This window comes from Protomyctophum parallelum (genome assembly GCF_964188405.1).
Source record: "Protomyctophum parallelum genome assembly, chromosome: 15".
In the NCBI taxonomy this organism is placed as follows: Eukaryota; Metazoa; Chordata; class Actinopteri; order Myctophiformes; family Myctophidae; genus Protomyctophum; species Protomyctophum parallelum.
In genome coordinates this window covers 46334600-46406326 of record NC_139710.1, presented here as the reverse complement: position 1 = coordinate 46406326, position 71727 = coordinate 46334600, and the positions used below count along the sequence as shown (strand labels likewise).

The 71727-nt window shown below is 41.6% G+C and overlaps 5 protein-coding genes across 8 annotated transcripts; 4 read left to right on the top strand and 1 right to left on the bottom strand.

Annotated features, from left to right (window-relative positions):
- The first annotated feature begins 1477 nt into the window (after positions 1 to 1477).
- On the top strand, positions 1478 to 18365 carry dbnlb (drebrin-like b). Of its 3 annotated transcripts, XM_083784531.1 has the most exons (15): positions 1478 to 1634; positions 4399 to 4454; positions 4653 to 4765; positions 4875 to 4949; positions 5337 to 5483; positions 6305 to 6382; positions 9353 to 9504; positions 9609 to 9663; positions 10835 to 10909; positions 12020 to 12152; positions 12617 to 12736; positions 13810 to 13959; positions 14551 to 14636; positions 14893 to 14968; positions 16531 to 18365. In XM_083784531.1, the coding sequence occupies exons 1-15, from the start codon at positions 1552 to 1554 to the stop codon at positions 16665 to 16667; spliced, it is 1536 nt and encodes a 511-aa protein (XP_083640657.1). In that variant the 5' UTR covers positions 1478 to 1551; the 3' UTR covers positions 16668 to 18365. The 3 variants fall into 3 exon arrangements, with proteins under 3 accessions (XP_083640657.1, XP_083640658.1, XP_083640659.1); XM_083784532.1 differs by lacking the exon at positions 12617 to 12736; XM_083784533.1 differs by lacking the exons at positions 12617 to 12736; positions 13810 to 13959.
- Positions 18366 to 23082: 4717 nt separating this feature from the next.
- Positions 23083 to 31739, top strand: arid5a (AT-rich interactive domain 5A). Of its 2 annotated transcripts, none has more exons than XM_083784099.1 (7): positions 23083 to 23125; positions 24164 to 24237; positions 28303 to 28468; positions 28962 to 29014; positions 29694 to 29791; positions 29890 to 30049; positions 30177 to 31739. In XM_083784099.1, the coding sequence occupies exons 1-7, from the start codon at positions 23122 to 23124 to the stop codon at positions 31422 to 31424; spliced, it is 1803 nt and encodes a 600-aa protein (XP_083640225.1). In that variant the 5' UTR covers positions 23083 to 23121; the 3' UTR covers positions 31425 to 31739. The 2 variants fall into 2 exon arrangements, with proteins under 2 accessions (XP_083640225.1, XP_083640226.1); XM_083784100.1 differs by having other exon boundaries at positions 23108 to 23125; positions 24164 to 24247.
- A 2364-nt stretch (positions 31740 to 34103) lies between these two features.
- gins4 (GINS complex subunit 4 (Sld5 homolog)) lies at positions 34104 to 44079 on the top strand. Its single transcript, XM_083783577.1, has 8 exons — positions 34104 to 34319; positions 38686 to 38772; positions 40519 to 40632; positions 40995 to 41092; positions 41246 to 41334; positions 41488 to 41578; positions 41988 to 42092; positions 43595 to 44079. Exons 1-7 carry the CDS (start codon positions 34215 to 34217, stop codon positions 42082 to 42084), a joined length of 681 nt encoding a protein of 226 aa, XP_083639703.1. The 5' UTR covers positions 34104 to 34214; the 3' UTR covers positions 42085 to 42092; positions 43595 to 44079.
- Positions 44080 to 51168: 7089 nt separating this feature from the next.
- ppp1r3c2b (protein phosphatase 1 regulatory subunit 3C2, duplicate b) lies at positions 51169 to 53361 on the top strand. The gene is made up of 3 exons (XM_083784033.1): positions 51169 to 51243; positions 51784 to 51864; positions 52171 to 53361. The coding sequence occupies exons 2-3, from the start codon at positions 51845 to 51847 to the stop codon at positions 53039 to 53041; spliced, it is 891 nt and encodes a 296-aa protein (XP_083640159.1). The 5' UTR covers positions 51169 to 51243; positions 51784 to 51844; the 3' UTR covers positions 53042 to 53361.
- A 1144-nt stretch (positions 53362 to 54505) lies between these two features.
- Positions 54506 to 68791, bottom strand: phyhip (phytanoyl-CoA 2-hydroxylase interacting protein; the record flags this gene model as incomplete). Its single annotated transcript, XM_083785054.1, has 4 exons — positions 54506 to 55222; positions 55429 to 55546; positions 65343 to 65517; positions 68615 to 68791. The coding sequence occupies 4 exons, from the start codon at positions 68789 to 68791 to the stop codon at positions 54676 to 54678; spliced, it is 1017 nt and encodes a 338-aa protein (XP_083641180.1). The 3' UTR covers positions 54506 to 54675.
- Positions 68792 to 71727: the final 2936 nt, after the last annotated feature.

Genomic DNA, 71727 nt, shown 5'->3' with positions numbered 1-71727 from the left:
CACTCTGGAGAATATTCTCCCAGCCATTTGCCAGATATCAGGGATTTCATTACAATTCATCTGCCTGACACCTCTGAGTAAATCTTAGCCTTAACCCTCATCTTGTATATAAGTACAGAGAACATGAACTGTAAATTTGCTATCAGGGCTGCTGCCTCATCCCCCACCCTACAAAGGGTGTTTCATTTCATAAGTAGACTTGCAAGTTGCTAAAAGACTATAAATAGTACTATTAATTTTTGAAATGTTCAGCCTAGCTTTCTCTGAAATACAGGACCAGCCTTCTAACATGAATATAAATGCATACATTTTTGAATATTATGTGCTTCTCCATTAAAGAAAGAAGAAAGTAAAAAATAAATAAAATAAAATACTCCTTGCATACACAAATTATGGGGAAATATCCATTGACTGTAAAAACAAACAAATAAAGCTCATTTTGTTTTACTGGTCTGTAATTATTTTTTACTTCAGTTGAGGGAATATATTATCAACTGTCATCCCAATACCATCCTGAATTGAAGACTGTACTGCAGTGGATCGATGTCGATGTTATTCTCTGTCCTACAAATACCTATACAGGCTAACATGACTACTGGCAGTTATAACACATAGAAACAGATGTAACCTTTACCTTATGCACACACGAACCACACCACCTGAAAGAGACGTGATTAAAGCATCTTGAGCGTGATGTGTAGAGCACTGGTTCTCGACATTTTCAGGCCATGATGACCCCCAAAATAATCATATTTGAACTGCATGGGAACCCCATTCTGATATTAAGCATTTGGAATTGTCGGAATTGAGGCAGTACATTTAGTTTGACTTGGTTCCACTGATAAATATTGTGAAAATAGCCAATATGAGTTTGTAGATAAGTTATTTTCACAATTTCTTTAATATATAATTTCACAATTTGACCAAGTTTCTATAAAACCACACTGTCATTTGAATAGAGGGTATGCGCGTGACATCAAGTTATGCAGGAAGTTAACGCCTACTGAGTGGCAAAAAAAACCCTACTTTCTGGCCTTGACAGCCTGTCATCCAAACAGAAAAGTATTATCTGATTGTATTAAACAATGTTAACAATTCCACTCTATTTGCCATTGACTTTATGCATGCGCAAACCCTCTATAGTCCTAAAAACCTCTAGACCTAACAAATCTGTCACTTGAAAAGATCTTTCAAGTGACAGCAATTCATGTCTGTCACTTGAAAGATCTCACTGAGTAAAGGGTCTATATTATGTTATGTAAACACTAGTAAATACACACAGTGACATCATCACACAGACTATGACGTTGGCTTCTGTCACCAGAGGGGAAGGGAGGAGACCTATCTAAGGACTAGAGGAGACACATGGCGGTCGCCTGACAACCAACTAGCCAATCACAGTGTGAGCGTCCCTCCGGGCTGTGGGATGTCACTTTTGAAGTCAGCAGAGCGAGAGGAGGAGAGAGCAGCCCGTCGCCACACCTCCACTAGAGGAAGGGCGCATCCCCGGATAGCTAGCTGGCTAGCTATTATTTCTAGTGTACAGTAACAATGGCAGTTAACCTCAGCAAAAATGGCCCTGCTTTGACAGCTGCATACAAAGAGGTCGTGGACGAAAAATCCGACACCAACTGGTAAGATGCCAGAAACATGCGAATTAAATGGTTCCTCCTATGCCTTATCTGGGCAGCTAGATCTGCTAGCTACATCGTTGGCTGCTAGCAGAAGAATCAGCAGTGGTTTATCTGTGTGAAGTGATCTATCTACCCTGCAGCTTAATTTGGATTCTGTTATATATCAGACAGCATATAGGTTGGGCTAAACTTCGGAGGAAGTATGTGGAATTGTGTCTAACTAACATTAACCTCCTTTCAGACATGGATGGACTGACTAGATTAGATTAGATGTTTTACACTAGGACAGATAGCCTGAAGTTAACTTATTCATCAATACAAGTTGTGTACTGTAATGTGATCCAACAAGTCAACAGCAGCAGGGGGTTTAGAAATTAGCCTTTGTCTCTTCATCTGCTTCTGTTCAAGCATGTCTGTCATTATTGCAGATATAGACATTGGCATTTAGACAGACATCTCATTGTTATGTGAGCCCACTTCCTGGTAAGTGCACATTAAGTATCATGATTCAGAGGTCATGCCATGCTGGCTTGTGGACATTTTAAAGTTTTTGCCAAAGATATACAAAATTAGTGGACACAGTAATAATATTATAATATTCAGAGAAACTCATAAAGAGCTAGCTAGCTAGCACTCCATGACCATAACATGTCTGTAGGGTCCATACTCCATTTGGTTCCATTTGTACACTCAGAGTTAAGGGGTGTCCTTACAAATAAAACATTTGAGAACCACTAGTACTAGTTGGACTCCTAATTATGCCATAGTGTCATAGTACGGTAAATAAGTCTCATACATATTCTGAAGAAAATCTGGAGACTTGCCATTTAATTATAGACTTATGGTCAAAATAAGATCATTATTTATAGTGGTCTCTGTGTAAAAAAGAAAATCAAACTATTGCCAAGGACAAGAAGACCAAGTCTTTGCCACAGAGTCACAGACACATTTGTCCGTATACAGAGTTACGGACATGTTGACCCCTGTCATGAATTGCAATTGGGAAAGCAATGAGAACCATTCCCTATCTATCTGACGTGAAACCACGCTGGTGTTTAAAGATGACCTGAATTAATTAATTAATCTCATGGAGCAGCTGTGTGTCTCCTGTCTAGGGATTTGTATTGTATCACCCTGGCTCCAGATGCACTCATAAAAGTACTGTTGTAATTGTTCCTCAATCTCAATCTTCTTCTCGTGGCCCAAAATCACCAGCCAGCCTCTATTATCATTTTGCCGTAAAACATATTTTAGAACTGAACAGATTAGATCCTATGTTGGCTGGTTGAACACCAGCCAACCCCCTGTCAAAGTGTAGCAGCACTGTCTTAGCTACTTGGCTGGCGGCTACTATTTATTCCCCACCCTGTTGACAGGCTTCACATAGCAACGTGATGCTGCACTGATTGGGGTTCAGTGTCAGCAAGTACCAGTCATGTCTTCTTCATTCGTTCTATTGTACTACTACTACTGCCACTCATGTCCAAAATAATGAAAATCCAAAGACTATTTGAAATATATATATTTTTTGGTCACTGGTGATTGTAAATCAGCACCTTAAATAATTGAAACGTCTGTCAGAGGAGTTGCATAATGAATGACAGTTGGTATGGTGGTGTCCGATGTCCAAAATAAATAAATAAGAATGTTCTGCCGCAAAACATAGTCTGATATTTGCAGTAGAGTCACAGCATATTGTACCTGTCAGCAATCTCCTATTTAGGGGAATATCCACTGCTAGTGGAATATAATGGAGTCGAGGCATTCATGGGAAATGGAATATGATGGTCTTTTGCATGGTAGCAATTTAAGCTATAATTTATAACATTGTAATTATACAATGTAATACAATCTGTATCGATTTTGTTAATGTATATAATAAAACCGTACATCTGCAGTGGTTGTCAGATACCTGTCGGGCACCTACTGTTTGACACTGTCAAGAAAGCTATTTGAAGTGGCTGGATTGGACACTATGCAACAGCATCTTTTTCTTCTTTTGTTTTTTACTAATTAGGACATCGTTGCATTTATGTCCCTCAGGAGAGACAAAACATATGGATTGTAGCTATCAAGACTACAATTTTCTTTGTCCCACAATTGTAACCAAAGGAAAATGGCTTCAGTCCAGTGCTTTATTGCAAAGTATTTATACTAACATTCAAGTTAAATATAGTATCGTTCTTATTTTCTACACGATTTGATGACAAAACTGTTAAATAATTTTCTCCAACCACACTTCCTGTTTCTAGCCTACTTGCACTTCTCGTCAGCCCTGGGACCGCAGACTTTGTGGACAGGACGTAGTTTAAATAGTTTTTCCACTGAATAATTTGCTGCTTTGAGTTATCTAGTTCTCTGCTGTAGCACATATCTTTCCACGGTACCACCCCCAGCTAGCCAATGTGGTGACATGATTGTCTGCACAGGGATACTGTTGTAGCTATTCAAACACGTATTGGCTTACAATATGGAATTGAAGTTGAAGACTTTAGTCAATTCTTTAAGTATTGATTTGATTTAAGCTACTACTAATATATAATGGACTTGATTTGGGTAAATCTCAAAGTGCTATATAAAACAATAAAATAACAGCTGTTTTAAACATGCACATTTTAAAAACATGGATCATTTCAGTTTAAAAAGCTTCCTCACACGGCATGTTACCAACTTGGAATTTATGTCATCATCTTCACCGTCTTGTCTCAATGTGTGTTCTGTGGGCTTATTTTGGATTCTGACTTTCTGCCATTCTCCTCAACAGGGCCTTGTTCACGTATGAGGGAAACAGTAATGACATCCGCTTGGTAGAGAAGGGGGGTGAGTAACTATTGTTCATCGTTACCAAGCAGTTTGCCTAAACTCGTTCGGTCATGACTTTTTTTTCTGAACTGTGCAACAATGTTAGTTTTGTTGACCTAGGTTTCCCCACCCATTATTTTGGTAGGAGATTAAAAAAAAGGTTCTTCAGTTATACGTCAAACCACTCTTGACTTTGCCACAATGTTTGTGTTTCAGATGGAGGACTGGAGGAGTTGGTGGAGGAGCTCAACAGTGGGAAGATTATGTATGCTTTCTGCCGGGTCCAGGATCCAAACTCTGGCCTGTTCAAATACGTCCTCATCAACTGGGTCAGTTTTTCATTGTCAGCTCCACGCCTACACTCCCCTCTGGTGGAGCCGTCTTTGTAGACCATTAACTGTTGAAGAATTATTTATTTCCCCCCTTTTTCCCCCCCAGACTGGAGAGGGAGTGAAAGATGCCAGGAAAGGGCTGTGTGCCAACCATGTCAGCTCCATGGCAAATTTTCTCAAGGTGATTGTACTGTATGTTCATGTTGCAGAGTGTTGTTTGAATATTGGAGTAAATCTGCCTTTTTGGCCACACAATCTCCTCATGTTATGTCAGGACAGAAAGCTGCTGCACTTGGAAGTCTATTTTTGTAATGGTTTTCAACAGGATATTATATTAAGTGAATCATGGATAAAAAATACCATGCATCATAAACCTTGTTGGATTAACACAGCTGCGTTGGATTGTAATTTATATCATGCCAGCAATCTCTGCATGTGACCAGGCAATTGGGCGGTGCCTGCCAAAACCAAGATAATAGCGATAAATTGGCCCCATTTCTTTGTTTGCTTGTTTGAGCATTAGAGGAACAGTGACTTGACAGCTAAAATGCCTGCTTTGTATTTACAGGGGGCCCATGTCACAATAAACGCCAGGGCAGAGGAGGATGTGGAGCCCGAGGTCATTATTGAAAAGGTGGCCAAGGCATCAGGAGCAAACTATAACTTCCACAAAGAATCTGACCGCTTCCGAGACACTGGTCCTCAGGGCCCTGTGGTATGCATCCACACACAGCACACTCACACTCCTCCTTTACCCTCCACCCGTCTAATCTTTCATCGGATATCCTATTGAGGGTCGAGGGCTCGAGGCCAGATCAGCAAAGGGGTGGATGGGATGAAGTGCATGTTAAGAGTTGAAGTCCCAAGTCTTGAGACCCTGATTTCAAAATCATAATATATATATATATATATATATATATATATATATATTATGTGCAAGCTGTATTGATTTGAACTTTCATCTCATTAAAGCCTATTGTCATAGATGTAGTATTCACTGCACTAGCAGCCAAGATGACTGGCATGATCCTATGGCAGGAATGTGATTTGTTGAGAATTAGTCAGTAGGATTTGAGTACGATTTGATTTTAATTAGCCTAGCTCGGTATGTATGAAGTTCTGTCACCAAACGGGGTGTGGTGTTTACAATGATCTCACTCAGCTAGAATTCAGTGGCTTAGTGGGAGTCATGAGGATTGTGCTGGTCTGGGGCAAGAGACACAAAATCAGACTGTTATCTCAGCACATTGAGCCATCTGGCTCTATCAGTTCTAGAACACATTCTTGTCATATTCTCTGACGTCACAAACATGTTTGTTTCCTCACCCTGTCATTTGAAAAAGTTCACCTATATTTTTAGTATAGCCTTATGCCTAATTGCTTTTTGACGAAGTTTGAACAGCTTCCTGGCAAAGTCCCTCGACTTTGCCACAGTTGAGTGCGCCTCTCTGCTAGGCTGCACAATGTGAGGGTGCAGATAGTCTGGCTGTTGTAAGACTAGCCAGTTGTATGACATCAGCTTTCTTTTCTTTACAGGGGTCAGTGTACCAGAAGACCAATGCTATGTCAGAAATCAAAAGGACCAACAAAGACAACTTCTGGGCACAGACAGAGGTACGTCAATGTATTTGACATTTTCAACTAATGAATACTTCAGTTTCAGATTAACCGCGGCGAGGATGAATATCACAAACCTCTTCGTTTGTAAAACTATAACGGTGCCCGTGGGGCCTCTACAGCGGTGTCTGTTGGGCACTGGTCTACTTGGAACGATTCAAGTTGGAAATGCATGCCCCACCCAAAAAATATGCCTGTCTCCCTATTTATGCCCATATATGGAGTTCTTTGTAAGGCATGCCCAAATATGGAGTATATGCAGCCAGCTTGTGGAGTTCTGTGTCAGGCATGCCCAAATATGGAGGGTTGTGAGGTCAGAACAGGCCAGCTCCATATATGGATGCTGGGCGGGGGCCGTGTTGAGCCGGGCAGGGGCCTTTTTGGGGCGGTTCTGGACAACCGTGGGTCTGACCGACTCGACACCGGGCACTGCACCCCCTGCTGTGGTGTGGAACGCGTGTGTCGAATTTGAAGTCGGAGGGGCTGACGGTTCTCCAGTTACGTGGATTACACACACATACAGACAGACAGAGACTTGGTGCATTTATAGATAGATAACGAGTTCCCGGCAAATGTTGCACAAGAGCTTGCAGTTTTTTTTTTTATTGATTTTTTAAGGGACAGACAGTAGGCTGACAGGAAACGGGAGAGAGATGGGGGATGACATGCAGTAAAGGCCGTGTCGGGTCCGGGAGTCGAACCCGCGGCACACTGCGACTGGATTACCAGTCCGGTGCCCAGACCGTTATGCTACGGCCTGGGCCAAGAGCTTGCAGTTTTGAACCATTTATTACGTATAGTATTATAGAACCCCCAGCCACACACCTTCTCAAAAAAAGAAATCACAGACACTTTAACATTCTTATGCTAACAACCCTTACCACAATAGTAAAGAAGCCAATCATAATGTAAAAGAAAGCACAAAATAAACAAATTATTGTGACATATGTCCTGTGACTTGTAGGTTTTGCCGAGTGCAACCATTTTGCTTTAAATAAACAGAAAATGTCAAACTTGCCATGGATGTTTTGTTTGTTTTTGGGGGGTTTCCCTTCAAAATCTTGCCTTGTAATATAATCTAAATGAGTGTTTTCCAAAATAAAAGTCTAGTAGTCAAGCCATACACATCGAAAATGGTGCTGGACTGAAACAACTTCAAGGGTTAAAACTCAGTACATAATTGGCACCTTTCATTCAATTCTTTTTAGCCTAAAGTGCTTCACATTAACATAATAAAGTATACAGACAAGTGGTTCTCAACCTCCTAACATCATGTGGGGACCCCACATGATGTTAGGGGGGCTGTGGTACGGCGTATATCTATTTTGCGTCCGAGCATAGACATGGACAATGCCCCGCCTGCCTCTGATTGGCCTACCGACACTGCCCATCTTGACTGTTCTCCGATGCGAGGTTTAGTTACTCCGTGGTGGGAAATAATACAAGACAATGACAGATTGGCACGCGTGACAGAATGCACCCTTGTAACCAACTTGTACGTTTTATTTTTGTAGAAGAGGCAAAGTAATATCGTTTATGCCGTTTGCTTTGATTGAATAATTGAACACACGTGTACGTTGTTCTAAATAAAGTGTTATGTGTTGATTATCGTGTATTAATCTAATTATAGTAAACTAATACTATTATACTAAAAAGGATAAAGAAAATAGACCTTTTTACAGTACAAGTTCAAGTTTACACATACAAATAAGTTACACAATAATCAACACAAAGACTTTATTTAGAACACACCCAAATCAAATCATATTACGGTGAACATGTTCAATCAATTATTCCATCAAAGCAAACGGCATAAACAATATTAGTTTGCCTCTTCTACAAAAATAAAACCTACAGTTCTCTTGTATCATACCGTACTTGTATTACTTCTCACCATGGCGTAACCTCGCATCAGACTATCCAGCATAGCTATATCCACCTCAGTGGACAGTCAAGACTGGCAGCCAATCAGAGGCAGGCGGGGCGTTGCCATGTCTATGCTCGGACGCAAAATAGTGAAATATTTACCACAGGTAGTTCTTCTGACAAGAAATTGGTTGAAATAGCCTGTCCAGCCGTGCTGAAATAAGCATGACGGCACACCTAGCCGTTGATGGAAGATTTGAGAACGGATTAATCACATTAGAAATATCATCAGTTGTGCTGATTAGACAGTTTCGTCAGAGCAGCAGCATCATTGGCTTAGGAATGGAACAAAAACAATTCATGGAATACATTTAATTTCTCTTGTGTGTTAATATGCATAGCTGAATACGATGGGGCAGGTCTAGGTCTAACTGTATTTGAACAGCCGTTATGGTGGTACATGGAGAGCCAGATATCTTCTGAGGTGGTACAAAAGTGGCATAAAAAGGTTGAGAACCACTGGTATAGGACTAGAAAAGTGTAGTTAAACTAAGGAGCAAGTCAATGTAGGGCAAAATTAGGGTCAGACCTGATGAAGACCGCTTCATTACATTTCGCTCCTAATAAAATACGGTACCATGTGTGAGAATGTGGTTTCTTTACTTTTCAACCCATTTTGACCTGGGAGCGATTCTACAAAACTGTCTAAATCCTGACAGTTTTCTCGAAAAACCTATGTTTCTATGTCGGTGGTTCTCAGACATTTTCATGTTTAGAATTATATCTAATGGGCTGCCGCCCCCCATCTGAAAATATGTTGTTCCAGGGAGGGACATCCCCAGAAGCAAAGATTTTAGTTAAAAACGTTCCCTCTGAAAGAATATATATTCAAAGGTTAGCGCCACATTTTCACAATTTTTCAAAAATAGCAGACCTACAAGTGCCGCGCTATGAGCTACTATACTTTTTCAATAGCTAAAGCATAACATAATGTTTAAAACACCAAATGGGGTTCCCGCCCAAAATGGATTAACGGTACAAGTTACAGCCAACCAAAGAACCTAATCGACCAGTTGCACTCTTCTTGCCTTTCTTTTTTAGAAAGACGAGGAGAAGAGACGCAAGGAGGAGCAGAGTAAGGCAACGGAGGACCGCCAACTTCTCGATAGAGAGCGGAAGGATCAAGACGCCAAGGAGTCTGTGCAGAGAGACAAAAGAGAAAAGGATATAGCCTCTCAAATTGATCAACAGAAGTAGGTGTCCCAATGACTGCTGACCTGTGAGTGCAGTATCACTTTGCATAGCAGCTCCCATTCAGCAAACCGTTCAGCCTCCTAAATGGCCATTTGTTTGACAGGAAGTACCAGCAGAAGCAGGAAGCTGAAAACAGAGACCAGGAGAAGAAACAATGGGTGAGTTGTCTCGTCCACTGTTGCCATGTCCGCTTATTATAAGTGACTTTGGGCTTCTTTTTCTGTAAAGTTGCTTGTAAATATTGGTAGTTTTTTGGGCTTGTTTCTAGAGTGTTGTTGTGTTTTTTTTCCTAATGTTGTTTAAAGGACCCTACATCTAAAATATTTTGTGCCAGGGTCCAGGGACCTCCATACCAGATTTGTGTTGTTAAAAATATTCCACATTTGCCCGGACGGTTACCTCAACCGTTTGGGCAACCAGCCGGATGGCGTGCCACGGGATCGACTTCCGAGCTCGACGGCCTTTGCAGTGTGTAACTCCCCATCTCTCCCCCTTTCCTGTCAATAGCCTCGTTGTGACTTGCATATTGCCCCGCTATGAGTGTGGGCACATACGCGTGAAGAAGCGGCAAGAAAGCGCCTAGTCCAGGCGTCTCTTCCGGATTTTTAAACAGCTGGTGGATGACGCTTGCGTGTGGCTTCAACTTGTATTGTCGGCAAAGTGTTTCCGTTTTTTTTTGCCGACACGTCAAGTTGCAGCCGCACGCGAGTGTCATTTCCATGCACCAGGTGTTTAAAATCCCGGAAGAGACACGTGGACTAGGCGTTTCTTGATATGACAGTGTTGTTGGACACTGTCGTGTGTGTGTGTGTGTGTGTGTGTGTGTGGACTTTTTGTTCAGAGTTCAGACTAGCTTCACCTCTACGCAGCTAGAAGCAACTAACTGCACACTGCTGATGCCCAAATGACAAAAAATCTGGGGTGCATTCCTAAATCCATTCTGACTACTGTGGAATCAGAGTGTAGAGTGTAGACTATTGTTTAACCAGAGTCAGAGTGTCAAGATGCCACATTAACATAATAAAGTATGTACAAAAAATATCATTTCTGTCATTTTAGAGTTTTTTCGAGGCGGCGACGAGGAATATATAAATAACACTGTTACTTTGTAATAACATTAATATATCTATATATATATAAAAATAAATTGTGTAATGCGCCAAAAGGCGATCGGGGGTTGTGATTTACTTCAAGAGGTTAATGTTCCTGTTCTGGCTTTACTTTTCAGACAGTGATGCTGATTCATAGATATTTCACTAGCATGCCAAAGTGCCACAACTTTATTATAAGAGTACAGAAAGCATGAACTACTCCTTTTAACATCACCAGGAGGTGCAGGAGAAGGAGTTCCAGGCAACCCAGAAGAGAGGAGTGAAGCGAGGTGAATCTGTGGAGAAGGCCAACGTGAGTCCCCTTACCCACTGCACCTGGAAACCAACGGCTCTCCTCTGGACTCCATCTGCTTTATGTTAATGGCACAATATAGGATGCAAATACAATCTGCGTTTATGTCTGTCTCACTGATTGATTGGGCCATTAATTTTGACAGTCAAAAGAACTGTACCTACCTAATTTAAACTCACCCTCACAACTGTACTTAACAGTTTGACTGTTTTTTACGATTAACCCGCATTTTAATCAACCCCCCTTCACTGCCGAGATTGTTGTATTACCTTTAGAGCATACGCTGAATTATTTGGGCTTTTAATCCGCGAAAATCCATCAAAAAAAGCTCCCGTGGTTTGTTATGATCTGTGTGTAGCATCCACCATCTTGGTGCACCCGGAAGACGCACACAAGATTGGTTTCAATGAGGCGTTGCAACCAATGCATTTCCATTGGCCTCAATTTCCCAGAAGCCCTAGCAGCCCACAGCATGTGACGATTTCCGGTTTCGTCATCACAGCGAAGCCATCCAGTCTCATACTCCGCGACGAAGACGGATTTTCTTTTGATTCATTACATTACGGCGGATTAAACACATAAAACAAAAGGCGGGTATGTCCGATACGGCAGCGACATTAACCTGGAGTAATCCATTCGCGGCACGGAAACTGTTAATTTAAACTCACCCTCACAACTGTACCTAATTTAAACTCATCCTCACAACTGTACCTAATTTAAAGTCACACTCACAGAAGTTTCACTTGCTTATTTAAACTCAGGAACAATGTCACTCACCATACCTAGTGTTTCAACACACACACTCTTTCTGATTAATTGAAAATTAAGGACGCTGATTTTTCTGGTTTCATCTTCGTAGCAGTTTTTGTACCTTTTGTAGCAGTTTTTGTATTGACTTGTGCTTTCGTTCTACATACTTTGAATCAAATGCACACACAGTCACACACACACCTGTCCAGTTACTCCTTGCTATTTTCCTCTGTCTACAGCCATTATACAGAGAATGCATGTTTATGTGCTTGTGACTCCAGTAAAAGAGCATCACACACACACCACTCGTACACTGCTTCCGAGCGCTTATTATTTCCTCTCACTCCCGTTTGGTTTCAGGAGGCAGCCTCTCTCATCTCTCAGCGTTCCATGAACCCCAGAGAGATGTTCAAACAGAGGGAGAGGGGCATGACTCCCAGTGACTCTGAGGCCCCTGCTGCTGCTGCCCCTGCCCCCGCCAGCCCCCAGCCAGGTAGGGCCCCAGCCCAGTGCACCCACACTGCCCCCGCCAGGCCCCAGGCAGGAAGGGCCATATTATTATTATATTATATTATTAATGAAATTATCTTAGAAAATGTTTTATGTCTGAAAAAAAAATTCTTTACTTTTTGAAAATATTTTGAAATAACTTTGGTCTAATTTTGGCTGGCCCTGGCGGCCAGCGCTCAGGTATGGGGATGAGGGTGTGGCCTGTCAAAGCGCTCATCCCTGCCATGTCGGAACACGCTGGAGCAGATTGTTGTCTCTTCTAGCTGCCCTCTTGCCGAGCTTCAGCTTTTCCATCAGACCGTCTCATAGTCATCATAGTTGACTCTTAACTCATCCAAACCTCAAGCCATTGTACGTTTCTGCTTCTCTGGACAACCTGTCTGTTCTGTTTGTTGTTCTTTTTCTTACCCCTCCTGTCCTGTTCATGTGTTTGGGGGCGGACCTCAGGGCGCCTGCAAAGCCCTTTTCTCTCTTCTAAGCAATCATGTGAGTCTGAGCGAGCCGAGTCACCCCTGCGCCAAGCCTCCCCTTTGCCTGCAAGCTCCGTCTCTCCTGTTCCTGCCACAGGTGTGAGCTCTCACGCACGCACGCACACACACACACACACACACACACACGTACGCCAAGAATGCAGTGTTAATTTTGATGGCAAATTCTGATTTAGTCTAACACACCATTTCGTTTCTAGTCCTATTTAGTCATCTGAAGTTGTTTATTCATAGTCTAGACTTGGTCGACTAAATAAAAACCTTAGTGTTCATTTTGACAGCGAATTCTGATTTAGTCTTAGTCTTTTGAACACACCATTTAGTTTTAATCCTATTTTAGTCATCTGAAATTGTTTAGTCTTAGTCAACAAAATGACATTGCACACATGCATATTTATGCATGTACACATGCATAAATAAATACATAAAGAATAAACACACACGGTCGGATAATCTTTGGAGGCTGATTCATGCAAAACTAAAGTCTGTCGCCCACATTTATTTTAAATATCATCAAAAGCTGTGCTTAATTTCTCTGTAGTTTCTGTGTAACGTCATCCTCATGATCATTTTTAAGCATCGTGCATCAGCTGTCCTGTCTGCATTCTTGTCCATTCTGCAAAATACATTTCTGCCCGGCTTCCAGAAAAGTGTCCGGGTAGCTCAGTCGGTAGAGCTCTTGCCTTTGGACCACAAGTTCATGGGTTCGATCATCGCCAACTCAGCGTATGAGTAGCACGGCTTGGGTGCGGCAAGTCGTGCGGGAAGTACTGGGAGCTGATGGTAGGTGTGGCGCTCCACTTCAACAATCCAGGGGTCTAGCGCATTGTAACGGGTACAGACTACAGCGTGTTATCGGCTGATACCCGACAATAAGCCACTCCCGACCTACAAGAAAAAAAGAATCCCAGTCATGCCCCTCCCTATGTTTGTGTATTTGGTGAACTTCATGCATCATGTGTTGGTTGTGTGTACGTTGTGTATGTGGTGAACTTCATGCATCATGTGTTGGTTGTGTGTACGTTGTGTATGTGGTGAACTTCATGCATCATGTGTTGGTTGTGTGTACGTTGTGTATGTGGTGAACTTCATGCATCATGTGTTGGTTGTGTGTACGTTGTGTGTCTGTGTTTGTTTTGTTGCGGTGATAAGAGCCTGATGTGGATGATGATGAGCTGACCGGGTGTGAGTATGATGAACAGGAAGTTCAGGAACCCATTCCCCATGTTCAGGAACCCATTCCTCAAGTTCAGGAACCCATTCCCCAAATTCAGGAACCCATTCCCCAAGAGCCGCCACAAGGTGGGACCCATTTCACTCAAACAAGCACACACACACACACACAGAATCCGTTTTTTTCATGCTTTATTTTTCATATATCCAATAGGTTTTTTTGTCACTAAGTAATCATACAACAATTTCGCACAAGATGGTGAAAATAGACAATGAACAAGCTCACGGCAGGTCACGTTCTAAGCTTTTAGATCAGCTCAACCATTTGTAAAGAAAAAAAGGGAAAGAAGTAATTTCCTATACTATTTAAATCAAAATTAATTTTTTTAATGAATTATATCAATTTAACTGTTGCATGCCTCAACACACACACACACACACACACACACACACACACTCCTGTCTCTGTCTGTACACAGTAACACTACACTATACTATACTGTACTGTACATACACATCACATGGATCCATCTGCTTCTTATAATAACAATCAGTATTTTCACCATGACCATACCATCCATACCTCTCCATCCCTCCCTCATATTAACCGAGAAGGTCTTCTGCTTTCAGGATCAGCTGCTGCCACCTGCTGGTAGAATAAGACCAATGCTTTTAGTTTGAATCCCGGTAATTGACTGACAGTGTCTTGTTATGTGTCAGTTGTTTCAGAGGAGCCGCCGCCGGCTACCCGTTCTCCGGTCCCGGAAGCGCCCGTCGTCAACGAACATTACGAAGAGCCACCTCAGGTGATTACTGCAGTATAGCAACAGTTTGACGTCATTTAACCCATTTTGACCTGACCTTTTGACATCTACAAATGTCTTCTAAATCCTACACAGTTTTCTGAAAAACATATGTTTCTATGTCAGTGGTGCTCAACCTTTTTCATGTCAAGGACCCCCAAAAATATCTGGATGGCAGGCCAACAAAAGTGAAGTATGCAAGTACTTTTTCCACCACTGGTTATTTATGAGTGCTATCCCTTCCTCGCCCCTCTGCCAGGTGGAGGAGAACAACACAGACGACATGCCTGCTGATAGAGGCATCTGTGCCAGAGCCCTGTATGACTACCAGGCTGGTATGTCTGTCTTCTGTTCACTCTACTGCTGTGCTGAAAACCAATGTTTTACACTCTGCAAAGGGACAGATGATAGCTCTGTGATTGTGGAATCCCATTTGGGTTGGTACACCTGGCAGTATGGATAGCTTTGATGCTGTAAACGTATGAAGTTGATCAGTGATCTAGATCAGTGGCAAACTAGTGAATATATCAGTTCAACAAGCTCACAATGCAGCGTGAAGTAACTATTGTCACTACTTTTGCTTTTGTGTCCCCCATAGAGTTATACTGTGTCTCTAAGTCGGGCTAAATCTGAGACTAAAATAACCACGAGAGTCTCATTTTACCACTTTCCTTGCAACAAAGCAGCTACTGGTCTCCCAAATCTGGCTGTGACAGGCCGTCTGCCACACTGAATACTATCGCCAATTTATTTCATTGTGTCAACTAAATCCTACTCAACCCTCCATGCACACATTCTAAATATGCCCCCGAAATATTGTACTGAGCAAATGGACTGTTACCACCTTCAATATAAATGATAATAATAGACTTTGTTGTCTCCACATCATATATTTTCTTTGTCATGGACACAAAACATTAATAATTCTACTTGAGTTGGAAGCATTAAGACCCATTTAACCCTTGATGGCTTCCTTTCTGAAGAATAACGTTATTGTAAAAAGATTCACGCGTTTCGATATTGCTATTTACAATGAGAAGCAGACGGGAGCTGGTGCCACTTGGACCCGGACAATTTACAATTTAGGCATTTAGCAGATGCTCTTGATCCAGAGCGACTTACATTTAAGCAAAAACAAAAGCATGGCATACATTTAAGCAAAAACAAAAAGCATGGCATACATCACATATATCAAAAGTAGTTGATGAATCATGTATAAACTAAGAACGTAACAGTGGAGTATCTATGTCGACTATACATACTATACTATATTATATATTATACAATATACATGTGTACTATAAAGTGCTATGACTACATAAAATGCAATTCTAGTGCTGTCTACGTAACGAGCTATAAGTCTGTCTAAAATAACAATGCTAATCTACTATCTGAGTCTACATAAAGTGCTATCTAAAGGGCTAGGCTAGGGCAAGTGCTGCGGGCCATGGTGGAGTCTGAAGAGGTGGGTTTTCAGACTACGGCGGAAGATTGGGAGTGAGGCTGCAGTTCTAGTTCTGACTGACGTAGGACTACAAAATGACGTCGGACTTAAATACCGAATTGGTTTTCAACCTTTTCTGGATCAGGGCCCACTCGAGTGTTTGCAGCCCACACATCTGAACACTTAACACGGCAGCCTATCAGTGGCCGTGGGCTGCATACAGTCTCATGTACATGTTAATCCAGTGTTACGGTATGGATGAGTGAAACTAACATTGTATACTTCAAGTTTCTATTTAGCTGTATCACAATGAAAACTCACTTTCATGGTTTAAACAAAAATACAGTGACTTTTTATTTATTTATTTATTTATTCATTTTATACATAATGCAATAAACTTGTTGGGTGTTATTGCAGAGAAATCCATCCCTTTTTCCTGTTGTGTCTTTTCAGCCGATGACACCGAGATCTCATTCGATCCTGACGAGATCATAACTGGCATCGAGATGATCGACGAGGGATGGTGGCGAGGCTACGGCCCAGGTGGCCATTTTGGAATGTTTCCAGCCAATTATGTAGAGCTGGTCTAAAGCTTGGGTTCAGTCAGGCCCCTTTTCCACCGGTTGGTTCCCAATGAGAACCGTTTCAGTTCTTTTTGGTTCTTAGTCCATGAGCCAGAGCTCCAAAATTGGAACGTTAATTATGAATTGAGTGGGCAAAACCATACCTATATTAGATTGTTATCACCATGAAACTTCCCCAATTGAGTACTTACACGAAGACAATGATTTATTGTATTAATTCTTTTACATTTTTAAATATGCAAATGAGGCATTATGTAGAAAATATGCAAAATAATCGAAAATATGAAAAAGCTACTACTGTGGAAGGGTTATCATGTATTAATTTACTTGTATTGATCCTAAATTTGATCCTAAACAATTTAATATAGGTCTAGTTTTTCCCACCAATTTTGGAACTCTGGCTCATGGACTAAGAACCAAAAATAACTGAACCGGTTCTCATTGGGAACCAACCGGTGGAAAGGGGGTCTCAGTGCACGTCCTAGACCAGCGCACTGGCAGCCCCTAGAGGACCTCATAGCAGCAGGACAGCACACAGCCAAACCAGACCGTCTCTCACCCCAGTGAGCCGGTCGAAGCCTCTCTCCATATCATGGACCAATGAGTGAATGATTGGTAATCGTGGGGCCACATAGATTATTAAAAGAAAACCCAAACCCCTATGTTGAAGAAACCAATTAGCATTGTTGTTGATGTTGTAAAGCTTTCTGATTGGCTAGTTTAGGGATTTGTGAAAGACCAATAATAGGCTGGCCTCCCAACCCCTCTCACACACACCTATCCCTAAAAACTACCTTTATCTATAAATGTGATGCAGTAATATGTCAGCCTTTTGTTATTAATGGTATAATCATAAATTCCATTGTGAGCATTGATGGCACTTCACATTCCTTAAATGAGTGAATTCCGTTTGATTTCAGGTATATATCTTTTATTCTTATTTGTAGTTGTTGCTCCTTTACATTTCAGGAAAAGAGAAATCATACACAATGGTACCGGCTACTGTTTAATCTTTGCCTTGTTTTGCCTTTATTTCCAAGGAGACTGATTTTTTTTCCTCTTTTTCTTTTTTGTACTATTTTTGTGAAAATGTTGTGATTACTTTTTTTTATTATTATTATTATTTTTGGTTGAACTAAAATCCTGTGTGAATTTCAAACGGCAGTTTAGTATTGGAATCAAATATTTAAAAGCAGTTGCATTTGCTGTGCTGTGGGTGGCAGACTTCAGTGCTTCATGGTGAAATGAGATTTATTGTACAACGGTTCTTTCCATACACCCATATCACCCAAGAGTAATTCTTTCAGCATAATTCTGCTCATATTATGTCCTCGTTTTTGATGAGCCATGTTTGTCATTGGCCAAAATTAAGAGGATGCAAAGAGCACTAATCGAATATGAGAAAGTTGTGGAAAAGGGTTAGATCTAATTGAATGGGGCAATATCCTCTGAAAGACATTTTCTCGCCATTAATCAGTCTATAATGTTTGATGAATAATTAAGAAACAATTATGCAAGTTCAGTGTTTTATTCATTCCAAACATGATATTCAAATCATTGTCATCTGAAGCATTGTGCTCTGTTGATGAAAGGAAAATTAATTGTGAATTAAAAAAGGGCATGTTCTTATATTTTTCTGTTTTTGTTTTTCCAGAGTATATTGTAATGCAGAGACATTATTCATAATAAATAATAATAAAAGTTGTTTTGTGACATCTTTCTCAAGGCCTTATGCATAACACTTGTATTACGATGTATGTGAGCTAGCAAGAGCTTGTACGAAACCAGGCGATTTTAGGGACTTTCAAGGAAATTACTAACTTGTACATAACTAATATTTGCTCTAAGATTCGTTTACTGGAATTAGACCATAACGACTGGGGATTTCGCAGGTTTCACTTTCAATATTTGATTAAGGTAGAGTATAAGCCAACATTTGGCAACAAGGTAAAAGCCAGCTGAATCTGGGCTCTGAAAACTTTAAATGTAAGATTTATTTATTTTCACCATTATAGAGCCCATGTTAGTTAGGATGTCCCTAACTTGCGTTGTGCTGTCCAATGTCCTCATCACATAGCCTAACCTCCATGTCTGTTTCAGTGAAAGGCTCAAATGAATAGCAGGGGATTTTCTCAGACATTTTGTTTTTTCCTCAGCCACTCGATCAGGACGTTCTGACCTCATGCAGTTACAGTATGTGAGAGAGACGGCTCATGAGCTCTAACGCACACTTAGAGTGATCGTATAGTGAAGTGAAAGTAGTGCAAGTGAAATTTCCAATAGCTTGTAATTTGACATAAAAAAATCTTTAAAGGTATGCATTGTGGGGGGGGGGGGGGGGGGGGGGGGAGAGTACTCGCATGTTTAAGTAAAATGATCAATACTGCAATGTAGAAATACTCTTATTTCAAGTAAAATGACATTTCGGAATTATAACATTTACATAAGTAAAATACAAACGTATTATCAAAATGTACTTAAAGTAATGCTTCAAGTACTAATTATGCAGAATGTATTAATGTATATGTAGGCCTATAAATGTATGCCTTTTGAAAATAGCAAACAAACAACAACAAACAAGCTTACAATGTGTCACATCTCGACAAAGTAGACCTAACTGGCTTGATTGATTGATTGAAGAATTTAGTTTTGTACATTTCAAGCACAACTCAATAGAAAACTGTTAACTGTGGACGACACCATAAAGCATTACGCTTGTTTACAATAGGGTCCACCATGTTCAATTCATCATAACATTTAGAGACATACAAATATACATTATATAGCCAAAAAATAGGAAATCATCATAGAGGAGGTAAAAGATGGGAAAAAAACATATGCAGTGAGGGGAAAATTGGAAAAAGGGGTGGGTGGGGGATTCAGATGTTACGGGGACCAGTTTAGAATTGCAGCCATCCTTTGGCTTTGAGAGTGGTTTTGAAGGAGTCAAGGGATTTGCATGTCTTAATGACTGTTGGTAGGGCGTTCCACATTTTGGTGGCATAGGAAATTAATTAATTTGAAATGAATTTAGTTCCTTGTTTGTGCCGAATCTGGGTTGCACATGGTTTGTTGAACTTGGACTTCGTTGACATTAAGGAAGTATTTCAGGTACATAGGTATCGTGGTCGTGTATCGAATCTTGTGGACCAGATCCATATTGCAAGATGCTGTACTCTGTCGTCAACCCTAAGCCATTCCAGCTTGTCAAAGTGGGCAGGGGTGAGGTGGGTTCAGGGGGTGAGGCCAAGTAGTAGCCTGAACAGTTTGTTTTGGGAAGTCTGGAGCCTTGTTTTAAGGGCCTTTGAGGTGCTGTGGTACTATAGGTGCATGCATATAGTCAAATAAACCTTGTATGAGGGCTCCTGTTAGGGTCTTCATGGTTGGACTTTATTAATTACGTTGGTGGCCATTTTATCACCGGAAAGATTTGCCTCCAGGATGGAACCTAACTTCATCTTTTTGTGCGATAATATTGTCACCCACTCTAATCAAGAAGCCATCTGCCTTGCTGAGATCATTGTTTGATCCAAATAGAATGGATTCAGTTTTTCCCAGGTGTAAAGATAGTTTGTTAACAGCGAGCCAGGTGCAGATTCTACCGAGTTCAGAGCTGAGGGCATATATTTTCAATCTGCAGTTTGTTCCTGTCCGAGACCAGCAGTGCTGCAGTCATCTGCGAACAGGAACAAGTTGCAGTCACAAGCTGATGTCATCGTTTACATATATTAGGAACAGTAAAGCCCCTAGTATGCTTCCTTGTGGAACGCTACAGCTCACTGGGAGGGGGTGGGGGGGGGGGGGGGGGGGGACATAGGCCATAAGCCATATTAGATATTGCCATATTGGAAATAAATACTCAAGTAAAACACAAATACCTCAGCTCTCTTTTATTTTACTTTTTGTATTGTTTGTATGCTTCATTGAATACTTGCAGTAGATGCAGCCTATCAGGATGTCAAGCAATTGTCAAAATGTGTCAATTCAATAATATAGGATATATGGTAGTAAATATAAACAAAGTATGGCCTGGTTGATTGTGTAATAATAATAATAATAATAATAATAATAATCTGACATCAAGACAGTTAATGAACATGAATAATATTTAGACACTTAAAAATGTTTATGTTTTTTATCCCACGATTTTGCAACCCATTTTTTCACCCAGTGTCAATTATCTAATGTAATCCTGGGTGCTGCACTTCCTCTGCCAACCTAGGGGGGCAGCAGACTGACCTCATGCTTCTTTCTATGCATGAGGAGTCCAAGCGGCTTCTTTTCACCTAACAGGGGGGAGTTTCCCCGGCTGGACGTAGCTTTTGGAAGGAACACGTTATTCTGACCAGTTCCTTTCCCCTCCATCAGGCACCCCAGCTGGCCAGGGGGAGGTAGTTTGGAGACCAGGATTACTGCATGTTTTTTGTGAGGGTACCTACCCTAGGGGACACGGGGAGAACATGCAAACTCCACACAGAAGGGCCCTTTCGCCAACCCCGCCTCGGGTATGCGCACTGATGAGGCGGTGGGGAGAACACGCCCCCCAGCACCCACAGCGTCCCCAGCGGGAATCGAACCCAGGACCTTCTAGCTGTGAGGCGACAGCACTGCCGACTGTGCCACCGTGCCCCCCAAATGTTGATCAAATTGAAATGTCACTCTAGCCGCCACAGGTGGAAGATTAGGGCATCCTCGGTCATTTCAGTGAGATAAAAAACAAGCCAAGCAAACTTGGATCAAGTGTTGAACGCTGCGCAAATTAGACTTAACATTGTAAACAACAAAGTTCAACAGTGTTAGTTAATAGTGTTACAAGTGTTGTAATTTTAATGCTTGATCATGTTAAAGCAGGCCTGTAGGTGAAATGTTTTTTTTTGTTTTTTTAGATATCCAGTAAAGAGAGATGTGAAAGTGAGAATAGAGAAGAGGGATGACACAATACTGATACAGAGGCAAATTCTAACCCACAATACTAAGATTGAAAGATTGAAATACTTTATTTGTCACACACTCATATTTGCATGAGCAGTGATTATTTTTCCTGCCAGCTAGTGCAGAATCGTTCGTACAGAAGAAGTTCCAGGATGCGTTGTATTACTCAGCAAGAATCTTTATTAGTTGCTAAGGGGTGGCGGCGGTGGCTCAGGGGTAGAGTGCCTGGATGGTAACCGTAACGTTGCTAGTTCGAACCCGGGCTCCCCCAGAGTTACTGTCGAAGTGTCCTTGAGCAAGACACTGAACCCCTAATTGCTCCTGATGTGCTAGTTGGTGCCTTGCATGGTTTCCGCTGCCATCGGTGTATGAATGGGTGAATGTAATGCACAATCTCTGTAAAGCGCCTTGGATAAAGGCGCTATATAAATGCACCATTTACCATTTACTAAGGAGTCGCATTTAGAGTTCAATAAAAGTAACAGGGTTGGACAGCTTTACTTCCATGAGATGACAAGTACTCCAGACATGACACTCCAGATATGACCCCAGATACGACTGCAGATCGTTGCAAGCATTGTCATTATATAGTTGTGTGCATGTGTGTGTGCGTGCATGTGTGTGCATGTGTATGCGTGTGTGTGCGTGCATGTGTGTGTGTGTGTGTGTGTGGGGGTGTGTGTGTGTGGGTGTGTGTGTGCAATTAGTCCGACATACTGGCATCACTATGGTTAGTTGAGTTTATAACAATGTGCATCCTATGCAATGTACATAGAATGACACAGACATGTGTCCCATGGCGCGTGGTTTATCACCAGACACACGTCTCAAATACCACAGAGTTGCACACAATATACTGAAAATATCCTATACTAGTTTTCCTTTATGTTTTTGAGACCACCACAGTCAACCCCAAACAAAGGACAGCACTGTTGTCCATCATTGGCACTGTCATCTATTGGTATTTTCTAAGTAATTGCATAAGAGACTGACATTTTTATTTTCTCTTGATTATTATATTATGTGGGAGCTTATACAGAAGGAAAACTAATCTCTTTTAGATCTGTAAACTTGTGATGTGACAATGAACTTGATATTTTATTGCATTGTTGAGATTGACGAAGCAAGTGAAAACATTACTTGGGGAAAAAAACATGTATTCTGACTCTGCTTCTGGTATAACGGAAAATGTAGCAACTGAATTCTTTAAATAATAATCAGACCACAATAGTCTTATAATGCTTGTTTGACTATACAGGCTTATAGAAAACAAACTAAAAATAACTACCTTCTGTGTAAGAGACATAGCCACAAGACATGGGACCAAATAAGAAATGTGAGACTTCAGTGGGGACAAAAAACTCAATCTCCCAGACCCACTCTCTGCCATTTGTCAACCAATGAAACTGTCCTGTGGAGACACCTTCCTATTTTGCGGTTAAAAGTTGAAAAGGGTGGCGCATGAGCTACTGTACTCGAAAAACGCACTGACGACTCAACACTAGTGTAAGCAACGCATCCTCTTGAAATGGGTGAGAATTGTCTTCATTTGTTATATTTTATTATTGTTATATTTTATTATGATTGTCATAGCCACCATAATTGCCATTAATATATAATCATCATCGTCATCATCATCATCATCATCATCATCATCATCATCATCATCATAAACATTTAACCATGAAGTGCAAATATTACAATTTTTGCAATCAATTTTGAACCACTTCAAGGTATATTCAGAAATGCTGTCACAAACACTAACATAATCGATTAGGAGAGTAATTTGGGTATCATAACAGTAACATCACTGTTGATACACAGGAGGTGGGAGTAATTGTGATATGAGAGCCTAACCAGTGTAAATAAGAATACATTAAAATAATATGTTAGATAAAATACTACTACAAATGCTATTCATATTAATTTAAATCTGACATTAGTGTAAGAGAAGCTTTTCTAACCTGTCAAATGGAGACGTTAACAGGTATTGAGAGTAGAACTGAAGCTTCGAGCCACAGCACAGGAAAGTGATATCAAAAGAGAAGCATGTTTGTTTAGCAGACAGATTATATTTTACACAAAGTGTAGCAGGTTACTACTATTTTGTTTAATTTTACAGTTAAATGGTGTATTGCTGCTACTGGTTGGTTGTAGAACAAAATACTATATAGTACATTACATTTCTTATTATACAATTTATCATATTGATATTATACAGGATACCACACAAGGGTGGTTGGCTCAGAAGCAGGAAGTGGTTTTGTAAACTGTGGTTTTCTGTCAAATTTCACTGGGTGTGTAGAGGTTATTGGAATGTTAGGCCAAATGTATTCATTATCAGAAAAATGTATTTGATACTCACTTCTGTTCATTAACGTTTGACTTTTACAAAGCAGTGAAGTCAACATAGAGGTTCTTCAGAACAGAAATGACTCAATAAAATTAAAATAAAACTTTGTTTCAAACTTTCAACCCATAATGAACCTCCCTATTTTTGAGACTCATGGTAAATGTGTCATATATTCCTGACTTGTCTTGTGTTTTGGGTCACATGTTTGAACAAGAAGAGGACCAGAGTGAAGTCAGTGAACTGTCACAGCGAGGACCTGCCAGTGACGATGACAGAATGAATATAAGCCAGGTAGCCTATAGTAAGACCTTTACTTACTTTACTTACATACAATGTTATTCAGTCTCCTGATGGGAATTAGGCCGATATATAGCCATAATAACAGCAAATAAGTTATACTACCAACTTGTTGATGTTGAACTTGAATTGCACATGCATTTCCTCTTTTCACTGAATGTCAGATTGTGGTGAATTCTAAGAGCTGGCACAATGGTACCTAATTTTAAAATGAGGAATAGGGAATAAGTGAGCTCTGTGAACTGCAAAAGACATGAATCACACACACACACACACACACACACACACACACACACACACACACACACACACACACACACACACACACACACACACACACACACACACACACACACACACACACACACACACACACACACACACACACACACACACACACACACACAGACAGACACACTCTAGTAGGCTATACATACTGGACCACACATATAGAAAGTGCAGGATTCTTTTCATATCAGGCACAGTTCTGGTAATCACAATATGAGTAATTACAAAGTATACTAAGCTCATCAAATTCCCAGAGCAGTGAGATGGTAATCAAAAGCACACTTTCTGTGGTGACCTCCAATGTCCTGCTGATTGCATCGACCCAGCATGCCACCAACAGTCATTGTCAATTTGTGTCACCAACACAAGTCACAACCCATGCGGGGGAAAAAAGTACATTTGTGGTGGAAATTAACTGAATTTCTCACAGCGATACTTACCATCTAGAGTGAGATACAATGTGCAGATACTTCCTGTGGGAAACCGCTGTCACACCAAGCTGTTGTGTTGTGTTCGTCAGATATTGAACAAACTTAAATTAAACTAAACTGGTGCTAATTTGTAGCACAATGGTTGTTCTTTATGGCTCATAGGGGACCTTCTTTTGGTGTTATAACACCTATGCTATATTATATAGCAGGGGTTTTCAACTGATTGTGAACTATATGCAGGGACCACCCTGACTAAGAATCAACCTGGGGACCACTGTTGTGTTGGGATCGGATATGGGCTAAGATTAGTGCTTTGGTAGCACTATGTAATGCATCCCATTTCTAAATTACCACTGTTTCTCAACCGATGGTCCATGCATGGACTACTAGTGGTCCATATGGCATAATAGGTCTGCAGGTTGTCCATGGGAAAATGTTTTAAAATATAAATAAAATTGTTAAATGTATTAAAATATGTTTGAATAATACAGTATATCAAAAGTCCATCAAATCTAAGAAAATGTTTGAATTAATAGATAATAAATAGATACGAATTAAATCATGACTGTTAAGGGCTTGGTTTCATTCATTGCACGATACAACGTGCAACAAATGAAGCCCAGGCATTATTTAACTGAAATATACAAGCAAAAAGATTTAAGTTTTTGTAATTCTTTTGAGAACCACTGATCTATTCCGATCCCACAGTTACCCTTATTCCATCTTACTTTATCCAACCTTCCAAACTCAGGTTAACTGATATACAGTACTGATAGAGCAGACACATGATGACATGATTATATGGGCATGACATTTCCTAATAATGAATGATGACAAGCTGGTACACTTACCCTTCTTGAGATTCTAACTCCCTTTTCCGTGGAATTTCTTAACCTCAGACTTCTCAGTAACTAACAACATTGATGCACTTTCACGGAACAGCGCACAACATTTTGTGCACTAGTTCTGTGGAAGAAAATCTTCACTTTGCTACATTACTAAATGCATGGCACGGGACCACATGCAATACCTTCACACACCACCAGTGGCCCACGGACCACCTGTTGTAAACCCCCTGCTATATAGCAGGGGGTCATCATGATGCACAGGTACACAGGTGTTATTGTACAACAGCAGAGCTATAGCACCTCAACCAACCCTATAGAACCATCCATATGTTGATCTGACCTCATCGAAACCTGTATACTCAAGACACGCTCCATATATGGCCAGTACAGAATTCATTCCATATGTTGATCTGACCCCCCCCATGCCAAAGTGCCAGCACTCGCCCAGCAGTCTGTTGTCACGCAGGTGGATGCGTGCACGCGACCTCGAGGTCGCTTCTCTTGGACGTCTTGCTGGTTTTATAATGATGTCAAGAACAAAATCTGGAATATGACAAACGTGAATGATGTGTAGCCTTTTAGTGTCATCAATGTATGTACAAGCTACAGGCTTTAGTTCCGACACTATTATTGGTCCGACAGTCATTAGACCGACAACCTACCTCAAACCCTAACCTAACCATGACCGACTTACTACTTTTTCCAAAAATCCCACAAAGTCCCCGCATATTCCATCCTAATTGGCAAACATTGGCTTTCAAAGTTTGCAGGATTGGCCCGTTTTGAACAAAAGACTCAATTCATGAACGTAGCGTGCAGTTTACCTGAAATCTTTCACACATTTTCCTACTAAGCTGCTGAATATATTCCACCCTTTTCACATTGGCCTGTTATAGCGCCACCAACAGATGGATTTTTGCAAAACACACTTTTGGAACAAAATGCCTCAAATCATCCAATTGCCATCAAAGGCGTAAAAAGAAATGGCACCCTTTTCACATTGGCCTATTATAGCATCACCAGGAGGCCACAATAACCTGACCTGGCCTGGAGGAGACCTGTGCCCCGAGGGGCACCGTAGTTATCTCTGTGCTAAAATAGTATTTTTGATCATATATGAGCACACACACTCCAGGTCAGAGCTCACCTGGCTTTATCACATTTACACTGTATAATAAAATAATGAGAAAGAGATAGAGTACACATACAGTACATTTGTAACTCTGAGAGTGTACATAATATGTATAACCAAATGGATTTTAAGAAGGTGAGTGAATCTATGGGCATCATGACAATTAACAGCAGCATTATAAGGTAACAGTGGAGAGAAGGGGATGGTGTTTGATGTCTGGGAACATGGAGCAGCTGTATAGCTCTGTGAGTCAGTCGGGACCAGCTCAGTTAGAAGCCAACACCTTCACTATTACTCACTGTAGACTCTAGAGAGTCCCACTTCTTGGAACCAAACAGCCAAAGAGAGGAACTTGATTCAATATGAAACTATGTTTAGGAGACATGTCATACAAATTTGCTGTGACAGAAACATACAGTGCTCTAAATGTGTCAGTTCAAACAGAAATATTGACATTTGTCCACTGTGGTGTTGTTTGATATCCTGCTTCTTTCAAAAGGAATTTTCCCCGCCATCAATAATGTATATACAATAAACAACAGAGTTGTCATACATGGGGAATGTCTGTCATAAAGAAGTCTACTATTCTGGATGTCCAGATTCCGAATATGTCCATATTAATACTGAACATACTATACCAACTTACCTCTTTAATTTCCCTGATATTTCTATGTATAGAATACATTTAGCAATAATTATGTAATTTACAATGGAGGAGTGAGTGATATTTTCCATTGACTTACTGTATACAGTAGTAGTTGGAAATGCAACAGGAAATGTGTGATATTATATAATTGCATCAGTAGGTTCATGCAGGGCACTTCTCTTCTTAATCACTTTGAAACTGATTTCTGCCTACCTACACTGTTTCATTTCTCATTTCTTGCAAACCACAAAGGGTGTCTTCTGTTCTGCTTTACTTGAAATTCCAAATAGGATGTCTACAGTACACTATAAGACACTTTCCCTCCCCTTTTTGAGTGGTGCAGCCACTCCATTCCCCAGCAGACTGACAAACCTCCTGTGCTCTATAGCTCCAGACAGGATGCATAGTGGTTATCTATTGAAAGTAGCGATAAAAGCCCCACTTCTGTACCTGTGAAGTTTTTATTTCAATCTGTTTCCGCTGGAGAAGACGTACAATGTCACATTGTCTCAGACTCTGACAATATACCTTCCCATGATTAGCTGAATATGGTCCTGCCTTATAAATATGTTCTGGTGCTGTTGCAACTGAAGTGTAGTTATAGACACGGTTATTGATTTAACATTGTGCTGACAGTATCTTCAGTCTCTTTCTTGCATCTTTCTCCCTTAGCAGTCTTTATGAACATATATACATATTGTCTCTGACCCATAGGCTTCTGCCACGATTGAATGTCATGACATAAGTGGTAAATGTGAGGCAGAAGCGAGGCCCAGCCCAATGGATATGGAGGAGAAGGCCTTTGTGCCAAGCCTGTACAGTTTCATGAAGGACAGAAGTACACCCATAGAAAGGATTCCACACCTGGGCTTCAAGCAGAGTGAGTCCGCATTCATAAGCTGTTGCATCAATTCATCACCCAAACCTTAACCACTTTAACTCTGGTGTCTCTATTTTGGGCATGACACATTCTTTGGGTAAGATTTTTCAAAAGGAAATATTTGATTAGGAAATAACAGATCTACAAGCTCACAACGCATCGCATCATCGGGGGGCGGCGGTGGCGGTGGCAGTGGCTCAGGGGTAGAGTGGCCGGATGGTAACCGCAAGGTTCCCAGCTCAAACCCGGGCTCCCCCAGAGTTAGTGTCGAAGTGTCCTTGAGCAAGACACTGAACCCTAAATTGCTCCTGATGTGCTGGTTGGTGCCTTGCATGCCATCGGTGTATGAATGGGTGAATGTAATTTGTAGATCGGCTATTTCCGAATAACCGAAGCCGGCTATATAGACTAATAAATAGAACAATGCATTTCATTTTTAATGATTCAAGCTATTCGTTTCTGATGCATTTGTTTGTTTTTGTTCTTCTTGTAGTTAATCTGTGGAGACTATACAAAGCAGTGGAGAAGCTGGGAGGTTACGAATCAGTGAGTATTATATTTGGCTTGTTTGTAGTAAATAAAGCAATTCATAATACAAGTATGAATATAAAAATAAATAAATCATGCATCAAGTTAATTAGTGTAGTATTTATTTGGTGAAATACTACAGTTATCAACTTTATGCATGACAGTACAAGATACAGATTTTATCAATCAAATATTAATATTCACAATAGTTTTATACATTGATCATTGCTTGTGGTTTTTATTTTATCGTTTTATATTATAGGTACCACTGGGGGGTCCCACTAAATTTCATTTTACATTGTGCAATGTCAATAAATGCATTCTATTCTAACTGTATGTACTGTATGCTGCAATAGGTCATTTTGGTGTCAAGCGGGTTGTCAGTGGAAATAAGCTATATGGGCCAGAAGCACCAGTTTCCACTAGGCTACATTAGAAAAGCTATTGCCATTTGATCTTTGATGACTGGATGATGTTTCCACTCTGCATACACGCACAAGATGAGAGAATCAAGGCTTTTTTAAATTGAAATGCCATGAGTAAAAGGCCAGAAGCGTTTTCGTGTTATGCAAGAACACCATGTCTCGTGTGATGAGCTATTTATTGAACAACTGTCAGCTTTCTTTGAATGGAAATTAGTTAGGTTTGTAGTAGTGTCGTGTGAATGCACTTGCTAACCATGATGTTCCCTTTACAGGTAACGTCTCGTCGTCTTTGGAAAAACGTGTATGACGAGCTAGGAGGATGCCCCGGGAGCACCAGCGCTGCTACGTGCACGCGTAGACACTATGAGAGGTGAACATATTGGCTCTGCACTGAATCATTTCCACATCCTCAGGCTGTTATTGCTGATCATAAAAGATAATGGGTTTTATTGTATTTGCTGCACATAGGCTGGTGCTGCCGTTTGAGAGAAACCTGAGGGGAGAAGAGGACAGGCCCTTGCCTGCGAGCAAACCACAAAAACAGTATAAGAGGAACTTGGACGGCAAGATCAGCAAGGCTGAGGGGAAGAGAAAGGGGACTCAGTCAGATAGGGACACGGATTCTGAGGTAGCGTACCGCTCTCATGAAGCCATAAGTGCCAATTTGCATATCACTTCTCAGGTTATTGCTCATATAATACAATTCATTCATATTCTGAAAGTGACCCCAGTGTTATTGTGTATATTGGTTACAGGCCATGGAGCAAACTGAGTGTGAGGCCGGAACACATGCTCTTCCCTCTGCATGGACGATTGCCTCTGATGGACCCCATCCAGACATCTCTCAGCCAAATAGAAGTGCTGACAACGTCTCTGCTCCGGTCCATGCATATCCCCGCCTGGTCCAGGTCTCTACCCAATGCCCCTGGAGTGGTTATAGCTCGTCTCCTGTCGCCGGGGAGGTCATCTCTCCTCTTGAGAAGAAGAAGCGTGTAGCCCAAGCCAGCCTCGGCCTGCCACCGAGCCTGCATTGTGATGAGAAAGATAGGCCCTCTGTCATTCACTCTTCCCAGCCTCCGGGCCATACTTATTCCAGTCGTAACTGTAACTCCTCTGAAGGTTCACCGCTGCCTCTTTCCTCCTCATCCTCTTCCCGCAGTCCGTCCCCCTATTCAGTTTCATCAGAGGAATCACTGGTACTTACTGAAGATAAGCCCGGATCAAACTTGGTATTACCTACAAACGGTTCCAGAATCATCAATGCTGTCTCTGGCTGCAGTGAAGAGAACAAGCATTTGAGCTGCAGTCCAAAGTCCAAAGATCTTACGGGAGACCCTAAGGATGTTCCCTATGTCTGCTCTGGATCACAAAACAAAGGCTCCTTCAAAGGCCAGAGCAAAGACCCAGGATGGAAGCCTTCCTCCAAAGGGAGTAGCAAAATCCCCACTCATCTGTGGCCATCGTCAACGCCCACCTCTTTCCCCTTTAAGTCTGACTGGATTCCGGCATCCACCTCCAGTTTCACCAAAGTCGTGCCTAAAGCCGTACAACCTCTACGACCCATTCCCTTCGCACCGAGTTACAAGCTCCACCAGAGCAGGTCGGCGCAGCATGATGACCCACTGGCCTGTGCAAAGAAACTGCATCATAATATGCTTTGGTTTCATCACACAGAGAAAAGGGAGAAGGTGAGGACAACACTTGCAAAACCACTAACAGGTGCCCAGCAGCAGCACCCTCTGTCCCATTCCCACACTGGCCAGCCAATGTCGTACTACCTGGCGGGTTATGACAGGTCAGGAAGAGACTCTCGGAACCAAAGCCACGTACCACCAGCGTTTATACACAGCAGAATGAGACTGCCACTCTCTCATCCGGTATACAGACACATGCCAGTGGGTCCAGCCCACTCAGCAGCCCTCATTGGCTATTCATATCCTTACCACATTCCAGTGTGGAGTCCCTACAGTCTACCTGCCTCCATGTATCCTCACAAGCTCTGACATTTTGGTAAAGTAACCAAGCAATGAATCAATGAAGATTCAGTTTTTAGACTAATGTCTGTGTTGAAAAAGTGTAATGCTGTGATTGTCCTGTGTGAGAAGCTCCACCCTGTGGTCTGGTACTGAACTGCCAATATTGGGTGACCTAATTAAACATCCACTTTTGTGACATTTCACACATGACTATGGTGTCAGTCATTTTGTTTAATAATGCTGGTCTAATGGAATAGAAAACACATAAAGTGAACTTTGGGAAGACTGGACCAAAACAGTCATTGCATAATTTCTGTACAGCCATTTGTGTTATCTTTACTGTAATACCTTTCTGGTGTTATGTCTTGCAATGTATGTATTCAAAGTGTGTCAAATGAAACTCTAGAAAAAAATTTCATACATTATTTTTTTTGCAAATAAATGTTATCACAATTCAAATGTATGGGCCCTTCCAGCCACTGTTGTCATTGTTTAGCCCTGACTGTGTATGGACCCAGCAGGTTCTGTTGTCAGTCAATACTTTGATTCTATTTCGGGGTAAAACTTTCATTGCTATATTTTACTACGGCAATAAAACAGAAACATTTGTGCTCTTTTGGTAAATTATGGTATGATATTTTGCTTACAGAGACTACTATTTTATGCAGACACAGGAAAAATACAGATATCATGTTTATGAATGTTGTAGAACAGGGGTCTTCAACAGGGTCCGAACCCCCTTAGGGGGTCCTCAGAGTTACCACAGGGAGGCCGCTAAATCTGTGTGATAGGATACATTCTTAACTACTTGAACCCTATTTTATAGCAAAAGGCCGATGCACACCTCAAAAGGCTAGTGATAGGTGCGTAGGGCAATAGAGCTTATATTAAAAAGAGTATCTTTGAAAAACAAAGAAGAGGTCCCGCACACTGTCAGACACTTGCCAAACAAATGTGTAAAGAGCAACATTATTGTGTCTGACACTTTCAAAGATACCCTTTTTAACTACTTGAACCCTCACATCCATATTCTGAGGAGAACTTTAGCAAAAGATTGCAGCTTGCAACGGCAGTGCCAGAGCAGGCCTGGCAGCCTCAGTTGCAAATTCTGCCCCTCTCAGTTTAAGTTTTATGTACATATTGTTTTATAAAAATGATGTGCCCCCTTGCCATTTCCAACTCCCCCCTCAGTCATTTCATCCAGTCAAGTCTGCTACAAGCTCGCAAGGTCTCGCAGTGCTAGGCGTTGTGTGCTTATAGATCAGATATTTTAGGTAAAGACTACAAAGAGTATTGATGGTTTAAATGGTTAAATGTCAGAAAATACACATAACATGAATCCAACAAATATGAAATCTATGAAAAGGTTAGATTTTATACAATATGTGAGGGTCCCTGCTTCATCTCACGCTCCGCTGGGTCCTTTGGCTGAAAAACATTGAAGACACCTGATGTAGAAGAATGGCTATGTCAGATTCATACCAGCCGAAACACCAGCATCCCATTCTATCAGCTTTTCAGGGTAGCATAGAGTACGTATAGAGTAGATGCATGGGATTAGGGACTTTCGAGTTATGACATGACATGATAAGCGAACAGAAAGCATCATTAGGCAAGCTATAACTAAAAACATGACATACAGTATGCATCATTAGCTGCATCATGCATGCATCCATCTATTTGTGTAAGCTGTCCATTAAGTGCATATGGGACACTTATGTAACACAAATGTACAGTGTCAAATATAGTCCAGACTTGCATGCTATATGCTCTCATTGCTCTGCTATCTTCAAGTATTACTAGGGGGTTCATTCCTAACTAAGAATAGGTTTTTGGTTCTGGTCAATTACATAATTCAGTTGCTCATTTGAAAAATCTTTGCAATTAATTGTTTGCTGAATTGAAGTGTGAGACTGAATTGTCTCACACTGCAAATTCATTTTTTTGCTGGATGTGTGTGTGTGTGTGTGTGTGTGTGTGTGTGTGTGTGTGTGTGTGTGTGTGTGTGTGTGTGTGTGTGTGTGTGTGTGTGTGTGCAGGCTTAATTGGCAGTAACATGAATAATATAATAGTATTCAATCAATCAATCAATCAATCAATCAATCAATCAATCAATCAATCAATCAATCAATCAATCAAACTCTCTTTAACAAAAGGTTGTGCTATAACATATAGGTCTATTATGAGTATGACTATGGTTTCTTCAAAGTAAATGGAATGGAACATAGGACCCTCTCATTTATTTGAAATTATGAAACATAAAAAACCCACTAATCATAAACCTATTGTGTTAAAAATGTTTAGTGCACTTTTTCAGGATTTATCTTTTTAATTAAGTGTTTTTACTGTGTCAAAGAAAGAATATTATGTGGAACGATTACAGTACTTATAAAGTAGTATCATAAAAAATAGCGGATTAATTATTGGTAAATTGAATCTTTACGAAAGTTTTTATTATTATTGTTTTTTTCTTTTCTTTTTTTCTTTTACTTTTTTACTACACTACAGTTGTTTATGGTTCGATCAATGCAACATGCGCACTTATGCGCATTTTGATTCTCACGCAGCTACTGTTTTTGTGGCGCGAGTATCAACCGGAACCAGGAAGCCGGCCCGTGCTTCTGCAAGACTGCAATGCATGTTTACATGTTAGAGCTATAGTACTCACCGTAGCCTTGGATTTCGATACTATTCTATTTATATAGCGCGTTGTAAGGTTATATATAAACTAAAGTAAATCCACCAGCTGTCTTATCTCTGTCACCTGTTTATTTAGTATATATAGCCTATGTTCTTTTGTCTGCACACAGTCTAAATATGTCGGACGTTTTGTCTGACGCTGGCAGCGACTCCAGCGGCCGTCAGGATGACAGCCAGGAGGACGTGATGACCCCCGCAGAGCTGATCGCTAAACTAGAAGAGGTATTACATTTATTTTTGATTGATTGATTGAAATATTTATTAACAGTTTGCAGAATTACAGTACATTTCAAGCACAAACTCAATACAAAGACTGTTAACTGTGAGTGGACGACCCAATTAAGCATTACACTTGTTTACAACAGGGTCCACATTGTTCAATTCATCAAAACATTTATACGTACAAATAGACACTAATATATAGTTAAAGAACAGAACAGGAATTCATCATAAAGGAAGCAAAAAAGGAAAAGAAACATATACAGTGAGGGGAAAAAGCCTGTCAAAATGGGCAGGGGTGAGGTGGGTTTGGGGGGGTTGAGGCCAAGTAGGAGCCTGACCAGTTTGTTTTGGGAGGTCTGGAGCCTTGTTTTAAGGGCCTTTGAGGGGCTGTGGTACCAAGAGGTGCATGCATAGTCAAAGAAACCTTGTACGAGGGATCCTGTTAAGGTCTTCAATGTGTTTTTGTTGACCAGTGAGGAGATCCTGTAAAGGAATCTTGTTCTTTGATTGACTTTTTTGATTACGTTGGTGGCCATTTTATCACCGGAAAGATTGGCCTCCAGGATGGAACCTAGGTGTAGGTAATTTCATCTTTTCGTGTGATAATATTGTCACCCACTCTAACCAAGAAGCCTTGCTGAGATTACTATTTGATTTGAAGGGAATGGATTCAGTTTTTCCCAGGTGTAAGGATAGTTTGTTATCAGCGAGCTAGGTGCAGATTCTACCGAGTTCAGAGCTGAGGGTCTTTTCAACCTGCAGTTTGTTCCTGTCCGAGACCAGCAGTGCTAAGTCATCTGCGAACAGGAACAAGTTGCTTTACTTTAACCCACCTGTCATAGAAACTATCCTTTATCTTTCATAAATGATCCTTGTTTACTTACCCCGCCACCACCTCGCCTGGTAGGTAAGAAAGCTGCAAGCTGAGTCGTGACTGTGTTTGAAGTTGTTTAGAGCAGTGGTTCTCAACCTGTGAGTTGGCTACATGATTTTGGGAGGTCCCCAGTTTTGCCCTCGGGTCCCAAATACATGATAAAACTACTAGGGTCGACTGGTTGAGGGTCCCGAAAGTGGCTGGGGGGGGTGGCAATCTAAACTTAAAAAAGAAGAATAAGACAAGATCCTTTTAATAAATACACAATACATATACATGGCTACATGCCTGAAATGCACACATTTGCAGTTGCACCTTCCACTGTTCGGGGACCCTAGTTTCCAGACAGACTCCCAATACAGAAAAGGTAAACTAAATGTTTAGTTTTTAGTTTTTACACAGCAACTACTGGAATATCTCTATCTGTCTATATCAAACTACACGCAGCATAATTCTGAACCACTTTACTGAACATCAAACTGTCACTCACACCCACACACTGAATCAGTGACAAAGATCATTATCGCCAGTGCAGTGACTGCACGGCACACATGTCACAATTTCCCAAGGATGTTTTTTTTGGCTTTTCACACTGACATTGTAATACAGATCCTTTGCAACTTGTCAGGTATGCATGGCATCTTTGGAGCAATGTCAAGCTCAACAGTTGAGATGTCTGTCAGGGACGGTCCGACCTGGGTGCCAGTCTGACCTGGCTGCCAGATCTTGGATTATGTTACTGCACTGATTTCGCAAGATGGCCATGCGGTCACCTACTTTTGCTGCAGGGAAGGCTGCGTCAAGGTGGTCGTCTAGACTGAAGTTAAAAGGCACAAACTCGGTACATGACAGGGTAAATGCTAAATGGACATGTAAAATGAATGCAAAGAAAATGTAGCGCTACAAAGTAACTAGGATACCAGGTAAGCGGGGCGCAGTGGCCACAGTTGATAGTGCTGTCGCCTCGAGTCACAGCTAGAAGGTCCTGGGTTCGATTCCGTTTCCCGCTGTGGGCGCTGGGGGCATGTTTTCTCCTCCATACCTGAGGTGGGGTTGGCGAAAGGGCCTTTCTGTGTGTAGTTTGCATGTTCTCCTCGTGTCCCCTAGGGTAGGTACCCTCACAAAAAATATGCAGTAATCTTGTACTCTAAAGCTGCCTCCCCCTGTCCAGCCGGAGCGTCTGATGGAGCGGAAAGGAACGGGTTGGAATAACGTGTTCCTTTAATTTCCTCCCACGCGCTACAGCTTGGACTCCTCATGCATTGAAGGAAGCATAAGGTCCATCCGTTGCTCTCCCCAGGTTGGCAGATGGAGTGTAGAGCCCAGGATTATATGATTAGATAATTGACATTAGGTGAAAAAATGGGTTATAAAATCGTGGGATAATAATTTAGAAATTAAAAAGGATACTAGGTATAGTAGGTAAGCAACAAATGTAGCACCCATTCAGTCTGAATAACATACTGTACAGTGTGATCAAGTAAAGAGCAAAAAATAACTAGCTTCTATCAAAAAATAAAAAGTGATAAAGAATGAGGTCTGCTAGGGGGTGAATCTGGAGGTGAGTGACTCATTGGCCCCTTGGCCACCGCGGGAGTCCCCCTGAAAGTTAACTCTCTGACACCTGGGCTTTTCTGCCGCAGCTTGTTCAGGGAGCGACCCATGGGCCCTTTCTGAAACCAGTCCTTTTACTTGAAGTGCTCTCGGGAGGTTCCCTCGTCAGGAAGTGCCCCTCCAGCTGAATCAAGTTCCCTTGATTAGGGTGCTGGGTATAAAAAACTGTTTGGAAATACACTCGCCCTCCTTGTGAAGAAACAGGAAACACACCATTCGTTGCCATGGTTACCGTCATGCAATTGTGTTACCTGTTATTTTGTTTGTACAGTTATATTGCATTGCATCGTGTATGTTTGTGTGACATGTGGATTTCATTAATATGGAAAAAGGAGATACAGCATGACTGTCAAAAATGACATGTCATATACATCCATGGTGTTTATAAATCATTGTGTTAAAAGTTGTTTTGTTTGTGTGGTTTCATTTATAGTTTTTCACGGTGGGGTAAATAAAGAGCCCTTGTGAACATCAGTTGGAGCGTTGTCTATTCTGCATCAGATGAAGATTGTTTAGGAGGAGTTTATTTATCATTTATTTTTGGTGGTACTTCCATTTGTAGGTCGCGGTTTCCATGCGGACAGAGAGCAGGGCTGCACAAGGCAATCGAGTCTAGATCGGCACAGACTCGCTCTTGAGGGCTTTATAAGCCACTTCCACTCAAGGCTGCTTGGTTTCGGACGACACTTAACCCATTGACGCCTGGTGCAACGTATACGTTGTTCTACCCTTGATGCCGGCGCGCTCTCTGTGTCTCATCAGCTATTGCTATACATGTAGCAACATAACTATTTAAAAGAAAATCATCAGAATTTGAAGGTTTTCAGAAACCTTAGGTCAGGCCCTAGAAGGCGTTCCCAGATTCGGCCTCAGGCATCAATGGGTTAATATGGCGCAGCCTCGCGTGAACGCACATATCGAGGGCAAGTGTGTAGGGTGAGTGGCGAGGAGCTGGTTTCAGAAAGGGGGCATGGGCTCGGAATTAGAGTCTGGAAAAGTTTGAAATTCCAAATGTGTAGGAACTCTGTATCAGACTGAGGCCGAAGTTGAGGAGTGTGAGTCTACAGTCCTGAGGGTAGGTCATTCTACAAGGAGTATCAGGAGTAGAGGGAGAAAACACTTGGTCACTTGGAATGTTGGACAGGGAGATGTACAGAGGGAAGTTCATACATCTTGTGTTCGCTGATAGAAGTGTACAGAAACAGGTGCAAGGTTAGTAGATAGATACTAGGGATGTGTAAAAGTGTCCAAAATGAAAATCTATTACTATAATTCAATATTTACAATTAATCGATAGTCAGCGGGGTGGCTGTTTTTATTACTGGAAATAAAGGTAATGGGTCGCACACACCAAGACTGCATTTTAGTTTTTATTCTTGCATGATGGATCGAAGACAAACGTTTCGGCTATCCAGCCTTCATCAGTGTGTTGTTTTTATTAATAAATGTTGCCTCAATCAGGCTAATGATAACAGATACCATTACCATCAATACCAATAATGCAGGCACACTTTGGTAGGCCTGTAGCCCTGTACTCAACATTGCACATATAGCATTCAAGTCACCTGCAGTAGGCCTAAATAAATAAATAATAAAGAAATGGTATCCTCTACAATGTAGTTACTATGGGCACTGTTTGGATGACAATATTTTACTATAGCCTTTGCAACAGAATAGATTTTCTTTATATATATATTATATACAGTATATATATTTTATTTTTAAAGTTTTTTTATTTTGATCCTATTAACGATTAATCGTTTAATCAGAGTATCAGACCCATCCCAAGTAGATACTGTCCTGCAGGTACAGGTTTACTTGTTTAAAGTCACTGTAATGTCTTTAAACAGTCACTGTAATGTCTGTTTCCCTGCACAGGCTTGGCTGAATGAGAAGTTCTCTCCGGAGTTGCTGGAGAACAAATCTGAGCTGGTGGAGTGCGTGATGGAACAGCTAACTCATATGGTAAATGAAACGCTATACTGTACAGCCCCCTCCTCTGAGTTACAGTATATAGTATGTATAATGTCTGTTGTTACCCAGCTCTGTTCTGCACATTTGCATTCTTGTATACACCAAAGTTCCAAAAAGGCCCAGACCGCTGGCGTAGGGATCGTGGGTTCGAGTCCCGATCCCAAGTTAACAGCCTTTGCTGTGTGTCACTCACCATCAATCACCATTTCTTGTCAGCCTAACTGTCCTATCCATAATATAGGCATAAAAGCTACCCAATAAATATTTTAAAAATAAACACAAAAACCCAGATAGAGATATTATGTATATGTACTGTATGTATGTGTATATACACAGTACATTTTATTTTATTAGCTCAGTTCTATTGCTTGACTGTCATTTACTGTTGTAACCAGTGACCCAGGGGTGGTCTTTTAGATGGGTCCCAGGGACATTCCAACATCGTTAGAGTACACTACGGAGTACAGTATTACATCCCAAGATCCCCAGAGGGTGACAGGATTGCGTCATTTCTCAATTTAGTGAGTCTAAAGCCCAAACCACACCAAAGGGTTGAGACTGGACAAGACGGTTTTTAAGGTCAACCACACACATTGAGTTGCATTTGTGTGGTTGATCTTAAAACGTTTTTGTCCCAAGGTGTGGTTTGTACTTGCAGGATGCAGCAGGCTATTTGCATCACTGTGTAACATACTGTATCAGATATAGTAGAACAATATCTGTTATAGATAGACTGAGGAAGATGTTTATGCAGCCAAAGGTACAGCTGTGTTTAACGATGAACTGCAACAACAGCAAGTGTACCACATACATAGAAGTCTGAAGACTCGTGATGCTGCAGGCAGTTATTTTTACTGACCAACAGACCCCCTCGTAGTGCATTTGATTTACGAGAGCATCACGAGTCTTCACAACCTTTACAAAACATACATTAATCACTTCAGCCCTATACCCCTAATGGCTATTTGAAAATAGCCTATCTACAAGCTCACAATGTGTTGCATCGCAAGCTTGTAGATCTGCTATTTTCAATGGCAGGACATCAGCCTTATCTCTGTACATGCAGACTAGAGTGCCAGTGGCTCCATAGCTTAGATGACATTATATCCACTTAGACATCTACAATACCCTTACTTTAAAATACCAAAGATTTTCAACGAGGTTGGACGGAGGTCTTTCTGTTATAAAGCCCCATTTGATTGGAATAATCTTCATCTATCTCTTAGATCGATTGCATCCTTCAGTTGCTTTAGGACTTCCCTTCATTTACATGATCTTGACTCACCTTGTTTATGCTTTTGAAGTATACTATATCAGTTATAGCACATTTACCTTTCATTCCTCTGTTGCTTAACAGCTGATGATGTGGTGGTTGGTGGGGTGGGTGGGAGAAGCTGAGCAAGCTGTCTGTATTTATGTATGTATGTATCTGTATATTGTCTATCTGTGTACTGTTTGTTTTATGTATCTTTTCGTGTGTTACGGGTCCCCCTCTAAAATGAGATGCTGCATCTCATTTTAGAGGCTATTCCTTCAATAAAATCTGAAACAGACAGCCTAACAGAGCTCTTAGCAGGATTAGAAAGTGCTACAATGATACTGTTCACAGTTAGTCCTTCACATAAATCTATACATTTGATCAGGTTTCATAACACAGCAGGGTGGCACATTGGCTGGCACTTGAGCAGCTTTGGATACTTTTTCCGCCACTGAGCTTCACAACCTTTCCCTTCACAGGAGGCCAACCTGCAGCGGGTGAGGAAAGGCGACATGAAGGCGAGCGTGCATCGCATGGAGATAGACAGGATACGCTTTGTCCTCAGCAGCTATTTGCGCTCTCGCCTGCAAAAGGTCAGCCTGCCCTGCCAGTGACTCAAAACATTTCATGAGGCCTCGAGGGTGCAGACAACCAAATAATACTTGCATGAGCTCCTGCCTGTAGATTATTGCGGTTTCTCTTTTTCTCTGTCATCAGCAAAAAAACGTATTTCCAAGCTATTTCAGATTTATCAAAAAATTTGTATTATTTAAACTGGCACTTGACTTGAATAATAAGCACCATCTTCGTTGTTCGCACGTTCTAATAACCTGAACTGTCGCAAGAGACATCGTACCCGTAGCTACATAACTGAGAGACAAATTAAGAAAAGCAAGAATGCTGCTATATACAGCATATTGTTAATGCCATCTGTGAAAACCTGAATTTAATTTAGATTGAGAAGTTCTTCCCTCATGTCCTTGAGAAAGAGAAGTCTCGAGCCCAGGGAGATCCATCATTCCTTTCGCCTGAAGAGTTTGCCTTTGCCAAAGAGTGAGTGTAATTTCATTTTTCATTATGATGGGAAGAGGAGAAAGAAGGATAGATAGCTGTGTGTTTGCTAGGGGTGTTTTACCCCTTCTATGTTATTGTTTATTTATTTCATCTTTTCCTGATGCATAAAGCTTTTTTTTCTTTTCTGTGCAGATACTTTGCGAACACAGAAACCTACCTGAAGGCTGTAGCTCTGAAACACATGCCACCCAACCTACAGTCAGTGGACATGCAGAAAGCAGGTAAAGGCTTTCTATCTGTAATAGAACATGGATGAATATCACATTGCAGATAGATACTTTATTGACCCAGAAGGAAATTGCTTTAAAATGCGTGTTGGATGTCGCATGCATTTTCGTTCATTTTAAATGTGTTTTTATTCGATATTCCTCCAGTTCCCGAGCCCTGCTTGGACTCCTTTGTGTTTTTGCGAGTCAAGGAGAGACAGGACAACATCATGGTGGAGCCTGAAACAGACGACCAGAGGTAGGGTCATCTGACAAATCTCCTTCATCGTCTCGCGTTCCGTTGATATTTCACCAGACATTTTGCACTGTTATCTAGGCCAGGGGTGTTCAGTTACACGGCATGGAGGCCCAAGGCTATTTTAAGGTTTCGTCACAACCCCGACACTACACTTTCACTTTCTGACTTCCTGACTTTCACTCACTGCTTTTAAAGCAGAGAGTAATCATGAAATCAGCTGTTGTAGTGTTCATTCACGTTGTTGGAATAAAAACCTGAATACAGTCCATGACACGCAATGTCTTGCCCCACCACTGGTTAAGATACAGTAGGTGGCAGTGTTAACCTTCATGCATTCTCGTATCTGTAGATTTCTGAATGACAATTGACTTATTAACATGTCCACTTTCAAAACGGTTTGTGTCCCCAGAGAGTATGTGGTAGATCTCGAGGAGGGCTCCCAGCATCTGATGCGGTATAAAACCATAGCACCACTGGTATCGAGTGGAGCCGTGCAGTTGATTTAACTGTGGAGGTAGGTACAAGGCAATCTTCTCACATCCTGTAAAACCTTATTTTGAAATTGATTTAAATAGCTAGTAGTAATGGCTGTGGCTCAGGAGGTAGTGCGTCATTTGGGAACAGGACATTTCACGGTTTAATCATGGCTTAAGGCATTTGTCCCCAAAACTTTTAGCTCAAGTCCCAAAAGAGAATCGCGATCGGCTATTTTCACTACTTATTTAAAATGTTTTATTCATAGAATTTCTTTGTTTTAAAATGATTTATTATTTATTTAAAAAACAATCTTGGAAGAAATGGGATTTTTATTCGAGTCGTGACTCGTGACGCATACAAATTGGACTGTGACCCACAAATGTTTTGGAAAGAGTAGCATAGGGTCAATACATTAAGTGTCTGACTGGGGCATCACATGGCAGATGTGTCTGGTCCTCTGTGATGGAATGAAGGGTTGCAGATGCCTTAGAAAATGTTGCATAATTTGAGGAAAACTAAGCAAGCTCCAGTGCTCCATATTACCACAAGGAGATGCACAAAACTACAGACTACAGTCCCTTCCTTGTTTATATGTTTGCTGTAGGCAAGTGGTAGACAGACTGTATGAACATTCATGAGTTATGAAGACAGTGTGATGCATCGTTCGACACTCAAAGCATAAACTGACCTTTTGTGGCGAAGTGTCCTTGAGCAAGACACTGAGCACCAACTTCTCCCCGGGTGATATTCAGTAGTCCACTGCCCACAACAGTTAGCCTTTCTAGTCTGGCTTGGCCAGACTGCGTAGATATTAGTTTCTTAGAATCTCTGTGGAGGGAAAAAAATGCCTCTGGTGATAAACACTCCATATTTACATACCGGTTCCTGATTGGTGCACCCCAACTTCGGGGGCAGTGAAATCCAATCATAGCTCTGTTTACAAAATGCTGTACCCCCTCCAACTGTATACTTTCTCCATTTTTAACTGTTTTTATTGTATTTTGAGTTTTTGACACTTGCTTTGGCAATGTAAATGCCAATAAAGCTAATTTGAATTGAAATCCAATCACAACGGAGCGGGGCCAGACTTCTGCCGATGGAAATTTTGTTTTGCACTGGCATATTCATCTGGTCTTCCATATTCCAGCCTAGTGCTTTTCTGAGTACTCGAGGTCGCTTTACAGAAACATGGTAACTTTCTATATACAGTACAGTACTGTCCAGACCCTGGGCAGAGGCTGGGCAGAGGCCTTTGTGGTTCTGGACAACCGTGGGTCAGACTGACTCGACACCGGGCACTGCACTGCCTTGAAGTCGGTGGGGAGAGCGGTTCTCGAGTTATGTGCATTACAGACGTACACACGTACAGAGACGTGGTGCATTTCTAGATGGAAAAAAGAAAATAGTTAAAAGGTTAGAAACTATTAAAGTAAAAAAAAAGATTAGGTAGGGAATGCGAAGATGGGTTTCGAGTGGTTTTAAATGTGTTGGGGCAGCTTTATTACACATTTTTACGCTTTTTGTTTTTCTTTATTTCAGGTCCTTGGGAATCGATGGGAATCTATTATCCAACACGTTATTAAAAGTATTGGATATAGCACATGCTCATTTATGTCGGGAGGAATGGACAATTTTGCATCATCTGAGCTTAAAAAACTCTGAACTGTGAGCCTGACCTTTTTGTCTTATGAGAGCTCTGTGTGGACTGTGGAGGACACCCCATCACCCTCTCTTCAGCATCTTTATGGAGGCTCTGTGTGGACTGTGGAGGACACCCCATCACCCTCTCTTCAGCGTCTTTATGGAGGCTGACATTTGAGACGACATTAAAAGAGACTTGTTTTCACGAATGCAAGAAATGGGGACTTATGGACAAAGTTGACTGAAGTATTGGCTCTCGAGCAGTTATTGCTACAAGTCAATGCAGGGGATGTTACACTGCGTTTTTGGCAAGCAAAGAATTTCAGAAGTGAATATCATAGATAGTTTCTCAATGCTAGAGTTTGATGTGCCTTGATGTTATGTTATCCTGTTCCAATCAGGACAGTCCTATTGGTGAGAGTAATCACACTGCTTTAGTTTAAAAGGACTATACCAGTGGAGATACATATGACTGTTTATTCACAGCTACTGTAGCTGTACTATTTTCCCGTCAATGGCTGTTGTTAACATTCCAGACAGGTGGTCTAAGGGGGGGAAGGTACGTAACATTCTAAAAATACATTAATGGACATGGTGAGTTGGTGTTTATTTTACATTGTGATGGTTAACGGGTACATAAAATAGACAGACCTTTCATTGATCCCGCAGGGGGTAATTCAGTCGCCAGAGGCAGCACAGAACTTAAGTTACAAATTCAGGGAAAGAAAAAGTACTGTAGCATACAGCAGGTACAGGAACAGCTTTAAGTTGATGATTAATTGTCACACAAATTACTGCGATTAACAATTTTATCGTGGTGTTTGCATTGAACATTGGAACATTACAATTTGTATTTCTGTCATAGACTGCCTTTTAGGATTCCTAATCACAAATTGCACAGGTCAGATATGACAAATAACTTAAATATACCCAAAAATCACTGACTCATTTAATATTTTTGTCTTTCCAAAAAAAAGACAAACATTGCAGAAATAGTTGATCTACAAGCTTACAAAGTGCCGTGTTGTAAGCTTGTATATCGGTATTTATGCTATTTTTGATTAAAAAAAAAAATGTATGGACATATTTAAACATGGAAACGATTGACGATTGTGCAAAAATAATTGCGATTATCTCAAATAATTTTGATCTGGCGATTATGGAATAATTGTGACAGGCCTAGGTACAGGAATAACTCACAACGGCACAATCAATAATGTACAAAAGCCTTCACTATGCAGAACAGCAAAACACAGGGTGGCTTGATAAGTAAGTACATCCCCAGCCATGACGCTAGTACTGTAGGTCGCAGGGACTTTCCCCCAATCCAACATTTGACGCTTGAGTGCCAACAAGCACAGAGGCATTGGGCACCATTTCTATTGTCTTATGGCAGGGGTTTTCAACGCGTATATCTTGTTTGTGTCTGAGCATAGGCATGGCAGAGGCATGGTAACGCCTTGCCTGCCTCTGATTGGCCTACCGACACTCGGATAGTCTGATGCGAGGTTACTCCGTGGTGGGAAATAATACAAGTAGGCCTACGGACCGTTATGATACAAGAGAATTGTAACTTGTAACTTTTATTTTTGTAGAAGAGGCAAACTAATATTGTTTATGCCGTTTGCTTTGATGGAATAATTGATTGGACATGTGTGTTCTAAATATAATTTGTGTTGATTATTGTGTAATTTATTTGTATACAGTGTAAACTTGAAACATTATTGTAGTGTAAAAAGTCTCTTTTTCCCTTAATCTTTATCCTTTTTAGTATAATAGTATTACAATAATGAAACAGACACAATTCAGAGTATTGGAATAGAATGTATTCGAATACGGGGACAGCAGTGAAGCGTTACAATGGAACACCGTACTGACCCAACCCCATCTCAGTCAGACTTCAGCTTATATACATTTCCTACCCCCCCCCCTCAGGGAGAAGGTGGGTCCTAACACATGTCACACAAGTCACAAGTCAAATGTCAGTGGGAACAGAAAACAGCTTCTCATGGCTTGGTTTATGACGTCCTTAAATATACAACTCGGGTATCCCACATTTCCTCGACAGTTTACTATAATTAGGCCTAGTTTAATACATGATAATCAACACTAACTTTATTTAGAACACACCCAAATCAAATCATATAGTACACCGGGTCCGTACGTGTTCAATCAACTATTCAATCAAAGCAAACTATTAGTTTGCCTCTTCTACAAAAAAAAACGTACAAGTTAGTTACAATTAAGGCTGCATTCTGTCACGCGTGCCAAGCTGTAATTTTCTTGTACCTATTATTGCTCAGTAACCAAATCCTTTCAACTGGTGGTCTGTGAAGGTAGTGCATGTGGTCCCTGACTACGCATTTAGTATGAAAGTGAAGTCTAGTTGAGAAACGGCGCACTAAATAACCTATGATGACACGTCATTGTTACTTGTCGGAGGTCAAGGAATTCCACAGAAAAGGGAGTTAGAAGGTAACGGATTGACCGGTTGAGTCATTATTGGGAAAGCCCTAACCACACCAAAGGGTCGCTTTGGGAGTGACAAAACATTTTTAAGGTAAACCACACCAATGCAACTCCTTTCAACTCAATGAGTTGCATTGGTGTGGTTTACCTTTAAACCGTTTTCTCCCAACGCGACCCTTGGTGTGGTTTGGGCTTAAGAGAATGGATCTATTCCAAATAGGGATAGGAAGAATGGAACCAAAATGGTCCATTTGTACACTGTCAGAGTTACAGACTTGCAAAGGCCAATTTTGACCCCTCTCAAGGAACCCTGAGAGTCCATGGACCCCAGTTTGAGAACCACTGCCTTTTTTGCAGTCCACAAAGCAGCGCAGCTGGCAGCGCCTTCCATCTTGATGTTGCCAGGCAACCAGCTATGCACCGGTGGTCACTCACTTTTAGGCCACTGCTCACACACACAGGAGCTGAGGCAGATTCTACAAAATGTCTTCTAAACCTTAAGAGTTTTCCTATATCAGTGATTCTCAAACTTTTTCATGCCAAGGACCATATCAACATTAACATTAAGCTGCCGACCCCATTTCTAAATATTTTTGTTACAGGGACTGCCGAAGCAAAGATATGAGTTTGTACAACATAGGTGTCACTTGGCTTTGATGTATTATTTGTGTTTACCTTGCTTACTGTAAGTGGCTCTGGATTAAGAACGCCCGTTAAAGGCCTAACTTGTAAATTGTATGACTTGTCTTAAATAGCCGATGCTTAAATTGGCTATCCCCCATCCCACACAAGTAGTTTCAGTCAATGGGCTAAATTTATCAGACCACTGGTATCATATTCAAGTAGTTGTTACATAACCTACTACAGTACAATCTTTTAAATGTTGCACATTGACTGTATCCTGTTGTTTGGTGTCTTTGGAACGGGTTGAAACGGGTTTAACCAGATATCTGCGACATAATTGTACTTCCCGTTTATTGACTCAGTTAAAGAGCTTTTTCTATGTTGCTTAATGAGATGCATCAGATATGAATTACACAACTTGACGTTCTGATTACTGTGGGAGGATGCTTTTCTTCATACTGAAACAATTGAGTCATAACACTACGTGTGATACTAGTGCATGCTCCACTAAGGGATAAACAAAATGCGTTTTGATCGAGACGTTAAAGACAGTACTAATGATTGCAATAATACATTTAACCCTAATGAGTACAGTGGGCAAGAAAACATTCCCGGAATCTCTGCTGTTATATCTGCATGCCAGCCGTGTCATGCAGACTCACTGTTAAAACCAGTGGAGTGTGCTACGTGTTACTTCACACGGCACTGCCCTTTCATTTAGCCATCTGACAAGCCTGATTAGTCTATAAGGCATACTGGTGTGCTGAGAAACACATGAGACTGTTTGCCTCTCCATTACATAATATAATTGAAGACTGTTTCACATTATGTTAAAGGTGCATAAGTTGTCTATTCACAGCTTCAGCCTGATGTTGTACATAAACACAATTTTGTCTTTGTTTACATGATGCTCTTTTACATTATTTCCAAAGTGAAGTCATTACATTACTAACGTTACCTGAATTATTGAGTCAGTTTTGGCTAAACATAACAGAGGGCATGTCATACATTTTGCAAGGACATATAAATTAGGTTTGGAAATCAATCTTTTCTATTTTGACTATTTTGGGGGTGACTTTTGAAATCAAAATGATATTTAGAAGCATTCTCTGCAAAATTCTCAGTCAAGTTGATTTCCATGCTGTAGTACTGAAATAAAGTCCAATGGCTTCCCTGAAAAAAATAAACCACAGTAGCCTATGCTTTGAAAATGGTCAACAGTAACTAAAGGTTTCATATAAATGTAGTTGAGTAAAAGTACAATATTTGCCTCTGAGATGTAGTGCAGTAGTTAAGTTAAAGTGCTGAAAATTTGAAATACTCCAATAAAATAAAAGTACATGTACTTATTTACTTTCCACCACTGCAAGTATATCATGTGTTGAAGTCAGGGGGCTAAACAAAACATGTCTGACATGAGCTAAACATGTAGTAAATATGTAGTCGGACCATGACCATGGCATGAACCTATTTAATCGCAATGGAATCACCTGAAACAAGGCCTTCTCTGAAGGATAAACTGTGGTAATCACGTTGTTATAATAAGGTTTTCATACTTAGGGTATTCAGTGCTTGTTGTATTTTCCCTAACGCAATTTGCAGAGCCATCGGAACTAATTAACGATCGAGAGAGAGCGGCTCTGTGCGGTGAAATAATAGCTGACTTGCAGCACATTATCTTCTTTGTGAAACCACAGTTTACAGAGAAACGCATTAACTACATTAGCCACATCATGTCCCTATTCTGGGCATGTTGAAGGCATTCTGAAGGCAAACATTCAGCAGCCAAATAGCAGATCGACAAGCTCAAAAACACACCACATCATTTCGTGAGTGACCTTGTAGATCAGCTGGTTTTGGCAAATAATAGATGTAGAGTGGTGGTCAACCTTTTTCACACCAAGGCCTTATTCATTTGGCATTTGAGCCACGGACCACCATTTGATGGCATTTAGCGTCCCCAAAACTAAATATGTAGTTGTCGTTGGAAGATTTTGTCCACAAGTTGGTACCATTAGGAGAGATAACAGGCAAAGGGTGATCAAAATAACAATTATTCTACATTCTTTAATTGTATAGACTTCTTGTAAATTAAGTAATGCAGATGTTTAACAATTATTCAACTCTTGAGAGCATAAAATGAAACCAAATGGACCTGCAAGGGTCCATTTGGTTTCATTTTACGCTCTCAAGAGTTAAAGATCTAATAAGGGTTCATTTGGTTACCAACTCTGAATCATTTAGTTGCATGGGGACCACCTGGAACTCCCTCAAGGACCACTGTTGGTGGTCCCCGGACCACTGGTTGAGAACCACTCATGTAGAGGGAAGAAAGGAGAGGGCGCCAAGTATAGACCCCCCCTAAGGCAACCCCAGTCAATGAAGTATATGCTGTAAGCGGTTAACATGGAGATTTCAGCTAATTTTCTGTTCTGTGTTACCACTTTGCCTGTAATAACAGACGTGGGACTATCATTATGGTTATTAGGGTTTTTAGCTGAGCTGCGGAAACTGTTGTAACGAGGCTGTCTGTATACCAGTATGTCCCTGTCTGCAATGGCAATATGATTTATCAACCTCAAATAAAGTCCTTGAGTTGAAGCGTCAAATTAGATCGCTCTGTATCTGACGATTTTGCGGTCAAGAAGGTAAATTATGAACCTAGCCCCATATACTAATATAACTAGATCTACATAGCAACCCTTTGTGAGCTTGTAGTCTCTGTCTGAGAGGTGTGTTAAGCACTGGTATCTGTTTATTTTTAAAGCTGTCTCAGGAATGCTCCCCCCTTATATTCTATGTTGGATCAGAAACCTCTAGTCCCTACCAGACCCGCTCCAGTGAGTTCCTGTCGCTCATGGTTCCTCCTGCTCAGACAGGGCTAGTCAAGGCAGATTTCTGTCAGTGCTCCATTGGCTTGGAATGAGCTCCAGAAGTCCTTAAAAATGAGTTCACTTCCCTTTTTGGGTCAATTCAGGGCAATGGTTTCCAACACTTTTGTTCAAGATTGTAGCTTCTTCATTACATTGTTTTGGTGTATCTGTTTTAGTATTACTTAGTATTATTTTTTCTGTCTTCGGACTCATGTATTTTAATTATTGCTGTATATGTATGAGGATGACTACCTGTTCAACTGGCAGTACTCCGAGCTTAAATAAAGGTTATCCGAGCTTAAATAAAGGTTATGGTGAGTTTGTGAGATTGTTTGCATGCAGCACGCCACTCCTTCAGCTTGGAGCATAGTGTGATAGATTTCTTTCTTTATTAAGTCCACCACACACCAACCAACATCACCTTAATTACTGAGGGAAATCTTCAGGCTATTTCTATATTTGAACCAATGTACCTCTTCTTGCATGTTTAGATTGAGATGCTTATGTAACACAGCAGCACTATTACCTAGGCTGCTGAGCGCCAAAGAGGTTCCAACTTAAGGCCATGCACACTCCTCGTTGACATGCAGAATATTTGGGATCATCATGAACCATCATGTCTCTATGGGACCATGCAGGAGTCCATTAACAGCGCCCGGAATAGAGCACGCCGTGGCTCACAGGAATAGATTCCATTCCACAATATAGCAGGGGTTTTGAATTACTGACACATCACCCCATCACCACGATCAATGCACTTGTTGTGAATCTGAATCCCACTATATTTACTTCTTTCTGGTTGATGCAGTTTTGGATAGTAGGAAAGACAAATAATGGCATGTGGATGGCAGTGATAGTGATATTTGTTAGTTAATAGAGAAAGCTCATACTAAGATTTTAAGTGAATTGGTTTAACTTTTTTTTCCATGTACACTATAATGTGAAATCAGGATAAAATAGTATATGTTTAAAATGAAACTTTCCCCAAAACCAGTGGTGGAAAGTAACTAAGTACATTTACTTAAGTACTGTAACATTAAGCTTAAGTAACATTTTGAGGTACTTTTACTTTACTGGAGTATTTCCAATTTCCAATGATTTTGCTTCTACTCCACTACATTACGGATCCAAATATTATACTTTTACTACTCTACATTTATTTGAAAACATCCACTTTATCGGACATGTGAATATAGCCGATCTACAAGCTCACAATGCGTCTCTTGCGTCAAAAGTACATTTGTACTTTTACTTTTGGCGCTTGAAGTACATTTCGATGCCAATACTTTTGCACTTTTACCCAAGTACATTTTTTATTCAGGACCTTTACTTATAACAGAGTATTTCTATATTGCGGTATTGATACTTTTACTTAAGTAAACATTGTGAGTACTTTTTCAACCACTGCCCAAAACATAATAAAAGCTAAGGCTTTGCTGATTGGCCAGAAGAGAGCGAGGTTTATCAGCTGGTTTGCTGAGCCCGGGGTATAAATACCATGGTTCACCACACAGACACACTCCGTGGAATGACAGACTTCACAAAGCAACTTCCTGCTTTTCCTCCAATAACCTGTTGAATGTAAGTAACACATGAAAATGGGCTGTATTTTTCTAAATACCCCCCCCCCCCCTCCCCCCATACTATGTATACATATGTGAATTATGTTTATAGTTTATTATAGATTGATGTATGAATAAAACACTTCACTTCTGTATATAGAAAGTGTGTTATTGAAATATATATTTATATACAGTATATAAATGTAACCTTATAATTGGAAGAGAAGACAAGAAAAAAACTCTTACACAAATAAACAATGATGTTAATAGTGATTATATGGTATTTACCATAAGTTGGGCAAAAAAACAGCTATGGCTTCAACCCATACCTTTTCGACCAAAAGTGATCTTGTTGACTTTATTTTACTGTATGTTTAACTGTTATGTTAACTGTCATGACTGAAATAAATAAACTACAACTACTACTATCTGCATTGTTGCAGACTACCGTCAAATGTACTGTTTGAAGTTATATTGTAGCCGTGGACGAAGTTGCATGCTGTAATAATGGCTTACATAGTGAAGTGTGTCACTGAAAATGCCTATTTATTTTGTGTAGACGATAACCCAGCCTGGCTGACAGTGAGAGGCACATCTCTCACTCAACATCCGACACAAGCATGGACAAGACGAGCACAAGGTAGGTGCATATTTAACAGAAGGAGTCTGCTGGTGTGAGTACGTTTTTCTGGCATAGAATTGATTCATAAATCATGAACAAATTCTTATAAACAAACATCCGTTTGACCTGTAATACATTGTTTTCTTTATTATGTCCACACACCACCAATCATCACCTATTACCGAGGGACACCCTCAGGCTATTTCTATATTTGAACCACACAGTGCCTCTTGCATGTTTAATTAAAGTCCACCATGTGGAGCCGTTGTAGCTGTGGGAGAATGCCCTTCAGTTGTTGACCTCCCCTCCCTTCCCTATTCACAGGCTCCTACCTAATATGTTGGGATTTGGCTCAATGGCACATTCGTCAGGACTCGTGGAGCTTGCCGTGACGCTGTGCTTGAACCAGCGCAAGGAACTGTGCCCTCACGTTTGGGTGCCTATCCTGAAGCCCCAGCGACCATGCCTCCGGGCTCCGCTTTCAGAACCGCTCTCGTCTGTCATGTTAAGCCAAGCGTTTTTGACCTCGCCCATGTCTTTTTTCCTGGACGATATGGACGACGACGAATTGCTGATGCCCATCATCAAGAACAAGCGTGTGGTCTTCGCCGACTCCAAAGGATTTTCTCTCACAGCGGTTCGGGTGTTTTCGGAGGCGGAGGAGCAGTGTGGCTTGGGCCCACTGCCATCCATCCAGGATTTGGGAACCATGACAGATGTTAGTTACAGCTGCACGGTCAGCACCTGTTGCCCAGGGACTCAGCTCAAGCTGGGCTTCCCGCAGCCCTCTGCCGACTTTCAGGCCTTCCGTGCCAAGCTGGACAAGAGCATGGTGACCCTGGAGAACTGCACTGTCAGCGACCTGTCCCTCCAGGGCACCGTCCGGGTGAGGAACGTCAGCTTCAAGAAGAATGTGTGCGCGCGCGTCACCTTCAACTCCTGGCAGAGCTACAAAGATGCGCCCTGTGCATACTTGGAGAAGCGTTACGGCGGACCACAGACAGACATCTTTGAATTTGATATTCCCATTCCAAAAATTGTCGATGCCAAGAAGAAGATAGAGTTCTGTTTGAGGTATTTGCCTGGCGGACACACCACACCTTTTTGGGACAATAACGGTGGACAGAATTACGGCGTTCACGTGTCTGTAAGTTCCCATCTCTGCCATGGCAAGAGTCAGAGAGAGAGTGCATAACTATCCCTGCATTATACAATATACACACGCCCTAATGCTGTTCTTATTGCATCAGTTTTCCTTTAGCAGAGCTATTGAATGATTGTGAAGATAGGCTGAACAATGAAGAAGTATTTTACACTGTTTGCTTTGAACTGAACGTTAGAATCATCCCTCCCTGTAGCTATTCTGTGTACTTTCAGACTTTGATCCTAAACGTTTAGACATTCTCAGACACGACTTCATAACAAAGTAAATCATGAGTTCTATTTTCGTTGTATTTTTTATTTTTTTACATACTAACTTTCTGTGAAGCTTTAATATTAAAAATGATCTTCCACAGTAAATTAAATGTGTTTATTCTATTCTTAGTTCATAAACTATTGTCAATCAAAGATCACTGCTAAGCTTACATAAATGCAGGCTCTGAAAGTGACTCCTGGCCACTGATCAGTTCATGCATTTTGACCGTGCATCTGTAAGGGTCAAGGGGAGCCCTTTCGGGTATCTTTTACATCCTGTCATACTAGTGCAGCCTGAGCCAGGTCATGGATTATGACACCGGCGACAATACAGATCCCATGGGAGGTGAGAGAAACCTATCGTTGCTCAGCACTGCTGTTTATAGAACTGAAGTATGACGTCAAAGAGTGCCTGCAATGACTTTTGACATTCTCTTTTTCTTAAGAGCCTGCAGCATTGATTTGTCGTGTGACAGAGTCGTGCTCCCAAAATAGCCAATCTGCAAGCTCACAACAACACAACACCTTGCAGATTGTATTCTTGTATTCTATTCTTCTTGTATTCTCTTGCCGTGTCACTCTGCCACATGACAAAGCATAATTCACCTCTCGAGTCAGCTGATTTGAGGAAGCTACTTTCACAAGTTTGACTTTACTGTATTATGAAGTAATGTGATGTTTGTGACCTAATCTTACATCATTTCCGATTTGGTTACAGTGTGACGTTGATAATGACAGTTTGAATAATAGTTGCACACAAAATAAAAAGGTTATTTGTCACTTAGTGCTGCTATGTAGAAACTCAAATTAAACATACCTTACCGGTACTTTGTGCTGTAGGCTATACAAACATTTTAGTAAGAATAAATAGATTAGAAACAAGTAACCAAATATGAGTCAAACATAAATATAACACCAAAAATATTATTAAAATAATGCAAAAATATATACAGTATAAAAGGGACATTAAGGTACACTGTAACATCCTGAGTGTCGATTTAACTCAAGAGTTAAACTAACACTCAGGATTTTACTGCGTACAAACTTAACTATTGAAGAGGTCAGATTGTTCTCATATCAACTAAACCCCCAAAATAGTCTGGACAAACTGGCGATAAATGGAAACACACCTCTAACACTATCTATGCTAGCTAAGGGAGGGGCAGGATAGGGAAAGCAGCATGCATAATACACCCATCTCACGACGGCGTTGAGCGTCACAAATAGTAATAATATAATCTACAAGCTTGCAACGCCTTGCGGTGCAACGCGCCCTGAACTTGTAGATATGTTCTTTTCAGAGCGCGACGTCAGCATTCGAAAGACGTGTAGATTAAGTAATTAGGCTGTCCCAGACAGTAACACAGGATGAGTTCGGTCATTTAACCAGATTTCTCGCAGTCAATTCTTCCCTCAGCGGCCCACGCTGATGTTGCACACCTTGCAGCTCGGGTCTTTCTTGGCGTTGGCCGTGGTCAGACTCATCAGCTGGTGGTGCCCGCTGATCTGCTCCACGTTGCCGTGGTCCAAATGGATGGGCTCCGTGAAAAGCACCTCCAGGATGACGTCGCTGGCATGGCAGAACAGGGCCTCCTCCCCGGGTCCCTCGGCGGCAATGTACGTGAGGAACGGATTGGAGGAGATGTCCAGCATTGGGAGTCGGCTGCGGCAGAAGCTGTCCCCCTCCGATCCGCTAGGGGCCAGCACCAGAACCACGTAGTGGTAAGCGGTGTACATGCAGTAGAAGTCCGCGAAATACAGACAGGTGTCGGGGTTCAGCAGGAGTCCGGCAGGGATTTGGAAGCGCAGGGGCCCGTACGGGGAGTCTTTGGGTGGAAGGCCCGTGTCAAACTCTGTGTTGCAGCTGAGGAAAACTCCGCTCAGTTTGGCATTAATCGGGGAACCGTGGCTCCCACTGTTGTCTTTTAGGGCTGGACGCATGAGCCCTCCGCACTCAGTTCTAATCAAAAGAGACATGGAGGAAAGGGGGATTATGGTCCATACTCATATTTTGGCCATTTTGTGCGGCCATTGCATGGTGGATTAGAAACCCCAAGGTGAATGCCTTGTTATGAATGTAGGGCAAAATGGCTGCAATATGTGAATAGTCGTTTAGTGCTTCGTTTGTTGTTGTACACAACAAACAGATGTGAACGTGGCACTGACCTGACATGGTGGAAGTAGTCTGGATGCTGGTTGCGATAGAACACAGATAATTTCAACAGCCTTCCTGCTGAGTCCTTGGCCTTGTCGAGAAGTTGCTGGAGGTGATCCATGGCGTAATCTGAAACATAAAAAAAAGAACTCTATGTGTATATATTTGGTGCTGGTGGCGAAATACGACACAGACATTGTGGCGACAATCATGGACAAAATGACAGGTTCCACCTTTCTGAAACTTCACACCCCTCTGATCAGTGGGACGGGTTTGTTTTTTACACTATCGGGGTTCTTTCTTTCTTTCACCTTTATTTATTCAGGGAAGTCAATTGAGAACCAGCTCTCTTTTACAATGACGCCCTGATTACACTGTAACATAACATACAAATATATTACAAGAAAATAAACAATTCAGTACAGCTATATGTCACATTATTCCATGCAAGACATTTAAATCAATCAAGTGAAATCAAGTTCTTCAGTTTTAAAACGGATTGTAAACAGTTCCACATTTGGGGGGCATATTGAAAGATGTCTTACCCAGTTCAGAATTAATATCAGGCAATTTATTGAGTAAGGCCTTATAGATAAAAAACAGTGCAACGCTGTTCTCGTCTCATAGCCAATGATGGCCAACCAACCTTCTCATAAAGCCTACAGTGATGAGTGAGGAAACCCATCTCCGGTTGTAAACCGGAGGGCAGAGTGGTAGATTGTGTCCAGTGATTTAAGTAAGTTACTGATGAAGTCAAAGCAAGCTTTATTTCTATAGAGAAATGCTAATGTTGGTTTTAAAGGATAGTTTGTCGTCTATCCATATGCCTAGATACTTATGGCTTGAGACTCTTTCAATAAGAGATCCCCTCTGTAGTGGTTAGGTTATTCAAATTTCTCTTATGGGTCTTGAGCTAAAAGGTTTAAGAACCACTGCTCCAAAGGACTCGGATTAGACTCAGGGATAATATTCATCCACACCAAGTGCTAATTGTCTCCACCAGCCGAAGGCATGGGGAGAGTATGTTTTGCACTCCGTCCGTCCGTCCGTGTGTCCGTGTGTCCGTGTGTCCGTCCGTCCGTCCGTGACCAGCTAATCTCAACCACCGTTAACCCGGTCGATGCCAAATTTTGCACACACACTCCCTGGATGCCAACCATGAACCTCTGCCCCAAACTTTCCAGAACGGCCTGTTATAGCGCCACCAGGAGGCCGCTTTGTGCAAAACAAGTTTTTGCACAGTACACCTACAGATTTTGTCCAAACATCACGCAAATTGGTACACAGTCTCTCTAGAGCCATTCAACCAAACCGGTCTTTCAGATTTCTCAGACTCCATCCTGATTGGTTAAGATTGGCTTCCAAAATTCACAGGAGTGCTCAGTTTCAAACAAAATGCTGCAAATCATGAACACATCGCGTGATTTCCGTGAAATTGTGCACCCACATTCCCACTAGGCCCAGGACAAAATGCCACATGAACAATTTCAACTCAGCCTCAAGGTGGCGCTATAACTGGCCCAAAAGTGTTTTTACCTCTAACTGCACGGATCTGTGGATAACTTTCTATGCCAACTCCCTAGAGGCCAAGGAAAAACCTTTGCCTGGAATGTTTCACATCTGCTCTTTATAGCGCCACCAGGAGGCCGACATATGTAAAACACATTTTCTATTATTTGTATCTGAAACTTTCATGGACTAATTGTGAATAGACTATGTAGCAAGGTCACTGTCATCCTGGTGGAGACCTGTGCCCAGTAGGGCACTTTTTCTAGTTTGTTTTTGTTTTTTAAAATAAATGAAATCCCTCTTTTGGCTACTAAATTGAAGTCAACATGCCTTACGAAGGCAATATTATACGCTAAAACTCAGTGACAGGCAGGTTCAGTCTGCCTGCTAATGGCTTGATTATTGAAACCAAACTGCCTGTTGTGGATGACATTAGACTGAAAACCTTGAGTTTTAGTTATTTAATCAGTAATAATCTCACGGAAGTGACCCTTCACTTGACTCTGCCCCCTAGTTCAGAAGCTCCTATACACTTTACTATAACTTTATGATCACTAGCAATATAATAATATAAACAATAAACCTTTGAATCAGCTTGAAATATTTCTTGGCATTTCGTGCAACATGGCTGAGAGTCTATAAGCCCTGCAATCCTAACAGATGTAAAAGTTTCACTAAACCACATTAATTAAAGGTTCAGTATTGAAAGCTTTATCTTAGAGGGGAATACCACTCATTAACAACATTTTACTTTGTCATTAATATGTGATTCACACACACGCACACTTCAATTCAATTCAATTCAAAGGGCTTTATTGGCATGACAAAACATACGTTTACATTGCCAAAGCACAATACAGCAATACAATCAAAACAAAAATTATGTACATTTGAAAGTCAGAATCTTCAATAGATCAATTTCTATGTACCAATATCACTGGATGCAGGTATAGTGCAGGAATATACACAATATATACACACAGACACACACACACACACACACACACACACACACACACACACACACACACACACACAAACACACATGAGTTATTTAATTATGATATAATAATTACACGCAGGTCTGCTGGGAGACAGCAGGGTGTCGTTGGCTGTTTGTCGTAGAACGGCGATTCTGCCTGCTGCTCTCTCCTCTTTGGTACGAGGCGACGCCCGACAGAGGAAGATGCCTCCGGAACTTCCCCGCTCCGAACACGTGGAACAGCGGGTTGAGGCAGCAGTGGTAGTACGCCAGTGTGTGGGTGATGTAGTACGCGTAAAACAACGCGTCAGTCTTCAGCGACTCCACGTCGATCGCCAGGGTATCCAAAAAGAGCATGACGTTGTACGGTACCCAGCAAAAGAAAAACACGACAGTTATTGCCGCAATCAGTTTTACAGCCTGCTGCTGTCTTTTCATTGCGCACCGCCTGACGATCATGAATATGTGGAAGTAGCAGAAAAAGACGACGGCGAAAGGCAGGAGACAGAAGAGGCCTATGTGGAGGTAGGAGTTCAGTCGTCGGGCCAGTGGATCTGGGTCTTCTTCACACAAAACACCAGAATAATCATCACGTTCAGTCAGTTCATAGTTACAAGTGTTCCAGAAGCTTACAGCGACACAGACCAGCCATATGGCGACGCTAGCCCAACGCACCCAGAGCGCCCTGCGGCCCTGTGCGGACGGAGAGGCAGCGTGGACCACAGCCACATATCGGTCCATGGACATGGCGGTGAGCAGCATCATGAAAGCGTCGATCCCCAAGGTGAAGAGGCCGTTCATCATTTTGCAGGCCCAGTCCCCAAAGCTCCAGCCGTGGAGTTGGTAAGACGCCCAAAATGGCAGAGTCACGGTCAAGAAGAGGTCGGAGATTACAAGCTGCAGAAGCAGACAGTCAGGCGGTGTCCTCTTGCCTCTTTCTCGAAGAAGAAGAACCCACAGGAGGAAGCTATTGCTGGGCAGACTAATGCAAAAGATTAGGCTATAGCTAATGGCGGAGAAGAGTCTTATTGAGTAATCTTCATCGTCTATCAACTCTATGGAACCGTTGGTGTAGTCGGTGTACAGAGGCTCTGTGGTGAAGTTTTCCATTCTTTTCAAGTTGAGAGGTTTTGAGGATCATAGGATGTTAACCCTGAAAGAGGACACAGTTTCCAGCTAATCAGATATATTTCTTTATATATTGTTTTTAATTAAAAATAACTTCTAACCATCCAAAGTGAAAACAGAAAATATACTCAGACTGAGAGACCCAATCAGTGACAATGTAAACAAAAGGGGTTGCTATATTAACATAAATATCTCTATGGTTTTGCTCACATTGGTTTGTAAAAAATAGAATAGAATTATGTTAAGACGGTCCCAAAAACACATTTTCCATTTAGAGATCAAACACAAGAATGTACATATTACTCCACATTAAAATAAATAGAAAATAATCACAAATTAGCTTTTTCTATAACAATCAAGACATCCCTTACCTTGTGCCTGTTACTCAGTGCAACTCTGTCTGACTCTTCAGCTGAATCTAAAGACAGACTTCCTTTCAGGGCAATGTGTCTTAAAATATGCACTGCTTGTGCTTGGAGAGAGAACTGTGTTCACGTATGTATACGTAGGACTGCAAAAGAGCAAGGAAGTGACACTTCACTTGACTCTGTCTGGCCCCTGGTTGAAATGTTCCTGTATTTTACTGTATAGAGTAGACTGTATGATCCCATCTGGCAATATACACTTTGGATCAGCTTCAAATATTTCTTGGCATTGATAAGTCTGCTTAGAAAAAATATGAATCACAGAAGAAGAGAGTCTTAAAGCTGATACTCCTAACAGGAGCTGTAAAGGTTCTAACTAAACATCTATAAACATTCTTAGAACTTTCTCTTAGAATCTTCTAATGGTTCTTTACTTATATATGTATTTATTTTTATAATAATATGAAAAGGAGGCATATACAAATGTTAATGAATTGGCCCAATTCAATTGGGTCAAACAGACTTAACTTAATTGCTTGGTTGTGCATGGGTCAGCTAAAAAGGTTTTAGTCCAGTACCTGCCTGTAGACCCTATCGCAATTTGGTGTTGGGGGAATTTCTCACTTGAACTAAGTCAATGGGTCCCTAGACATGAAAGATCAATGAGGTGCTTGTCCGCCATAGTGCCACGAATGGCGCAATGGCCACATCAAAAATGGCCGCCATCGGCTATGATGAAAATCCAACCTTTTTGTTTTTTAGTGTTTAAGCACATGTAATACATTCATTTTGACTAATTGTGGTGTGTGGAATTCATTTCTGATATTGTTTTGATGATTTGGGGTGATTTTGACCTTGAAAGGTCATAGTCAAGGTCATTTTGCTATTCCACAGACCTTGGCCATAACTTGTCCATTTTTAGGAGTAAGAACAGGAACAATAAGTCTATTTCAACTAAATCTGACTCTTAAAATTAATTTCTGATATTGTTTTGACCATTAGGGATCATCCTGTCATTGAATTATTGATGTTAATGTCATTTTTCAATAATTCGATTATGATTCTTTAGTCGCTTTTACTATATATTTTCATGATTTGTTTTCTTTACATAAACAAAATACATGGGCATGAGCAAAACAACAACAGCACCATATGTGCTGTGTGAATAAGCCCATTGTACAAAAGACTCTGTCCATGGCCCAAATGAGCCAATTCATTGCTATGGCAACCCCATAGTGGAGGTAAGTCAATATATCATAAGAATCGTTCACTTGATGGTACAAGCACCAAATTTGGTACACAAGTGCTTCAGAACCTACTCTCTCAGAAAAGTACGTTGTCCACTTGAAAAACTAAATGGCCACCATTTTTCAAGATGGCCGCCAAATGAAAAGGGCCTTTTGTGGCAGTTCTGGACAACCGTGGGTCCGACCAACTCGAGACCGGGCACTGCACTCCCTGTGTGTGTGTGGAACGTGTCGAATTTGGTGAAGTCAGTGGGGCAAACGGTTCTCGGGTTACATGGATTACAGATGTACAGACACACACAGACTTGAATATATGTCAATGGGCAATGCCCATTGGGGGGTTTTTTAGATGATGGGTAAGAAGAGAGAGATGTGATGTCAGGTGGTGTGGGCTAAGAAGTGGTCAGGGCTAAGATAAAGTATATGAGATGTACAGTAAGTGCAAAGAGAGATGGTGAGGGAGGGAGAAAATTATTTGTACCAATTGACCAAACAGTAGACAGTAGTGTAACAGGTTAAGGTGAGCATAGAGATGGAAATGTTCTAGCAAGTGAAGCCAGTGTATTGAGAATATGGGACATATGTGTCAGGAGTTATTTGCCGTACGGTTGGAAACGGTGGCACTGATGAAAAGGAGGCAGAGCTGGAGGTGGCAGAATTAAGGATGCTATGCTTCTCATTAGGAGTGAAAAGGAAGGACTTGATCAGAAATGACTAAATTAGAGGATCAGCCCAGGTTAGAAGGTTTGGGGATAAAGCAAGAGAGGTGAGGTTGAGATGGTTTAGACATGTGAAAAGGAGGGATGAGGGTACATTGGGAGAAGGATGCTGAAGATGTAGCTGCCAGGTAAGAGGATGGCCAAAGACGAGGTTTAAGGATGCTGTGAGAGATGACATGAAGGTGGCAGGTCACAGAGGAAGATGTAGAAAACAAAACCAAAAGGGGTCCTCCCCTTTTCCCTGTGCGTGCACACACACACACACGGTACTGTACAGTACACTACAGTATGTTACAGTACAGTATTGTAAAGTACAGTAACGTGCGGTACGGCATGGTACAGTATGATACCATAAGGTATGGTACAGTACAGTATGATGCCGTACAGTAAGGTACAGTATGATACCATACCGTACCGTACCTTACTGTATGGTATCATACTGTACAATACTGTACTGTACTGTACTGTACCGTACTGCATGGTACCATACTGTACCATACTGTACCTTACTGTATGGTATCATACTGTACAATACTGTACTGTACTGTACTGTACTGTACCGTACTGCATGGTACCATACTGTACCATACTGTACCTTACTGTATGGTATCATACTGTACCTTACTGTACTGTACGGCATCATACTGTACTGTACCATACCTTATGGTATCATACTGTACCATGCCGTACCGCACGTTACTGTACTTTACCATACTGTACTGTAACATACTGTAGTGTACTGTAGAGTACCGTGTGTGTGTGTGTGTGTGTGTGTGTGTGTGTGTGTGTGTGTGTGTGTGTGTGTGTGTGTGTGTGCACGCACAGGGAAAAGGGGAGGACCCCTTTTGGTTTTGTTTTCTACATCTTCCTCTGTGACCTGCCACCTTCATGTCATCTCTCACAGCATCCTTAAACCTTGTCTTTGGCCATCCTCTTACCTGGCAGCTACATCTTCAGCATCCTTCTCCCAATGTACCCTCATCCCTCCTTTTCACATGTCTAAACCATCTCAACCTCACCTCTCTTGCTTTATCCCCAAACCTTCTAACCTGGGCTGATCCTCTAATTCAGTAATTTCTGATAATGTCCTTCCTTTTCACTCCTAATGAGAACCATAGCATCCTTAATTCTGCCACCTCCAGCTGTGCCTCCTTTTCATCAGTGCCACCGTTTCCAACCGTACGGCATGGCTGGTCTCACTACCATCGTATACATCTTCCCTCTCACTGGTAGCCTTCTGTCACAAATAACTCCTGACACATATGTCCCATATTCTCAATACACTGGCTTCACTTGCTAGAACATTTCCATCTCTATACTCACCTTAACGTGATACACTACTGTCTACTGTTTGGTCAATTGGTACAAATCATTTTCTCCCTCCCTCACCATCTCTCTTTGCACTTACTGTACATCTCATATACTTTATCTTAGCCCTGACCACTTCTTAGCCCACACCACCTGACATCACATCTCTCTCTTCTTACCCATCATCTAAAAAAAACCCCAATGGGCATTGCCCATTGACATATATTCAAGTCTGTGTGTGTCTGTACATCTGTAATCCATGTAACCCGAGAACCGTTTGCCCCACCGACTTCGACACACACGTTCCACACACACACACAGGGAGTGCAGTGCCCGGTCTCGAGTTGGTCGGACCCACGGTTGTCCAGAACTGCCACAAAAGGCCCTTTTCATTTGGCGGCCATCTTGAAAAATGGTGGCCATTTAGTTTTTTCAAGTGGACAACGTACTTTTCTGAGAGAGTAGGTTCTGAAGCACTTGTGTACCAAATTTGGTGCTTGTACCATCAAGTGAACGATTCTTATGATATATTGACTTACCTCCACTATGGGGTTGCCATAGCAATGAATTGGCTCATTTGGGCCATGGACAGAGTATTTTGTACAATGGGCTTATTCACACAGCACATATGGTGCTGTTGTTGTTTTTCTCATGCCCATGTATTTTGTTTATGTAAAGAAAACAAATCATGAAAATATATAGTAAAAGCGACTAAAGAATCATAATCGAATTATTGAAAAATGACATTAACATCAATAATTCAATGACAGGATGATCCCTAATGGTCAAAACAATATCAGAAATTAATTTTAAGAGTCAGATTTAGTTGAAATAGACTTATTGTTCCTGTTCTTACTCCTAAAAATGGACAAGTTATGGCCAAGGTCTGTGGAATAGCAAAATTACCTTGACTATGACCTTTCAAGGTCAAAATCACCCCAAATCATCAAAACAATATCAGAAATGAATTCCACACACCACAATTAGTCAAAATGAATGTATTACATGTGCTTAAACACTAAAAAACAAAAAGGTTGGATTTTCATCATAGCCGATGGCGGCCATTTTTGATGTGGCCATTGCGCCATTCGTGGCACTATGGCGGACAAGCACCTCATTGATCTTTCATGTCTAGGGACCCATTGACTTAGTTCAAGTGAGAAATTCCCCCAACACCAAATTGCGATAGGGTCTACAGGCAGGTACTGGACTATTTGGGAATTTGTGTTAAAGTATTTCATTCATTGTCTCCACCAGGCCGAAGGCATGGGGGGAGAGTATGTTTTGCACTCCGTCCGTCCGTCCGTCCGTCCGTCCGTCCGTCTGTGTGTGTGTGTGTGTGTGTGTGTGTGTGTGTGTGTGTGTGTGTGTGTGTGTCCGTGAGCAGCTAATCTCCGGCACCGTTAACCCGGTCGATGCCAAATTTTGCACACACACTCCCTGGATGCCAACGATGAACCTCTGCCCCAAAATTTCCAGAACGGCCTGTTATAGCGCCACCAGGAGGCCGCTTTGTGCAAAACAAGTTTTTGCACAGTACACCTACATTTTGTCCAAACATCGCGCAAATTGGTACACAGTCTCTCTAGAGCCATTCAACGAAACGGGTCTTTCAGATTTCTCAGACTCCATCCTGATTGGTTAAGATTGGCTTCCAAAGTTCACAGGAGTGCTCAGTTTCAAACAAAATGCTGCAAATCATGAACACATCGCATGATTTCCGTGAAATTGTGCACGCACATTCCCACTAGGCCGAGGAAGAAATGCCACATGAACAATTTCAACTCAGCCTCAAGGTGGCGCTATAACTGGTTTACTTTTGTTGCCCTTTTATCCAACCACCAGATGAAGGCAAGCTGCAATGTCCTACATTCCTATCCTGGTGGAGACCTGTGCCCAGAAGGGCACTTTTTCTAGTTACAACTATTAATATATCGTTCACCACTGTTGTCATATAGTGGTGGTGTGGACTATACAGTATAGTGCGCGGTATCATGGGTGGCAGGGTGGACCATAAGACTGCAATTTTGCAATGTCTGCTTTTCAATGCTAATGAATGTAAAGTGCTGTCTGAAATGGCTTTGTTTCTGCTGTGCACAGAAGAGGCTCCCTTTATGTTCCTCCTACCTTGCTGTCATAGACTAATGTTACATAAGCAGCAGCATATTATCGCCACTGTCAGGTGGAAAGCTCATGTTCAAAACAGTTACTTTTCACGATTCAGATTTTTTAAAATAGCAAAAGTAGCAGATATGCAATCTCAAAACGTTGTGTGACGTTTGTATAGTATAGGGCATTAATTTAAAAGAAACAAAAACAAGTTGCAATAGATAGATAAGAGGTTTCTGATAGATAAGAGGTTTCTGACAGACGGCAACATTATCCCATTATTTAATACTTTGGATATTCAATATAGCAGATATTCAAGCTCATAGCGTGTCACTTCGTGCTGTGCTATGAGCTTGTAGATCTGCTATTCTTTTTTGCACGAAAATCTGTGCAAATCTTATACACGTTTATACACATACAACGAGGAGAGAACATGCCCCCCATCATGCAGCGCCAACAACATACCCAGTGGGAATCAAAACCGAGACCTTCTAGCTGTGAGGTGACGGCTCTACCGACTGCGCCACCGCGTGCCCCCGGCCTGTATGTATGTCATACCTCCTGTGCAGAACTCCACCACCTGGCTCCACTCTGACACTAGGTAGTCTCCGTCTGGCTGACGGACCGCGGTTTGGACTGCGACGCAGTACTCTGTCCGTGGGCTCAGGAACCAGTGTCCCCTCACTGCCATGGGCAGAGGGACGGCTTTGGCCACTAGTTTGGTTGGCACGTCCTGTGTAGAGATAACAGAGCACATCATGGCGTAGGGTCAGTGGTGGAAAGTAACCAAGTACATTTACTCAATACTTGAGAGTACACGTTTGAAGACATTAACCACTTCAGCCCTATATACATTTCGGCCATTTGAAAATAGCCTTCCTACAATAAGCTCACACAACACTATAGCCTACTGTATGTTGAACAGAATGTGTTGTTCATACAAAGAAAATGTAAATCATGTTCTTAGAGACTGTGATTAATTTGTTATTCAAATCAAGCAGGCCCAGGCCGTAGCGTAACGGTCTGGGCACCGGACTGGTGATCCAGTCGCGGTGTGCCGCGGGTTCGACTCCCGGACCCGACACGGCCTTTACCGCATGTCATCCCCCCATCTCTCTCCCGTTTCCTGTCAGCCTACTTTCTATCCCTTAAAAAATCAATAAAGGCGTAAGCCGCAAAAAAATATCTTAAAAAAAAAAAAAAAAAAATCAAGCAAGCAAAATGTTAAATGCAATTCGTTGTTTTGCTCCATAGACCAGACTGCAGTCAGCGGTCCGTTTGAAGCCCGCAGCACTTCAAATCAGCGGCATTACGTTGGCCATGACCTCTCAGAGGCACAGCTAATTACAACAAGCTCAGAGGGGTACATATATCCATGGCAACACGGCTGATGTTTTGTGTTCGCTTCACTTTTTCATTCATGGTTATTGTGGTTCTATCCCACAGATTCAAGAGATGAAGCATACAGTATAGGCCTATATGACAGCCAAAATTAACATCAACTAAGAGATAATAAAGGAAGAGAAAAAAAGAGTGCAAGATATGGGGAGTTTTAGTTGCTGATGAATTACTCTAGGTGAAAAGATCTTGGTATATACTAGGGATGAAAGATAACTCAAGATAAGACAACACTCACAAAAGCTCTGCGTGCAGCCAATTAAAAACAGGCTAAATCTCTTTGCAGTACAAGGAGGTTTAATAAGGCCTAATACAATCTCTGTACTGTAAAGACAATTACTCATCTCTCTGTGTGCGCCGTCAACAATACACTTTGAGTGTCAATTGTTTATTTTGTGATCCCAACTAATTACCGTCACTAATTGGTTATGTTATGCAACAGTTATACAACATTGATAATTCATGTATTATGTTCAGAGGAAGCCAATAATAGCCCCCCCCCACACACACACACACACACACACACACACACACACAAACGCACTATTATTAAATCAAATGTATTAGTCACTATTCACTGATATGCTTGATGTTCATCAACTTCATGGAATAATGAGCACAGCCTGTGTTGACAGATGCCTGCCACTCGAAGAAAAGCGATGCAAAAACAAACGTTGAATTAACGTTTAGACCAGTAATCCTATAGCTATTCTGGATTAAAATGTTGTTTTTCTATAGGTTTCTGCCCCTTCATGTTGAAAACAATGACTGTGCACATTTTCAATTTCGCCATAGGACAGACGAGTGTCACAGCATCAACACTACCCCAGATTACATCATTCTGCAGAGAGCCATTTCAGATACACTCACCTCAAGGTAAGTGCTGTAGGCTTTTTCCGCTGTTAAGTGTTAAACCCAGCTATAGACTGCGAAATAACACCATGCATGGTCTCCTTTGAACCATCCTCTCACGCCTCTCATGTCACAAGGGCACTTAAGGAGAAGATGTGAGTGTGCGTGTATCACATTATGCACAACATGAGAAGCAAGACATGGATATGGACTTGAACATATAGACACCTTAACCATGGCATATTTTAGACATGTCATTCTGTAGGTGAGAATTTATGATACTTAATTATTTTTTTTCAGTTTACATTGCATCACGTAATGACATGCAAACATAGCAGATCTACAAGCTCACAGTCAAAACATCACATCGCAGAAATTCCCTTTTTTGCAATAAAGAAATAAAATAGGCCTGTATTGAAAGGTATTTGAAAATACTGCCAAAAGGACTACTTCACCGATTTTCAACACATCTTCATATATTTGATTCTCATTCATGCTCATAATATGGTACCCTTTTTGTCTATGCAGTCCTTTGTTTAAACTTTGTTTTTATTTTCCAAACAAAACAAACAAAACTTTTTTAATACCAAATTGTAGTTGTGGAGCTTGTAGTTTGGCTGTTTTCACAATATTTATCTGCGGAACTGAGTCAAACTAAATGTAATGCCTATGAATTCAAAGTGCTTGTCAGGGTGTGTGGGGTCCCCAGTTCAAATATGATTATTTTTGGGGTGGTCAAGAGACGTCACCAGAGTTGCTCACCCAGCGCATGAGGCGTTCTTCCGGGTTGGAACAGAGTGCATTCTGAGATTGGTTTATGGGCCATACGTGAAAGAGCTGGGCCGTTCATAGTATTGCTCATTGCGCACGTTCACGTATGAAACATAGCGTTCACGTATGGAGCATAGCGTTCACATATGGAGCATAGCACGTGCACTTATGACGCATAGTAGTGCAATACCACTTTCGGCCACCATGTCTTTTTCGCGTCAGTGTTTCCTCTCGGTCACGTCTCTATTATATATAAGATACTCTAAGGCATGGGTTTTCAACAGGTGGTCCGTGGACCACTGGTGGTCCGTGGAGGTATTGCATGTGGTCCCTGACCATGCATTTAGTAATGTAGGATTTGTTGATTTGTTTTAAATGTTCTTCCCACTAGTTGAGAAACCGTGAACTGAATGACCTGGTGACCTATGATGAGTCCATCCATGTAGTCATTTACTGACAAGTTGGAGTTCAAGAGATTCAATAGAAAAAGGGAGTTAGATTCTCAAGAAGGGGGAAGTGCACCGGATTGTCTGGTTGAGTCATTATTATTAGGACATTTTACCAGTAGTAGTCAACGGTTGAGAAACAGTGGGATGTATACACATGGGATGCATAGCAAGTATAGCAGCATAGCAAAAGCACTAATCTTAGCCCATATCCCCACCCAACACAATAGTGGTCCCCAGGTTGATATAAGTCAGGGTGGTGGTCCCTGGTTCACAATCAGTTGAAAACCCCTGCTCTAAGGTCACGGCCTGAAATGTTTGGGAACCACTGTAGCAGTGAATGTGTGGAGCAGTTCCACTCACCCTGTGTTTGAAGCGGACGTCCGAGCTCTCCTTCCGGCTCAGGTCTAGGAAGAAGTGTGTGGCCCTGGCGGTGTCCTCCGGGATCATGTCCCACCCGATGCGGAAGGAATCACAGCTCACCTCGCATATCTGGATGTTATGGGGGGTGGAGAGCGGCGATGTGTCCACGTCTGCCATGTTAGCTGTCAAAGTAAAAGAGATTAATCAGATCATCATCAGGCCAGATGCAACCTGGAACCATCTGCCCACATCTGTTAAAGAGACTAAATTGTGTCAGACAATATTCAGAGTGAGCACCAAGCAACAAACGGGGGAAAATTGTGAAACAATTCAGAAGTGCCACTGCAGCGGTTGAGTGCACCGCAGACAGAATTCAATTAACCTTTCGTCAACGGTCCAGAGTTTTTTTTTCTTCTGCTGCCCCCCCCCAACCACCACCACACCACTCATGCTCTCCACTGACATTTTCCTCCCTGCAACAAACAACCCTGTAATGAGCTCCGAGCCTGGTGACTGGCCCCGCTCGAGATCCCCCGTGCATTTCATAATCCACCTACAGTACAGCAGTCTCCTGGCAACCATGCACACGTTGGACTCTCCCACTCAATCAGTCAAAGCACTCTCAATCTCTTCCTCATGTGTAATTCTGGGGGGAATGGGGTCACAAAATGCTGTCGATCCCGAATTTGGAGAGACTATTGGAGTTAACCAATGTATATTACCAATGTTTTTGATCAGGTATTTTGACCAGGTATTTTGTCAAAGTGCAAAATGTTTTGTCTAGCCCAGGGCCTGCAAATATTGAAAGTCAGTCATAGCCACTGTGAATGTAATATGAAAACTATTTGCCTGATACATCTTGATCATTTGACTCCAGACTGAGATAAGTAGCAAAAAGTGTGTTTTGAATAAAACACAAAATGGTGGAATATCTAGTCTGGCACAAATGGCTGGGGCCTATATTGGGAGTTGCATCATCAGTCATGATGATGACCAAAACGTTAAGCAACCTTGATAGATGAAATTAAACTGAAGCTTATTGTCAATATCAGTTGAGAACGCGGGAGTCTGTCCCCGTTACAATATGCTGTACCCCATGGGAGATGGGTTGCTGAGGTGGAGCACCACACCTACCATCAGCTCCCAGTAAAACTTGCCGCACCTGAGTCGGCAGTGCCCCGGTTCAAAGCCATTGATTGATTATTTTATTAGATAATAACAAAATGCAAAACAGTACATGGTACAGTCAAAGCACATTTATCCAAAAGGAGCACCGAAAAAAGACCTTGCGGTCTTGTTTCCATTCGGGTCCCATGCATTCATTCACAAAACAATGTTGACAGTAATCGAGATACCTAAAAAAACATGCAAACTATTTACAGGTGTAAGTACCAAAAAATCTAAATACAAATAAATCACTCGGAGGGGGGTATGGGGAGGTTGGGCACTGCAGTCATCTTCTCTCCTTTTGACCCGCTGACATTGATAGGTGATTTTTCAGACCGGTTTTAAAGGAAGCCAGTGATTGGTTTGTTTTGAGGGAAGGGGGCAGGGCATTCCACACTTGAGTGGCAGTGCTGTGGAAAGTGGATTTACCCATATGTGTTCTATATGCGGGTGGCACCAGATCATTATTTATACTCCCTCTAGTGTTGTGGCTGTGAGAGTTGCTCACCTTTGTGACCTTGTGGTCTACCACTGAGCTATTTGACTACTTTATTCCCGGTTAAAACATAGCCGGAGGACCACACAGGACCACAGTGAAGTGGAAACAAGCCCTATAGGGCTTTGAGTTATCCTTTTAGCATCACTGTAAAATCGTAACGCTGTACTATTTGCAAACTGTTAATAAAGTATTCAATCAATCAATGGGTCATAAAGCAACATGTTGAGCTTGTAGACCAGCGATTTTAACCAAAATAGGGACTGTTGTCGTTTCTTTTTTCTTTTTTGCGGCTTACGCCTTTTATTGATTTTTGAAGGGACAGACAGTAGGCTGACAGGAAACGGGAGAGAGATGGGGGGATGACATGCAGTAAAGGCCGTGTCGGGTCCGGGAGTCGAACCCGCGGCACACTGCGACTGGATTACCAGTCCGGTGCCCAGACCGTTACGCTACGGCCTGGGCCCTGTTGTCGTTTCTAACTGGACCCTCGTCTGGTTCTAACAGACTGGTAGTGTGTGCAGACTGGGTGGTGTGTGATAATCCGGTTGAAGTATTCCTTTGGTACGGCGACTGCGGCGGCAGGCCCGGGAGAACAATAACGCGACACGAGACAGTATCACGCTAAAGGTTCACAAAGTTTATTACGCAAACAGTAACATATATAGTGCTGGATCATAATGACGTGACAACAAGATGATATGAGACATAAAAACATGACATGATAATGACTAATGCAGCAAGGCTGACCAGCTTACGCTGAGATGTCTCTCGTAGCCTATCTATAAAGTATGCTACAGTTCAGGCAGTACAAGTACACTGTATCTCAAGTTCAAGTACACAGACTTAGATGTACTGTACATGGACAATTTATAACATAACAGGGACAAATAGGGAAAGTGGTTAAAAATCTGCACAAAAAAAGTCAAATAATTGCATGTAAGCCTGGCTGGGGGGTGGGGAGTGTTGGGCGGGAGGAGTAGGACAAAGGCTCTACGTCCTCCCGGTGGGGGCTCCTCACTGGCAGGTGAGTCAGTAGGATACGACATCAGTGAAGGAATAAATTGGGATAACGACTACATTGGGAAGAAAAAGTATAGGGGGGTAAAACAAAGAATTGGCTAGTCTAAAATAAAAGGAAAACGAATGAGCCAGTGATTCTCAACCTTTTACATTCCATGGACCCCCTTTTGATACCACGTTTTATCTCTAGGGCCCCGATCTACACTATAAAGTGTCAGAATGTACAAACATTTGTACTGAGAGTTATAGACCCATAAGTGTCCATTTGGACCCATGGTGGTTCCCGAACCTGATGTTGAGAAACAGTGTAATAAGCATACAGTACAAACCATTGCATGCGCTAAATGTAATTTTGTAGGAGGCTATTAATAGGCCCCACACTGATTCAGCATATGCTCTGTTGAGAGTGGGCTTGTTATAAGCGAAA

What these genes read in the sequence shown, in the direction of transcription:
- gins4 (XM_083783577.1), top strand. Translation starts at nt 34,215, where the DNA reads ATGTCGGACGTTTTGTCTGACGCTGGCAGCGACTCCAGCGGCCGTCAG. An exon ending in TGATCGCTAAACTAGAAGAG is followed by an intron (nt 34,320 to 38,685) that starts GTATTACATTTA and finishes TTCCCTGCACAG; the next exon opens with GCTTGGCTGAATGAGAAGTT. An exon ending in GAGTTTGCCTTTGCCAAAGA is followed by an intron (nt 41,093 to 41,245) that starts GTGAGTGTAATT and finishes TTTTCTGTGCAG; the next exon opens with ATACTTTGCGAACACAGAAA.
- ppp1r3c2b (XM_083784033.1), top strand. Translation starts at nt 51,845, where the DNA reads ATGGACAAGACGAGCACAAG. An exon ending in ATGGACAAGACGAGCACAAG is followed by an intron (nt 51,865 to 52,170) that starts GTAGGTGCATAT and finishes CCCTATTCACAG; the next exon opens with GCTCCTACCTAATATGTTGG.
- arid5a (XM_083784099.1), top strand. An exon ending in ACAGAATGAATATAAGCCAG is followed by an intron (nt 24,238 to 28,302) that starts GTAGCCTATAGT and finishes TCTGACCCATAG; the next exon opens with GCTTCTGCCACGATTGAATG. An exon ending in ACGCGTAGACACTATGAGAG is followed by an intron (nt 29,792 to 29,889) that starts GTGAACATATTG and finishes TGCTGCACATAG; the next exon opens with GCTGGTGCTGCCGTTTGAGA.
- dbnlb (XM_083784531.1), top strand. Translation starts at nt 1,552, where the DNA reads ATGGCAGTTAACCTCAGCAAAAATGGCCCTGCTTTGACAGCTGCATAC. An exon ending in CTCTCCTGTTCCTGCCACAG is followed by an intron (nt 12,737 to 13,809) that starts GTGTGAGCTCTC and finishes TGCGGTGATAAG; the next exon opens with AGCCTGATGTGGATGATGAT. An exon ending in CCTGTATGACTACCAGGCTG is followed by an intron (nt 14,969 to 16,530) that starts GTATGTCTGTCT and finishes GTGTCTTTTCAG; the next exon opens with CCGATGACACCGAGATCTCA.